General features: G+C 42.3%; 3 protein-coding genes across 6 annotated transcripts; 2 read left to right on the forward strand and 1 right to left on the reverse strand.

Annotated features, from left to right (window-relative positions):
* Positions 1–9,626: 9,626 nt before the first annotated feature.
* Positions 9,627–32,864, forward strand: LOC132354079 (zinc finger protein 160-like). The gene is given in 7 exon segments (XM_059905690.1): positions 9,627–9,696; positions 10,190–10,330; positions 10,727–10,964; positions 13,309–13,399; positions 20,654–20,780; positions 31,124–32,694; positions 32,696–32,864. Coding segments are annotated over 5 exon segments (1,872 nt in total). The 5' UTR covers positions 9,627–9,696; positions 10,190–10,330; positions 10,727–10,962; the 3' UTR covers positions 32,777–32,864.
* Positions 15,432–16,891, reverse strand: LOC132354117 (acidic leucine-rich nuclear phosphoprotein 32 family member B-like). Of its 4 annotated transcripts, none has more exons than XM_059905782.1 (3): positions 16,655–16,891; positions 15,956–16,288; positions 15,432–15,797 (listed from the first exon to the last, which is right to left on the reverse strand). In XM_059905782.1, exons 1-3 carry the CDS (start codon positions 16,824–16,826, stop codon positions 15,511–15,513), a joined length of 792 nt encoding a protein of 263 aa, XP_059761765.1. In that variant the 5' UTR covers positions 16,827–16,891; the 3' UTR covers positions 15,432–15,510. The 4 variants fall into 4 exon arrangements, with proteins under 4 accessions (XP_059761765.1, XP_059761768.1, XP_059761767.1 ...); XM_059905785.1 differs by having other exon boundaries at positions 15,432–15,735; positions 15,948–16,288; XM_059905784.1 differs by having other exon boundaries at positions 15,432–15,762; positions 15,948–16,288.
* An 18,343-nt stretch (positions 32,865–51,207) lies between the features above and the next one.
* LOC132353921 (zinc finger protein 480-like) lies at positions 51,208–52,011 on the forward strand. Its single transcript, XM_059905411.1, has 2 exons — positions 51,208–51,399; positions 51,481–52,011. Exons 1-2 carry the CDS (start codon positions 51,208–51,210, stop codon positions 52,009–52,011), a joined length of 723 nt encoding a protein of 240 aa, XP_059761394.1.
* Positions 52,012–71,467: the final 19,456 nt, after the last annotated feature.

Here is a 71,467-nt window from a genome sequence, read left to right on the forward strand (position 1 = left end):
CAACATCCAGTTAGGTTCCAGTTGACCTGGTGGTTGAGTGCTTCAGGCTAATCTTTACTACTGAAACAGAACTGGGAGTCATTACAACTGACGTATTGTCTTTGCTATTGTTAGTTCTCTTGCCTGATAGCAGGCTATGTTTCTGCCTTCCTTTATTCCCTTAAGATCTTTAATTCCTGAGACCTGTTCAAGGGCAAGCATTGTGGCCAGGCTTAGATCACGAAATGGCTAAGGCAAAAATGGTTTCTCATATGTCAAGAAAGCCATTCCTGGTTCTCTTTTTCTGGGGATCCTCTAACCTATCTTGTTACCTTACCGAACCAGGTTTCTTGACCCAATGTTCAGCAAGACATGAAGGTTTGCAGCATGCCGCAGACCGGCTGCAGAAAGCTAGAAGTTCCTGGCGGTGAGGGGTAAGGAACTGAAAAGCACCAGTATGGGATCAGAAGGGCCAAGACAACTGATGGTTGCAAGGCAAGTTTATTCAAAGAGCATGAATGTATATATAGGTTTAGTACGGAACGAATAGCAGACAATAAATCAGTAAACCTTGTTTTCCACATAATTCTGTCGCCACTGCCTATGCGTCAGCAATAAATCAGTAAACCTTGTTTTCCACATAATTCTGTCGCCACTGCCTATGCGTCAGCATGCTCTATGGGCCATTCTCTGGAGATACAGACTTCCCCCTTAGGGCAGCACGTCCTTCTTCTGGGGAACAACCAGGGGCTCTTAGATCCAGAGCAGGCACCTGGAACGAAACTGGCCGCAAGCCATTTTCCTTTTTTACGCTCGATACCGCAGCGTCAGGAGTGCATACCAAGAAAGAGACAAGCAGTTCTCCGGAAAGCAGAAAGCTGAATAAGCTTACAGCTTGGGGGCCACCACATTTCCCCCTTTTTTATTATTTTTTAAAGCTTGATAATGTAGTTTTAAGCCATGAACATCCTGACGCAAGACAGCGAGGCGCCCCATTACAAATCTGACAACACAAGGTAATAAACCGATCACCAATAAAAGTAGTACACCAATTGATATCAGGCCCGAGAGCCCTCCATGAATCCATTGTATCGGATTTAGCCATTGTAGTTGATCTAATAATCCTTGAATCAAATTCTGGGGTCCATCTTCGTCCAGGTGGGCCTCTTGAATAGCTTGTATTTCGGCATTTAACTTTTGAATATCAAGGCTAATGTGTCCATCAGTCCATACACTTAATATATGCATTTTAACTTTTTCCCAATCCCATTGTGAATCATTATATAAATGTTGAGTTACACAAATCCAGGTATATTTGGCATGACAAATCAAACGCATTTTTAATTTTAAAGCCATAACTTGATCCCCTATTCCTATTAGAACATTTTAAAATTCATCTACTTCCGTTTTTAGTTGGGTATCAATATGACTTTGTAGGGCTAATGCTACACTAGTATTTTTAGACAACTGATTAACATAATGAGCCTGGTGAATAGTTTGTGAAAGAGCAATCCCAGCAGTGGCCGCAGTAGCAGTTAAAGCTGCTAAGGCTAGGATTGCACATATTAGAACACCTATAAATCTCTTTGGTCGTTTTAATGCTTCAGTCAATTCCAGCCAGGCTTGCATGCCAGTGTTATGATACCATGGTTCAGACAAATTAACAGGTAACATTACATAAGAAGGTTGCTTCATAATCATAACAGATGTAGATCCTTTAACGGGCAAAACACAACTACTAAAGATACAATTAACACAAGTAATATTATAACCTATAGGATTCATAGTGTTTTCTACAATTAAATCTCCAATCAATAAAGCATAAGGAGGAGCGACGCAAGTAATCACTGGTCTATAAGAAAAGGATAAGGTAAGTTTCCAGAATTCCCATTGCTTGTAAAAAACAAGGCTGCTATTATTAACGGGGACAGAAGAAACTAGTATGGTGCCATTATCATAATCTAAAGTACACCAGACAGAGGCTTTAGTCCATGTATCATTACAAACAGGAAAATCAGACTGCGGGAATTCAGAAGCCATAAAAGCAGGAAATTGTAGTCCTGTGACAGTATTTACGACCGTAATTTGATGTCCAGCTAATAACGTCCCTTGATTACCCATGGTAGTTTCAATACACAAATAATGTCCAGTATCTTTAATCCTCAAGCGATATATGCATAGAGAATGATCCAACGAAGTATTAGAAGCAAGCTTAGTTACTCTAGCATTCATGTGAATGGGAACGTTATCCTTATACCAAAATACAAAGGTGGATAAATCTCCTCGTCTAGAAACAGTCTGTTTGCAAGGAAGACAAATATTAGATCCCGCAGCTTTATAATTTTTACGTAAATGAGTAAAAAATTGAGAATTTACAGTGGTTTAGTAAGAAATAGCATGTTCTAAAGCAACAGCCTTAACACAACCCGAATTGGTACTCATAGGACTTAAACAAACAGGGGGAGTATTAAACCAATTAGAGTAATTAACAGAAGTTTTAGTAATAGGCAAATTTCCTAGCACTCTTCCAAAAGTAGAATCATTATAGAAAATTGGAAGGTCAGCTTCAGACCATGTAACAGGTTGTAATAAAGGAGGATCGGGTACATAAGCCCAATAAGATTTAGCCTCTATAGGTGGGGCTGCCAATACAGCTATCATGGCTAAAAAAAAGGTAAGAGGAGAGCGAGGATGAGCACTCCCCTCCATAATCCTTCGTGCTTGAAATACTAAACATTGCAATTGATACCAAGTAATTTGATTTCGATCTCCCCTCGCCTCCCTGACAAGTTGTCTCCTACTCCGTCGCCGCATTCTTCTCGTCCGCCGGGGGAACCGGTTGGGGTGTGCTGTGGTCGATTGCGAGAGCCTCAGGCGACGCATTCTTCGAGTCAGGGTGTTTATTGGTGATGGCATGATAATGTCGAACCAAGCGCTCCGGGAGCCACCGCGGAGAGTCTGCCTCCCTAGGGAAAACACAAACATGGCCTCGGCCCCATACTAAAACAGGGTCTGGTCCATGCCAAAGGTTAGTCATGGGATCTTTCCATTTAACAAGCGCTTTTTCAGGAGGGGTTCCAGAAAGACCTGTAAACAATCGTTCATAAGGCGTGTGACTAAATGCATCTAAAGTTAAAAAATTTAAAATAAATAAAGCATGATTAAGCATAATCTGAGGAGATCTATCATATTCCCCCTTTTTTATTTTTTGTAATGTAATTTTTAATTGTTGGTTGGCACGTTCTACAATACCTTGACCCTGAGGATTGTAGGGAATGCCTGTTTTATGTGAAATATGGAAAGTTGCACAAAAATTGGCAAAAGCTTTACTCGTATATCCTGGAGCATTATCTGTTTTTAAAGCTTTAGGAATTCCCATAGATGCAAAACAATGAAATAAATGAGTAAATACATATTTAGTAGATTCCCCAGCCAAAGGCGTAGCACATATAAAATTAGAGTAAGTATCAACAGTTACATGAACAAATTGTAATTTACCAAAAGAGGGAATATGAGTAACATCCATTTGCCAAAGATGATGAGGGAGTAAACCCCGAGGATTGACTCCAAATTGTGGAACAGGAAGGTGGGGTAAACATTTAGAGCAGGACTTAACAATGTATCGGGCTGTTTCTCTAGAAATAGAGAATTGTTTTTGAAGCATAGCAGCAGATTGATGATGTAAATTATGTGATTGTGTAGCAAGATCCTGAGGTTGAGATAAACTTAAGGCTATAATCTTTGTATTTTCGTCAGCAGATTGATTTCCCAAAGACAATGGGCCAGGGAGACCTGAATGGGCTCGAATATGTAATATGGCTACAGGAAAGTCATGCTGACGAATAATCTTTTGTAGTTGAAAGAAAGTCTGAAACAACTGAGAATCAACAGTATTGCCAATTATAGCGGTTTCTATGTTACGCAAAATAGTAACCAAATAATGGCTATCCGTATAGAGATTAAAAGAACAATGTGAAAGGATTTGAAAAGCCAAGGAAATCGCATGTAATTCAACTCGTTGGGCAGAGGTATGATCTGTTTGTTCTTTATGAAGTAAGTCATCAGAAATAACCACAGCGATGCCATTGGCAGAACCATCAGTAAAAACATTTGGGGCATTGAGAATAGGAGTTGAACAGATAGTTTTAGGAAACATAAATAGATGTTGAGTAGCAAAATGAAGGAGTTTATTAGAAGGATAATGATTATCAATAATTCCTGAATATCCAGCAAAAGCAAGAGCCCAAAAATCAGAGACAAATAATAGCCAAGAATATTGATAAGTAGTATAAGGTATAATAATAGAATTTGGTTCATATCCTACCAACTGAATATTTCTTCTACGACCCAATTGAACAAGGGTTGCTATTAACTCATAATAAGGTGTAATGACTTTATTAGGCGTATTTTTCATATGAATCCATTCAAGAATTCCTGTTTCTTGCCATAATAAGGCGGTAGGGGTATGTGACGTAGCACAGATTATTAATAGTATAGGTAAAGGGCTTCCTTGGTGGCGCAGTGGTTGAGAATCTGCCTGCCGATGCAGGGGACACGGGTTCGAGCCCTGGTCTGGGAAGATCCCACATGCCGCGGAGCAACTAGGCCCGTGAGCCACAACTACTGAGCCTGCGCGTCTGGAGCCTGTGCTCCGCAACAAGAGAGGCCGCGACAGTGAGAGGCCCGCGCACCGCGATGAAGAGTGGCCCCCACTTGCCGCAACTAGAGAAAGCCCTCGCACAGAAACGAGGACCCAACACAGCCAAAAATAAAATAAATAAATAAATAAAAATTAAAAAAAAAATAGTATAGGTAAAGAAAGCTCAATTCTAGTTAGCTGAGCAGATTGTATTGCTTTGTTTACAAGCTTGAGTGCTTGTTGAGCTTCAGAAGTTAAAATACGAGGGGAAGAAGGATCAGGACTTCCCTTTAGGATATTAAAAAGAGGCTGTAACTGACCCGTAGTTAATTTTAAAGAAGGTCGCAGCCAATTAATATCTCCTAATAACTTTTGAAAATCATTTAAAGTTTTAAGAACATCAATCCTTATCTCTATCTTCTGAGGTGTAATGTTATAATTTGTGATATACTTACCAAGATATGAGAAGGGTGGGTTCATCTGTACTTTGTCAGCAGCAATGACTAGTCCTGATCGTGACAAATGACTTTGAAGGGAATTATAAGCCTTAAGTAAAATATGTTTATCAGAATAAGCAAGTAATAAGTCATCCATATAATGAATAAAATATATCTGAGGGAACTGTTTACGAACAGGGGCAATAACTTGAGCTACAAACTGTTGACATAAAGTAGGACTATTAGCCATACCCTGAGGCAGCATTTTCCATTGATAACGTTGCATAGGTTCTATAAAATTTAAAGAGGGTAAGCTAAAAGCAAATCGCAACTTATCAGCCGGAAATAGAGGAATAGTAAAAAAGCAATCCTTAAGATCAATAATAATAATCATATAATTTTTAGGTATGGCTGCAGGAGAAGGCAAACCTGGTTGCAGAGCTCCCATAATTACCATAGTTTGATTAACAGCACGTAAATCTTGCAATAAACGATATTTTCCCGATTTTTTCTTTATAACAAATATAGGAGTATTCCAAGGGCTATTAGACTTTTCTAGTCTGCCCAAAGCAAGCTGTTCATTAATTATATTATGGGCCGCCATTAATTTCTCCTTAGAAAGGGGCCATTGGTCCAACCAGACAGGATTATCAGAAATCCAAGTTATAGGGTCAGCATGTGGTGGAGGAGAATCCAAGGCCCCTAGAAAAAACCCAAGCCTGTTTTATCCCGTTTATTATCAATCTGTAAGGGTAATTTATTTCCCTGTTGATTTTTTCCCAAACCATTCCTAGGATCATACCCTTGATTTAACAACATATTAGTTACAGTAGGGTTGGGACTAAGCAATAGGATTCCCATTTGTTGTAATATATCTCTTCCCCAAAGGTTAACTGGCAATCCGGGCAATACGTAGGGTTTGAATATTCCTTGATTACCTTCAGCATCCTGCCAATGTAGGTATTGCGAACTTTGTTGTGGAGAATTAGATTGGCCAATACCTTGCAACTGTGTAATGGTTTGGTGCATGGGCCAATTTTTTGGCCAATGTATAAACGAAATAACAGAAACATCAGCACCAGTATCTAATAACCCAGAAAAAGGCCTTCCATTTATTTTTAATACCAATTGTGGTCTTTCCCTACCAATTTGTTGAATCCAATAAACTGCATCAGAGGAACCGAAAGCCCCAGTTCCTCTTTTGTTATGTTGTAAAATTTTTCCTTCTGGTATGTATGGAATTAATAGAAGCTGAGCTATTCGCATACCGGGCGTGATAAGAAAAGATCCTTTTGATGTTTGAACCATAACCTTTAATTCCCCTTCATAATCAGCATCAATCACCCCAGGAATAATAGTTAAGCCTTTCATAGACATACTACTTCTTCCAAGGATTATACCAACTGTTCCCTGGGGTAAAGGCCCAAAAGTTCCTGTAGGAAGGGCTTGGGGTCCCATATCCGAGGTTAATAAGAATTGGGTGGAGGCACAGAGATCCAGTCCTGCACTATTTGGCGTGGCCCTTTGAAGGGAGGAGATTCCATTCCCTGAGGAACAAAGGTCTGAGCTGGAGGCGGTGGAGCAGGTTGTGGGGGGGATTATTGATATTGCTCCAATTGTTTGATGGGGCCGGAGCAGGCCCCTCCGGAAGTTTCCCGACAAGGGAGTTCCATCTTTATGAGTCACTGATCGACATTCTTTAGCCCAATGCCGTCCTCTTTGGCATCGGGGATAAATTGTGGGAGGAGGAGATTTACCTTGAGGCACAGAATTTACGATAGGCATATTAGGAGTATCAACAGTACAATTTTTTGCAAAATGATTTGGTTCCCACATTTAAAATAGTTTTTACTTTTAGCATTTGGCCCAAATCCTGCCTTAGTTAGGGCTGCAGCTATAGCTGCTCCCTGTAAGTAAGATGATCCAATATCAGAACAAACTCGAATATAATCCTCTAAATTTCCTTTCTTTTTCCATGGACGTATAGCTGCTTGACAAATATCATTAGCATTTTCGAAAGCCAATTGTTTGACGATAATTGCTCCAGAAGGACCATCAGAAATAATTTTATTAACAGCCTGTAATAATCTATCCACAAAATCAGCATAAGGTTCATCTGCCCCTTGCCTTATTTTAGCAAGGTCTTCAGTCCTAGTGGAGGCAGGTAAATGTTTCCATGCATGTAGAGCTATATGATTGATCTGAGCATAAGCCACAAAAGGGAAAGCTAATTGATCCTGTAAAAACTGATGTTGTCCTTCCCCAATCAACATCTCATAATTTACTAGCACATTATGTGCAGTATTTCTTTCAGCTTGTTCAGCAGCCTTTTCATAATATTCTGATTTCCAAAGTAAATAGTCGCCACCAGTGAGACAAGCACGAGCAATAGATTTCCAGTCTGCTGGAGGCAATGCTTCTGTTGCAATAGTATCCAACATAGTAATAGTGAAAGGGGCTATAGGCCCATATTGTGCACAGGCTGCTTTTAAATCTTTCAAAACCTTAAAGGAGAGAGGCTGATATTCCCGAATATTTTGTTGTGGATTTTGAGGATTGGGTCGTTCCACCACCGGGCAGCAGAATAAAGGATCCTCCCCTCTATTAAGAGCTCCCCGTACTGCTTGTTGTAAAGGACTAAGCTTAGGAGGGGTAGGGACAGAGACATGTAATTGCTGTAACCGTGGAAGAATATTTTCATCAGGATATTTTTCAGCCTCGTATTTGGCTTCTTCATCCACTAGATCAAAAGAAAAGTCATCATCATCAAGTGAATTAACACTCTTTATCCTCGGTGGCAACGGAGGAGCAGTAGCTACTACAGCAATATGTTCTACAGATTTAGCTGTTAATTTTGGAACTGAATCATAAATTGGATTAAAACAATCTCTTATTAAATTCCACAAGCTAAAAGTGGAAACTGAAACAGAAGATGGTCCATGTGCTTCATGATATTTAGGTAACTCATCTCCTACACGAGTCCAAATTGCTAAGTCCACTGATCCTCCTTCAGGGAACCAAGGACAAGCATCATATACTAATTGCAAAAATTCCAGAAGTTGTGAGGTAGTTACCTTAATTCCACGGGCTTTTAACATTGAAAGCAAAACCTGAGCAAATAAATCACGCTCCTTAGAGCCCTTTTGTCCCATATCATTTTACTTCTGACTCTTTCTCGAGTTACCGTCCTAAAAACGAAATTATTTCTTGTGGCCACACTATCTCACTCGAGAGTTCTACTTACCTGAAATCTTCCGAAATGCCTCACGCACTCAGGTCCTTGTGCGGGCGCCACTTGCCGCAGACCGGCTGCAGAAAGCTAGAAGTTCCTGGCGGTGAGGGGTAAGGAACTGAAAAGCACCAGTATGGGATCAGAAGGGCCAAGACAACTGATGGTTGCAAGGCAAGTTTATTCAAAGAGCATGAATGTATATATAGGTTTAGTACGGAACGAATAGCAGACAATAAATCAGTAAACCTTGTTTTCCACATAATTCTGTCGCCACTGCCTATGCGTCAGCAATAAATCAGTAAACCTTGTTTTCCACATAATTCTGTCGCCACTGCCTATGCGTCAGCATGCTCTATGGGCCATTCTCTGGAGATACAGACTTCCCCCTTAGGGCAGCACGTCCTTCTTCTGGGGAACAACCAGGGGCTCTTAGATGCAGAGCAGGCACCTGGAACGAAACTGGCCGCAAGCCATTTTCCTTTTTTACGCTCGATACTGCAGCGTCAGGAGTGCATACCAAGAAAGAGACAAGCAGTTCTCCGGAAAGCAGAAAGCTGAATAAGCTTACAGCTTGGGGGCCACCACAGCAGCAGAGAAAGTTTTATTCATGAGGCAGCCAAGCTAAGTGATGGGAGAACAAATATCAAACCCACCTCCCTCATGGCAAGACCTGGGACATAGGAAAAGTGATTGGAGATAAGAAAAACATGAGGTAATCCTTGTTCTGCACCAGCACAACTAAGTTAAAGGCTTCTTCAGGGAACTCATGTTCAGAAAATGGCTCTTAGCATGTTCAGAAGGTGGAGTTTTTGGCCCTCTGATGTCAAAATGTCACAGAGCAGACACTCGCAGATGCGCAGGTGGAGGGTCAGTGGTTCTAACTAGTTGTAACCAGCTCGGCATCAAACTGGACACAGCTGACTCCAAGTTTCTAAAAAACGACTTGGACAAACATCTTTAGCTAAATGACACTTGCAGGATGTGCAAGCTTTCCTAAAAATAATTAAAGTGGGCTTGATCCTCAAAAGCAGGTTACAGTTTATTATTTATTTAGCAAGTTAAATAGATCTAACTGGTGACTACCTTTGGTTTCAACAGTAAATCAAAATAAGCAGGAGGCAAAGCGGCTACACAGAGTTCAAAAGACACACGTTTCTAAATCCCTAAAGAGACGCTTTACAGGCAAGGCTGGGGGTGGGGGAGGGGATGCAGAGGCCCCGCCTCCTGCCCCCGCCCTCTGGGGGGGCCCCCCCGCAGGCCTGGGCGCTCTCCTCGCCCCGCCTCCTCGCGTAAGGACCTTTCGCAGTCCCCGCCCCCAGGCTGCTCCTTCTGCGCCTGCGCAGTGTTCTACGGACACGGAAGCGGAGAGACCACCCTGGGTCACCACGGATAGCTGAAGTCACTTTTCGGTGCGTGAGTTTCTTCTTTCTACCGTATCTGCGCTTCGGGGCCTCCCCCCCATACATCCTCAGAGTGTGGGACTTACTGCGGAATTTTAAATACTCGCCCCCGCCCTTACATCCTAAAGAAATTCACAGTGGGGGGGTCGTTTCCCTTTGGGGTTGAAATCGCTCTGAGGCCCGTCCCGGTCCTTGGGTTTTCGGCCTTCGGTCCACGTAGACACCGCCTTTCGCGCCGTTTTGCTGTTTGAAACCTTTTACTGTCTCCGCCTTCGGCCTGTAAAGCCCTCTTCCGCGAGGTGGATGCGCGTCCCCCCAGCCTCGCCCTCTGGAGGGCAGCGCTGGCCGCCCCGCTCCCGGAGAGGCCGCGTCCTCTCCCCGGTCCTGGGATTCTGCAGAGCCCGCCCCTCTCCGGAGACCCCCTCCCTCCCCGCCCCCTCTGTCCTCGCGTCTCCTCAGGCCGGTCTTTCTGCGTGAACGCCCAGTGTTCTTTGGTCCCCAGTTCAACTTGTTTGGAGAATGGCCAACAGAGCAACGTGGTGCTGGGAGAGGAAGAGGACAACTGGAGGCGAGAGTAAACGAAGAGAGAGCAGGAAGGAGGCGTAGCCGCGTGGGGTGCCAGAGAGTGGAAGTCAAAGGGAAGGTGACTGGGATAGAAGGGGTGTAAGCCGAGGACAGAGAGGGAGCAGCGATGGAGGAAGAAAGAGGAAGAAATATATGGAGGTTTCGGGCAATCAGAAAGGTTGAGGAGAAAGAACGAGAGGAGGAACAAGTTGCGGAGTGCGGCAGGACGGGAGTGAGGGAAGAAACAGGCGGGGAGAAAGGGCAGTAGAGCAGAGGGGCATAAAAAGAGACAGAGAAAGAAATACAGAGATATATAAACGGAATGACACGGAAACACATAGCAGTGCAGGTAGAGGGGGGAAACTGGATCCAGATGGGTGGTGAGTTGTTTGGATATGGATGATTAAGGTGTAATATATTGATTTGCGGCTTTGGAATCTAATACAAATAAAACTTGTTTGTTTAAATTATACAGATAAGGATGAGAAGTGCAGAACTCCTGTGCACAGGGCTTGTGCATTTTGTAATTATTTGTAACAGAAGATAACTTCCGTTTGCAAGCCCTGTTCAGCCAGCGGGCAGTGACGTCACTCCGTTGTGGGTCACCCCCTTCCCTTTTCCTAACACGGGGTAGAGGACTATGGACAGGAGTCGTGCAGCGAGAAATGACTGACTCTGTCACTACATGGTGCCTTTTTAAAGGAACATTAAATGTGGGTGTTTCTTTTTTTGTACTGGATTTACTTTTTTCTTGCTGTTTTCTTTACATTTAATTCTTTTTGTAGCTTGGAATAAATCTTAGTGTATTCAATTTCTACTTTCCTATAAATAATTATTAACTTCTGAAATAACCTTTGCTGGTCTTCTATAATCAAGTCACGTCATTTTTTTCTAATTATGATGTATTCTCAATTTTTTTTATCTTTGACACCAGAATTATTAGATTAAAAAAATTCACAAATTATTTCACTTTAAAATTTTTTTGAGGTTTATTCGATATCTGTGTGCTTCTTCCTCTTTATCTTAGATTATTTTGATGAGTACTTGGTAAACATGTCAATGATCTTTTATATTAACCGTCAAAACCTAGTTTAACCAGTTAGTCTAATAGTCTGTTTTCTTCCTTTTTGTGTGATCTGGTAAAAGAGTGAGCTATGAGGTGACAAGATGTTTCCTTCAGGTCCCTTTTGACCGTTCTCTGCAAATGACCTGAAACCTTCTTCCAACAAAACCCATCCATTCATGATGAAGAGGGCACGCACACACACGCATGTGAACACAAAATACCGAGAATGGGGAACCCTTGTGCACTGTTGGTGGCAATGTAAATGGTACAGCTTTGTGGAAAACAGTAAGGAATTTCCTAAAAAACTGAAAATAGAACAGGCACAGGATCTAGCAACCCCACTTCTGATAGTATATCTAAAAAAACAAAAACAAAAGAAAACAAAAACAGGAAATGAAAGCAGTATATTGAAGAACATACCCAAACTCACATGAGCGTTACTGCATATGTGTATATTTCACAACAGCCAAGGTACAGAAACAATCTAAATGTCTGCTGATAGATGAGTGGGTAATGAAAACATTGTGAAATATTATTTAGCCATAAAAATTAAGGAGATTTGCCATTTATGACAACTTGGATCAGTGTAGAGAACATTATGCTAAGTGAAGTAAGCCAGACAGAGAGAGACAGATATTATATGGTCTCCCTTATATGTGGATTCTACAAAAGTCAAATTCATAGTAACAGTAGAATGGTGGTTACCAGGGGATGGGGGTGGGGAAAATTGGGAGATGTTGGTCAACAGGTACAAACTTCCAGTTGTTACATGAGTAAATTCTGGAGTGAGGTATAGTGTGGTCACTATAGTTAATCATACTGTGCTACTAAATACTTGAAATTTTTGGAGACAGTAAATCTTTTTTTTTTTAATTTTTAAAAATTTTTGGCTGCATTGGGTCTTCATTGCTGCACGTGGGCTTTTCCCTAGTTGTGGCGAGTGGGGGCTACTCTTCGATGCGGTACACGGGCTTCTCATTGTGGTGGATTCTCTTGTTGTGGAGCACAGGCTCTAGTCTCGTGGGCTTCAGTAGTTGTGGCTCGCGGGCTCTAGAGCACAGGCTCAGTAGTTGTGGCACATGGGCTTAGTTGCCCTGTGGCATGTGGGATCTTCCCGGACCAGGGCTCGAACCCGTGTCCCCTGCATTGGCAGGCAGATTCTTAACCACCACGCCACCAGGGAAGTCCCGAGAGTAAATCTTAAGTGTTCTCACCGCACAGACATGAAAAATGGTAATTGTGAGTTGATAGATGTGTTAATTCCTTGATTGTGGTAAATATTTCACACTGCATATGCTTGTCAAATGATCACATTGTACACCATATATATATATATATATATGTATATATATAGATATAGAATACATATAGAATATATACCATTTTCATTAGTCAGTTATACCTCAGTAAAGCTGGAAAAGACAAAGAAAGTGAGAGGTGTGCTGGGCTTGACTCCTCTGAGTGGTGCTTAACCCAGACTTCACATTAGTTTGCTGAGGCATTTTGCACATATGTTTTGTGTCCTGTGACCAGATATTCCCCTTCAAATAGTTGAGGTTTGGCCCAGCCTCAGTAATATTGAAAATTCCCCGGGTGATTCTAATTTGTATCCATTTGAGCATCATGGCTCCAGGTCCTCCCGTTCCTGAGGGCTGAGATCTGGGCTGAGGGTGAGGGGACTCTGCTCTGCGTGGGGGTGGATCAGGGCTGGTCTGTGACCTGCAGGGGATCGTCGGGTCCAGCTGAGGTGCCCACTGCTGCTGTGTACGTGAGGGCCTCACCAGGAGGGGAGCCTGATCTGAAGGAAAGTGTGGGGAAGCTCCCTTGTTGGTCTCTGTGTGGGAGTTTACTGTCCTGAGCCCCTCCTGGGACAGTGGGCAGCAGGGGACTGTCTGTTCCACATGCTGAGGTCTTCCCTGTGTGTGTGGTGGTGACTCAGGAAGGGGGTGTGTTGATTCTAAGCATTAAACAGCCTGTTTTCCACTTTCAAGGTCAACCTCTAAAGACTCAACATTGTCTGAGGAAGAAGCCCGGAAGAGGAGGAAGAGGAAAGAAAAGGAGGCAGGAATGGCTCTTTCTCAGGTAAAGTCATATTCTCAGTTGTTCTGTCTGTCCTTCCTGAAATGCCCTTCTTTGGACTCGCTGATGTCTGACTCTGAGCCTGACACCTGTACATTCACACTCACCTGGGGGCTTCCCTCAGGGCCTGTCATCTCCACTTAGAGTCTCCACTAGGCATAGTGCTGGGCAGGGATTCACACCCATGAGTTGGAGACACCGTGTCAGTGCTGTTGGGCAGCAGGGATCGCTTAGGGGCCCCATCTGGATGCAGTGTCCACTCTCTGTAAACCCTGATAAAGAAGCTGCACGTGGAAGCCACATATTAATATGTACAAATACCTGGTAAAATCTAGAACATAGACCAATAAGGGGAAATCAGTTCTGTTTTAGTACACTTGAAGCTAAATGAGTGTACTTCATTCAAAATCTTAATCATTGGGAATGGAATGGAAAGTTCAGAGACATCAGTGGTAGATGGTGTTTTATTCCATCACTGATTTTAAACTATGAAATCAACCTAAGTCTCTGACACTTAGAGATTCTTTAAATCATCTTCATCACTTTCATTCCTTGGAGGTTGTCTTTTCACACTACTCATTGTGTCCTTTGACACACAGAAGGTTTTTTAAGTTTGATGCAGGTAATGTTTCAGCTTCATTCTTTTGCTGGTAGATACTCAGTTTCCCAGCAGCATTTGTTGAAGAGACTGTCCTTTCCCCATTGTGTAGTCTTAGCATCTTTGTCAAAAATTAGTTGGCATACGTGCAGGGGTTTATTTTTGAATGTTCTATTCTGTTTTATTTGTGCTTTTTTTTTTTTAATTTATGTATTTATTTGGGGGCTGCGCCGGGTCTTCGTTGTGGCACGCGGGATCTTCATTGCGACATGTTTAGTTGTGGCATGCGGGATCTTTAGTTGCGGAATGCATACTTCTTAGTTGCGGCATGTGTACTTCTTAGTTGCAGCATGCAGACTTCTTTGTTGTGGCATGCGAACTCTTAGTGTGGCGTGCATGTGGGATCTAGTTCCTGGACCAGGGATCAAACCCTGCATTGGGAGCACGGAGTCTTACCTGCTGGACCACCAGAGAAATCCCTGGTTTATTTGTTTAAATATCTGTTATGCCAATGCCATGCTACTTTGCTTTTTAATATGTTTTGAAATCTGAAACAGCACGGTATCCATCTTTCTTCTTTTTCAAGAGTGTTTTGTCTACTTGGAATCCCTTAAAATTCCATATGAATTCTAACATTAAGTCTTCCAGTTCATGAGTAGGGGATGTGTTTCTGTTTATTTTTTAGCAGAGTTTAGTAGTTTTCAGTGTACAAGTCTTTCACCTCTTTGGCTAAATTTACTACTAAGTGTTTTTTTTTGTTGATTCTATAGTAAAAATGATTGTCTGTTTCAGATTATTCATTTTGAGTGTATAGAAAAGCAGTGATTTTTTTTGTGTTGATTTTGTATCTTGCAACTTTTCTAATATTGTTTTTTATTTATAACATTTTCCTTGTGGTATCTTTATGGTTTTGTACATATAAGATCTACTCACCTGCAAAAAAAAGATAATTTTACTTCTGTATTTTTCTTGCCTAATTGCTCTGGCTGGGTATTGCAGTACGTTGCTGAATAGTAGTGTAGAGAGTGTACATCTTTGCTTTCTTTCTGACCTTAGAGGAAAAGCTTTCATCTTTTACCATTGATTTTGATGTTAGCTATGTGCTTTTTTTTTTTTTTTTAACAAACCCAAAATGTTAAGATTTTATTTACAAAGCTTCTTTGTTGTACAGCAAGAAAGATGCTGTTACAATCTCAATGTAACTGGCAGCCACGGACGGTTGACTCACCAATCACAGCTATCCATGCTACAGCAAGAGTCTTACATGAAAACCTAACAACGCTTACAATTCTGTTGGGATGAAGTCCCCAAGCTTGGTGGTGGATTTCCAAGAGGGACTAAATGGAGGAAGGCAGACTGTCACAGGAACTATTCTTTGGCTCTTTGGGTGGGTGGGTGGGTGCCCTGTGGTTTGTATCACAGCTACCTTTTTTTTGTTTTTTTAAACAGCTACCAAATCCATGTGAGCCGTCCAACCAGTACTGAACAGTTCTCTTTTTGCAGGTTATTTGGGGTCTTAATCATCTTCTCCTTCATCATCTGTTTCTCTCTTCCTCTTCTCACCTTTCCCGCTTTCTTCCTCTTCTTCCTCCTCATCCTCATCTTCATCTTCATCAGCTTCTCCATCATGTCCACATTCTTCTTCCTCCCCACTGACTTTATCTTCATCCTCCCCTTCTACATCTTCATCTTCATCTTCTTCATCATCACACTCTTCTTCCTCACCATCCTCCTCCTCCTCCTGGTCCTCATCTTCTCCTTCATCGTCCTCTTCTTCATCCTCATTATCTTCATCTTCATCAGCTTCTCCATCATGTCCACATTCTTCCTCCCCACTGACTTCATCTTCATCCTCCCCTTCTACATCTTCATCTTCTTCATCATCACACTCTTCTTCCTCCTCCTCCTCCTCCTCCTGGTCCTCATCTTCTCCTCTTCGTCGTCCTCTTCTGCATCCACACCATCCACCTCGGCATCTGAGTCAGGGGTTTCACTGTCCTCTCGGTCATAGCCATCCAGGTAGGTCAGCTGGGGCAGGAGCTTGAAGACACTCTCTTGGTAGTCATTCAGGTTAGTAACCTCACAGTTAAACAGATCCAGGCTCTTCGGACATTCCAACTTTTTCGAAGGTTCCAGGGTGCTGATATCTTTTAGTTTATTTCCACTTAAGTTTAGATGTGTAAGATTTGGAAGTTTTTCTGCTAACATATCCAGACCTCCAAAGATTCTGTTGTCACTGGGCTCAAGCTCTTTCAATTTAGGTAGTTTGGGGAGATTTGAAACTGAAATGAAGCCTACATTTATTTTTTTTAAATAAATTTATTTATTTATTTATTTATTTATTTATTTTTGGCTACGTTGGGTCTTTGTTGCTGCGCATGGGCTTTCTCGTCGTGGTGAGTGGGAGGCTACTCTTCATTGCAGTGCATGGGCTTCTCATTCTGGTGGCTTCTCTTGTTGCGGAGGAGGGGCTCTAGGCATGTGGGCTTCAGTAGTTGTGGCACGTGGGCTCAGTAGTTGTGGCTTGCAGGCTCTAGAGCACAGGCTCAGTAGTTGTGGCGCACGGGCTTAGTTGCCCCGTGGCATGTGGGATCTTCCTGGACCAGGGCTCGAACCCGTGTCCCCTGCATTGGCAGGCGGATTCTTAACCACTGTGCCACCAGGGAAGCCCAAAGCTACATTTATTAAACTGAAGAACTCTAAGTTCACAAATTCAGCCATTAGGCCCTCAATTTTCCCATCATTTGATTTGCAATTGTCCAGGACAAGTTCTTGAACAGCTGCCGGGGTCTGGTTCCTCAGCTCCAGGTGGATCCTCCTCTTCATGTCCATGTTTCTCTCTTCCCCCCTCTTCAAACTTAACTTTCCGCGGCGGGGGCGTAGGGGGGAGAGGCGTCCCAGCCTGCGCAGCGAGGACGGTCAGAAGGGGTCTGCTAGCCGCAGGGCCCGGCGGCGCGGTCCCGGGCGGTGGGCGGTGTGCGGGCAGGCGAGCGGAGCCCCCGGAGCCAAGTTACTCACGGGAGCGGAGAGAAAACATGGAGGGAAAGGGGGGCTGGGGCGCAGTGCTGGTCTCACTACTGCCGCCCCCGGCCGCGGCCCTGCACTGCGCTTAAACCGGTGACGCAGCGCGGGTGCCTCCGCTGGGCTCCACGGCCGCGGCGCACCAAGAACGGGGCGGGGAGAGGCGCCTTAGCTATGTGCTTTATAACATTAGCTGTTATTATACTGAGGTAATTTACTGAGTGTTTTTATCTTTAAATGTCCTTGAATTTTGTCAAATGCTTTTTCGGCATCAATTGAGATGATCATGTGTTATTTTTCATTCATTCTATTAATGTGTATTGATTGATTTTTTTTGTGCTGAATCATCCTCGCCTTGCAGGGTTTTGATTACTGCATCAATCTCTCTAGGTATGAGTTGGTTCACATTTTTTATTTCTTCGTGATTAGATCTTTGTAGGGTGTTTTTCTAGGAATTTACCCATATCTTTTAGGTTATGTAATTTTTTGGCATAAAATTGTTCATAGTACTCTCTTTTAATAGTGATTAAAATTTTCTGTGATTCAGTTACAGTTTTTCCTCTTTCATCTGTGATTTTAGTTAATTCAATATTTTCTTTTTTTTTTTAGCCTAGCTGAGTGTCAATTTGTTCATCCTTTCAAAAAACCAACTTTTGCTTTTTTGATTTTTATGTAGTTTTCCTATTTTATATTTCATTTATCTCTGGTCTTTATTATTTATCTCTTTTGTTCTGATTTGAGATCTTTTCTCCTTTTTTAAAAAAATTAATTAATTTATTTATTTTTGGCTTTGTTGGGTCTTCATTGCTACGTACGGACTTTCTCTAGATGCAGCGAGCAGGGGCTACTCTTCGTTGCGGTGCGTGGGCTTCTCATTGTGGTGGCTTCTCTTGTTGCGGAGCACTGGCCCTAGAGCGCACAGGCTTCAGTAGTTATGGCTTGTGGGCTCAGTAGTTGTGGCTCGCGGGTTCTAGAGCACAGGCCTGATAGTTGTGACGCACGGGCTTAGTTGCTCTGCGGCATGTGGGATCTTCCTGGACCAGGGCTCGAACCCGTAACCCCTGCATTGGCAGGCAGATTCTTAACCACTGCACCACCAGGGAAGTCCCGGTACATTATATTTTATACTTCATTTTCGTCCAGATATTTAAAAAATTCCCTTGTCATTCCTTCTTTATCCTGTTGGTTGTTTAAGAAGGAGATGATTAATTTCCAGATTTTATGGATATTTGTTTTTCTTCTGTTATCTGTTTCTGTTTTTATTTCCGTGAGGTAGAGGAGATATTTTTTATTATTTCAATCTTCTTAAACTTGTTAAGGTTTGGTTTGTGGCCTAACAAATTGTCATGGAGAATGTTTCATGTGTGCTTGAGAAGGACGTTTTCTGCTGTTATTGGATGGAATGATCTCTATATATCCATTTGTTCCCATTGGTTTATAGTGTTGTTCAAGTCCTCTGTTTCCTTACTGATCTTCTGTTTGGTTCCATCCATAAGTACAACTGGGGCATTGAAGTCTTATACTATTACTATGCTGCTGTCTATTTCTTGCTTCATTTCTGTCAATGTTTGCTTCATATATTTGGGAGCTCTAATGTTAGATATATAAATATTTATAATTGTTATATCTTCTTGGTGAATTAACCCTTTTATCATTATATAATGTTTTTTGTCTCTTGTGACATTTTTTGTCTTTATTTTGTCTGATGTTATGTAGTTACCCTAGCTTTCTCTTTATCATGGAATATCTTTTTCCCTCATGTCACTTTAATCTTATCCATGCCCTTAGATTTGTGATTTTTAACAGTTCTAGCTCTTTGACTCTCTCTCTCTGTTTCTCCCTCTCACTCTGTTTTTTCCTCCCTTTTACATCTTCTACTTGCTCAGACATACTGTACAGTGGTGAACGGCAGGAGCCCTGGCCAGCCCACTTTTCTCCATGGTAATTTCAGAGGAAATGCATCCAGTGTTTTCTTCTGATCATGACGTTTGATGAAATACTTTTGCTTAATAAGGTTTTCCCCCAATTTCATTTTTGTCATGGTTTTTAATTATGCAATGATTTTTGGAAGTATCTAATACTGTGATAAATTTTTTTATCTTCATCAGTTAAATTTCTGTGTAACACTAATAAGAGATGGGAGCTACAGTATTCTATGTATTTTTTCATGTTTGTACCTTTTTTTTTTTTTTTAAATTTTTGGCTGCGTCGGGTCTTAGTTGTGGCTTGTGGAATCTTTCTTGCGGCATGCAGGCTTCTCTCACGTTGTGGCACACGGGCTCCAGAGCACGTGGGCTCTGTAGTTGTGGCGCAAGGGCTCCAGAGCGCGTGGACTGACACACCTCCTCTCATTTCAGTTAATTATGTGTTTACACATCAGTGCCTGAGTGCATGAATGTGTAAGTCCATGGCTTTTATAAAAGACATCATTTCATTGGTAAGTTTTATATTTTTTAGCAGTTGAAATTATATCTTTTTTTTTAAAGATTTATTTAACGCAGTCTCCAGGGTGCATGGGCTCTGTAGTTGTGGCGTGGGGTTTCCAGAGCACGTGGGCTCTGTAGTTTGTGGCACGCGGGCTCTATTTTAGGCGCGGGAGCACTCAGTAGTTGTGGCATGCGGGCTTAATTGCCCTGCGGCATGTGGGATCTTATTTCCCTGAGCAGGGATCAAACCTGCGTCCCCTGCATTGTAAGGCAGATTCTTTACCACTGTACCACCAGGGAAGTCCCTGAAATTATATCTTGAGTGTATTCCATGGCTTTAAATTTTTCCTACACTGTCACGTTAATTACACTGTCACGTTAATGTTTTATAGTAGGAAGGTTATTAATATCTTCTGTGTGTGTGTGTGTGTGTGTGTGTGTGTGTGTGTAGTGACCTTTTATGCAGTTCTATAGGTTAACCTTGAAATTGTCTCAAGTTTTCCCAGGGAACCCTCTGTCAGTGTACATTTATCCTCTATCCGTCACTTAACTTTGATATTTTATGTTCCATTCTAAAGTCTGACTACCTGAGTTTTCGTGCTTGCTGTGCCATTTCCTAGCTGTTTGTTCTGAGGCAAGGTTCTTAGAGTGTCTTGGACACAGTTTACTCCTCTGAAAAATAAAAATGGGACTTTCTCTAATGAGCTATTATGTTGATAACAAGTTCACACATGTAAAACATTTAGAATAATGCTTTGCATATAGGAAGCATTCAGACAGCTCCAGTCATTGCTCTTGGTATCATCATAATTTAAGATTTTGACTTTTCTTTAAAGCCACTGTGGACTTTGTCATCTCTGAAGACACCAGTCATACTGTAGCTCATCTAAATATTGAATATCACTCAGCGCGTGAAACATAATATATAACACTTCTGCCTGGACATCCTGTTGTTGAATTTTATTTGTATGCATTTCATGTATTGTCCAAAAAAATGAAAAATCCATATTCAATGGAAGATATTATAATCTCTATGAAAAAGCATAAGAAATTAAAATTCGAGACCCATAATTTGCTCTAAATACATTAACATGGATCTGTCAGAATACATACTTCAACTGAATCGATCCTTACCCCTCTCTCCTCTTCTCATTTTGGGTGAAAATAAGGACTCTCCTCATGGCCCCTTGTTGAAATGTGTTTTCATTTCAGGAACAGTTGACCTTCAAGGATGTGGCCATAGAATTCTCTCAGGAGGAGTGGGAATGCCTGGACCCTGGTCAGAGGGCCTTGTACAGAGACGTGATGTTGGAGACCTACAGGAACCTGCTCTCCCTGGGTGAGGATAACTTCCCTCCAGAAATTGGGATCTGCCCTTGGGTATCTTTGCATTTTCCCTTCTGTGCATTTTGGGAGCCCCTGCCTTGCTTCACTGAGCTCAAAGCCCTGTTGACTCAGACATGAAAAGCTTCATGGTGTAGTGTCAGGAGTTTAACGTTGTCCTTTCTTCTGGTGATCTGCCCACTTCATGATACACCAGGAGTTGTTCCAGAGCTTAAGTATTGATAAAGCCCAATTGGAAACTTAAAATATCTGATTCCCTATCTCATACTGCTGTGCTTTCGAGTCACTATTTTTTAAAAAATAAATTTATTTATTTATTTTAATTTTTCTTTTCGGCTGCGTTGGGTCTTCATTGCTGCACGTGGGCCTTCTCCAGTTGTGGTGAGCGGGGGCTACTCTTCATTGCAGTGTGCAGGCTTCTCATTGTGGCGGCTTCTCTTGTTGTGGAGCACAGGCTCTAGGCGCGTGGGCTTCAGTAGTTGTGGCTCACGGGTTCAGTAGTTGTGGTTCGCGGGCTCTAGAGCGCAGGCTCAGTAGTTGTGGCGCACGGGCTTAGTTGCTCCATGGCATGTGGGATCTTCCTGGACCAGGGCTCGAACCTGTGTCCCCTGCTTTGGCAGGTGGATTCTTAACCACTGCCCATCAAGGAAGTCTGGAAACATAGCATTCTTGATGGAGATATTTTTACTAATTCGTCACAATATTATTCTGTTACATACAGAAACACCACTTGAAGCTATTCACTAGAGTGGTCAGCATGTCCCAGGATACTGAAATAGAAAGCATCACAGGAGCTTGAGGGGGGACTTCCCTGGTGGTCCAGTGGTTAAGACCTCGTGCTTCCAATGCAGGGGGCGCAGGTTCAATCCCCGGTCAGGGAACTAAGATCCCACATGCTGCATGCCCAGAAAAAGAAAAAACACAAAGACACACTTGACTGATAAGTGTTTCCAGTTTTTTTTTTTCTGGTTTTGAGGCGTATCACAAAAGCGTGTCTCAAGAGCAACTGTGACAATGTTTTTCACATATACTAATCATCATCCCCTCGGAGCCTCAATAAATGGTATAGGAATTTCTCCTTGGGTCAACATTGTCCAAGTTCACATCCTCATATCTCTGGGGCTGTTGACTAAACTGTTCATTCCACAGTTTTCATACCCTGTATGTGTCATTGTTTATCCGACTTCAACAAATACTATTTTGAAGCACCGTTTTTTTTTGTGGTTTTTAATTTTTTTTAAAAATTTATTTATTTTATTTTATTTTTGGCTGGGTTGGGTCTTCATTGCTGCTCGCGGGCTTTCTCTAGTTGCAGCGAGCGGGGGCTACTCTTTGTTGCGGTGTGCGGGCTTCTCATTGCGGTGGCTTCTCTTGTTACGGAACATGGGCTCTAGGCACGCAGGCTTCAGTAGTTGTGGCACATGGGCTCAGCAGTTGTGGCTCGTGGGCTCTAGAGCGCAGGCTCAGTTGTTGTGGCTCACGGGCTCCGCGGCATGTGGAATCTTCCCAGAGCAGGCCTCGAACCCGTGTCCCCTGCCTTGGCAGGCGGATTCTTAACCACTGCGCCACCAGGGAAGCCCCCTGAAGCATCTTAATGAGAGAGCTTATGAAGTTGAATGATACCTTCAATGAAGTACTGTTTTTTCTTTTTTTTAAGTACATTTTTACTTATTTATTTATTTTTGTCCGCGTTTGGTCTTCGTTGCTGCTTGCGGGCTTTCTCTAGTTGCGGCGAGGGGGGCTACTTTCGTTGCGGTGCATGGGCTTCTCATTGTGGAGCACGGGCTTCAGTAGTTGTGGCACGTGGGCTCAGTAGTTGTGGCTTGTGGGCTTAGTTGCTCTGCGGCATGTGGGATCTTCCCGGACCAGGGATCAAACCCGTGTCCCCTGCATTGGCAAGCAGATTCTTAACCACTGTGCCACCAGGGGAGTACCTCTAAGCATTATAAATGAACTTGACTTTTATTTATTTAGTTATCAGGTTCATATTTTTATGATATTCTTAGTTTTCTTGGTTTTTTTTGTAATGTGTGGGTGGTTGAATTGGGGAATGTCCCTTCATTGTGAAGTGACCAGACTCTTTTACAGTTCTTCATATATTTTCAGTATTAACCCATTATCACATACGTGATTTGCAAATATTTTCTCCCCCTTCTGCAGATTGTCTTTTCATTCTACTGAGTGTGATTTGACGCACAATAGTTTGTAATTTTGACGTAGTCCAATTTATCTGTTTTTACTTCCGTTTGCTGTGCTTTTGCAGTCATATGTTCTCAATCATTGCTGTATCCAATGCCATTAAGATTTTTCCCTATGTTTTCTTCTAGGAGTTTTATGCTTTTAGGTTGTATGTTTAGATCTTTGTTCTGTTTTTTTAATTAATTAATTAATTTATTTGGCTGTGTTGGGTCTTAGTTGCAGCATGTGGTATCTTCGTTGTGTCATGTGGGATCTTTTGTTGTGGCGCACAGGCTTCTCTCTAGTTGTGGCATGCGGGCTCAGTAGTTGCAGCGCATGGGGTTAGTTGCCCCACGACATATGGGATCTTAGTTCCCTGACCAGGGATCGAACCCGCATCCCCTGCTTTGGAAGGTGAATTCTTAACCACTGGACCACCAGGGAAGTCCCTAGATCTTTGTTCTATTTTGAGTTAATTTTTTATATGGGTTCATGCAGCAGTCCAACTACATTCTTTTACATGTGGGTATCTGATTTTCTCAACATCTTTTTTTCAAGAGGCTGCATTTCCCTCATTAAGGAATCTTGACACCCTTGTGGCACATCATTTGACTGTATATGCAAGAGTTTATTTCTGACGTCTTTTCCACTGGTGTTTCTGTCTGTCTTTATAGTGGTACCACACTCTTACTATTAGTTTTGCTTTTTTTTTTTTTAAATTTTTTATTTTATTTTATTTATTTATTTATGGCTGTGCTGGGTCTTCATTTCTGTGCGAGGGTTTTCTCTAGTTGCGGCAAGTGGGGGACCACTCTTCATCGCGGTGCGCGGGCCTCTCACTATCGCGGCCTCTCTTGTTGCGGAGCACAGGCTCCAGACGCGCAGGCTCAGTAATTGTGGCTCACGGGCCTCGTTGCTCCGCGGCATGTGGGATCTTCCCAGAGCAGGGCTCGAACCCGTGTCCCCTGCATTGGCAGGCAGACTCTCAACCACTGCGCCACCAGGGAAGCCCAGTTTTGCTTTTTAATAAGTTTTGAAATAAGGAAGTATGAGACCTTCAACTTTGTTCTTTTCAAGGTTGTTTTTCCTATTCAGGGTCTCTTGAGATTCAGTGTGTGTCCTAGGATGTAAGTGTTTATTTTTTCCAAAATTGATATTGTGGTTTTGCTAGGTATTGCTTTGAATCTCTTGATCATTTTGTTGGTATTGATGTAATGACAGTGTTGTCTTTCAGTCCATGAACTGGGGATATCTGCATTTACGTGTGTTATTTTCTAATAATTTTCAGCAACGATTTTAGTTACAGTGTACAAGTCTTTTTTATGTGGCTAATGTTTTGCCTAAGTATTTTATTCTTTTTGACGCTATTTGAAATGGAAATGTTTTCTCAATTTTCTTTCTAATTGTTCATCATTAACATATAGAAATACAATTTTTACATGTTGACTTTATATCTTCCAATTTTTCTGAATTCATTAGTTACTTATATCAGGGTTCTTTTGTGGAATCTCATGTTTTTTCTACATATTAGATTATGTCCTCTCTAAACAGACATAATTTTCTTCTCCTTTCTCTAATTGGATACCTTTTATTTTGTTTTCTTGCCCATTTGTCTGGCTGGGACTCCAGCTATGTGTTTAATAGAAATAGTGAGAGTAGGTATCTTGTCTTGTTCCTGATCTGAGAGTAAAAGCTTTCAGTCTTTCCCCATTGTGTATGATGCTAGCTGTGGGCTTTTTATATTAGTCTTTTATTGTGTTACTGTATTTATTTCTATTCCTACTGTATTGAGTGGTTTTTTTTTTTTTAATTTTTATTTATTTATTTATTTTTGGCTGTGTTGGGTCTTCGTTTCTGTGTGAGGGCTTTCTCCAGTTGCGGCAAGTGGGGGCCACTCTTCATCGCGGTGCGTGGGCCTCTCACTGTTGCCGCCTCTCTTGTTGCGGAGCACAGGCTCCAGACGCGCAGGCTCAGTAGTTGTGGCTCACGGGCCTAGTTGCTCCACGGCATGTGGGATCTTCCCAGACCAGGACTCGAACCCGTGTCCCCTGCATCGGCAGGCAGATTCTCAACCACTGCACCACCAAGGAAGCCCCTGTATTGAGTGTTTTTATTATGAAAGGCTGTTAACTAGTCAAATGCTCTTCTGCATCAGTTGAGATAATCATGTAGTGTATTTTCTTATATTTAATGTGCAGTTTTACATTGAAAGATTTCATTTGTTGGAGCATCCTTGCATTCCAAGAATATATCCTCTTTGGTTGTACTGTATAATCCTTTTGTAGTACTGTTAAATTTCATTTACTCTTGTTTGATTGATGAGTTTTGCATCAATAATCATCAGAGATGGTGGGTTTTTTTTTTTAAGATTTATTTATTTTATATTTTATTTTTGTCTGCGTTGGGTCTTCGTTGCTGCGTGCAGGTTTTCTCTAGTTGTGGCGATGGGGGCTGCTCTTCGATGTGGTGCACAGGCTTCTCATTGCGTTGGCTTCTCTTGTTGCAGAGCACGGGCTCTAGGTGCACGGGCTTCAACGGTTGTGGCACGCGGGCTCAGTAGTTGTGGCTCGCAGTCTCTAGAGTGCAGGCTCAGTAGTTGTGGTGCACGGGCTTAGTTGCTCTGCGGCATGTGAGATCTTTCCGGACCAGGGCTCGAAACTGTGTCCCCTGCATTGACAGGAGGATTCTTAAACACTGCGCCACCAGGGAAGTCTGGTTTTTGGGTTTTTTTGTAGAGTCTTTGTCTGACTTTGATTGTAGAGTAATTCTAGTCTCATAATGAGTTTTGAAGTGTTTCCTGTTCAAATTTTGGGGAAGAGTTTGAAGAAACTTGATCTTAATGCTTTTAAGATGTTGGGTAGAATTCAGTAGAGACGCTATCTAGCTTTCCTTTGGATTTTCTTTCTTTCTTTTTTTTTTTTTTTTCTGGCTGCACCACGTGGCGTGTGGAATCTTAATTCCCTAATCAGGGATCAAATCTTGCCCTGCAGTGGAAGCACGGAGTCTTAACCACTGGAGCACCAGAGAAGTCCTCCTTTGATTTTGATCAGTGATTTTTGATTAGTGACTCAGTCTCCTTACAAGGAATGGGTCTGTTCAGATTTTTTATTTCTTCATGACTCTATTGATAGGTGTGTGTCTCGGGGAATTCATTTAGATTTTGCAATATTTAGGCATAGAATTGTTCTTGGTATTCTCTTCTAATTTTTCTTTATTTCTGTGGAATCAATTGTAATGCCCCCACTTTCATCTTTTATTTTAGTTATTGGGCCTTCTCTCTTTTTGGTTAGTTAATCTACTTAAAGGTTTATTATGTCTATCTGATTAAAGAACCAACTTTTAATTTTGTGATTTTCTGTAGTTTTTTATTCTTTTTGTATATCTCTTAATTTAATTTTTTTCTTTCTAGCTCTGACTCTGTTTCCTACGGTCTTTTTTTCTATTTTCATTTTTAAAATTATTTTTATTCACATGATAAACCAGTATCTTTTATGTGCATTCCTTTGTATTTTGTTTTTTCAAGCTTTAAGATATAATCAACATATAATATTGTGTAAGGTAAGTGTGATGATTTGATACATGTGTATATTTTGAAAAGATTACCAGGTATGTTTGTTAAAACATCCATTAACTCACATAATTACAATTTTGTTTGTGTGTTGAGAACATTAGAAGGTTACTGTCTTAACAACTTTCAAGTATATAATACAGTATTGATAATCATAGTCAGCATGCTGTATGTTAGAGCCCCAGAACTAATTCATCTTGACTAACATCTCCCCATTTCTGCTATGCCCCAGCCTTTGGTAATCACTATTTTACTTTCTGTTTGTATTTGGCTTTTTTTCCCCCCACATATAAGTGAGATTATTCTATGTTTGTTTTTTTCTCGACTTATTTTACTTAGCATACTTCAAATGCTTTCCATGTTGGTACAGATAGCAGGATTTCATTCTTTCTTATGGCTGAATAATATCTCACTTTGTATAGAAATGAGATTTTTTTTTATCCATTCATTAGTTGGACACTTAGGTAGTTTCCATATCTTGGCTATTGCTTATACTGCTCTAATGAACATAGGAATGCAGATATCTCTTTGTGATAGTGATGACTTCATTTCTTTTCAGTATATACCCACATGTGGAATAACTACATTATGTGGTACTTTTAAAAAAAATACTTTGACTGTAATTAGTTTTTTCCAGTGGCTAAAACTAATTATAATCTTCTGATAGTACGGTAGGGTTCTCTTTAATCCACAACTTTACTAACACTCATACCTCTTGGTTTTTTTGTTTTTGTTTTCTTTTGGCTGTGCTGCTGGACCACCAGGGAATTCCCCCTCTCTTGTCTTTTTGATAATAGCCATTCTAAAGGTGTGAAGTGATATCTCCTTGAGGGTTTGATTTGCATTTTCTCCTAAAGGAGGAGCTGGGAACTGGGGAACTTTCTCCTGTTTATTCTCACCTTATTGTGCCTGGGAGGGATTGAGTCAAAAATCATTATGATTACACTTTATGGTTCTGTGTTTTCAGTGTAGGCATTTTTTTGGGTGCTTCAGCTTCTCACCTGGTTCTTAGAGTTATTCCAAAGGATTTTGTTGGGAATTCCCTGGCGGTCCAATCTTTAGGACTCTGTGCTTTCACTGCCGAGGGCAAGGGTTCAGTCCCTGGTCGGGGAACTAAGATCCCGCCAGCCATGTGGTGTGGCCAAAAAAAAAGAAAAACAAAACAAAACAAAACCCACAAAGGGTTTTGTTCTTGTTGTATATTGTTGTTAATTCAGTGTCTCCATGGGCTGAGTGCCTGGAGTTTACTGGTCTGCTATCTTGCCAACATCGTTTTTCATGTCTTTTTTATGGCAGAGATTGTGTTAAGAGATCCAGTGCTATGATTTCCAGTAATTAGAGCAGGGCAGCAAAACGGACACTATTGTTTTTAACACCGAATAAGGAGTCTTAGTCTAAAAAGTTGATATGACAAATTGTTAAAATTTTTACAATGTTAGGTAATTAATAATTTAGTTAATAAGATTCTTTTTCTTTTTAAATTTATTTATTTATTTATTTTTGGCTGAGTTGGGTCTTTGTTGCTGGGAGCAGGCTTTCTCTAGTTGTGGTGAGCAGGGGCTACTCTTCGTTGCGGTGCACGGGCTTCTCATTGCAGTGTCTTCTCTTGTTGCGGAGCACGGGCTCTAGGCGCACAGGCTTCAGTAGTTGTGGCACACAGGCTTCAGTAGTTGTGGCATGCGGGCTTCAGTAGTTGTGGCTCGCGGGCTCTAGAGCACAGGCTCAGTAGTTGTGGCACACAGGCTTAGTTACTCCACGGTATGTGGGATCTGCCCGGACCAGGGCTCAAACCCACGTCCCCTGCATTGGCAGGCGGATTCTTAACCACTGTGCCACCAGGGAAGCCCTCTTTTTTCTTTTTTTAACTAATATGATCACATCTTAAAATGCTCATGCCTTGGGAAACACCTCCTCTTATCTTTGTTTCCTGAAACGAACTCTCTGCCCACCCAGCTAGGAGATTATCATTGTGAACGCTTGTCTCCCTGCTTTGCTATACTGTAAGGTTTCATTGTATCTGCAAGAAAATGTGCAGAATAAACTCATCTATCTCCTCTTTATGGCCATTTCCTATGTTTTCCTTCCAGATCCTGCTTTTTACATTCTTGGATGTATCTCTGGGAATGTCTGTGTATTTTTCTCACTCTCTGTTTTTTTTTGGGGGGGGGTCTTCGTTGCTAAGCACGGGCTTTCTCTAGTTGCGGTGATCGGGGCTACTCTTCGTTGCAGTGCACAGGCTTCTCATTGCAGTGGCTTCTTTTGTTGCAAAGCACAAGCTCTAGGCACGTGGGCTTCAGTAATTGTGGCACGTGGGCTCAGTAGTTGCAGTTCGTGGGCTCTAGAGTGCAGGCTCAGTAGTTGTGGCGCACAGGCTTAGTTGCTCCATGGCATGTGGGATCTTCCCAGACCAGGGCTGAACCCGTGTCCCCTGCATTGGCAGGCGGATTCTTAACCACTGCGCCAGCAGAGAAACCCGTGTTTTTCTCTTGAATATATATTCCTGGCAATGGAACTCGTGGATATTAAAATTGGTACATTTCATAACAAATATTGCTAGAGATGAAAACCTGCTTTCTCTTTACAATGTCATACTCTCTCCCTTTTTAAATTTCTTTTGTTTTTGTTGCATGCCCATGGTATAAGTCCCATGGTTGAGAATGAGATGGTACAGTGCTACTTGCTAAACCAGTTCTTCTTTTCTTCCCCATTCAGTATTCTCATTGCCCTGGTACAGTTACATTCCCACAGTTTAGAAAGCACAAGCTGTGTTCCCACATGTCCATTACTCCTTGTCCTCCATTCTTGGCCTTCCCAGTTCTGACCTTTCCTCACATGGTTCCTTGATGTGGATGGAATACACTGTTATTTGCTAGCATATTCAGTTTTTTCTTCTGAACTCCCTAATTTCCAGAGCCCTTTTTCACCCATCCCACTGTCTTCCCACACTGTTCACATTGTAAAAAATCATGTGTATTCCTACAGTGAATTAATTTCACTAGGCAGGACCTTAATTTATATGTGCAGAGGTGGTGCCTCCGAAACCATTTCCAGGAAGGATGGCTGAATAATGCTATATACAGCTCAGTTCTTGTGTCACCCTTGAAATTTTCTTTCTGAACTCTTGGTTTAATATCCTGTTTCTCTCACTTACTTTCTGTGTAAATTGGTTTCATGTACATGAACCCTGTGAGTCTGATGCCCTTATTTGAAAAATTGGGCTTAGAATATTTCATGTTTCACAGTAAAGATTTGAAGGTTACTTTTAAAAAATATTAACTTTCATGTTTATTGTGAGCTATCCGTTTGTCTACATTATAACTTGGTTGTTTTTATTTGTAATTGATCCCAACAACATTGTCTCTGACCCTAGTTAATAAATTTTCAGGGCTTCCCTGGTGGCTCAGTGGTTAAGAATCCACCTGCCAATGCAGGGGACACGGGTTTGAGCCCTGATCTGGGAAGATCACACATGCCGTGGAGCAACTAAGCCCATGTACCACAACTACTGAGCCTGTGCTTTAGAGCCCATGAGCCCAACTACTGAAGCCTGTGCACCTAGACCCCATGCTCTGCAACAAGAGAAGCCATTGCAATGAGAAGCCCGTGCATGCACCACAACAAAGAGTAGCCCCCGCTCGCCACAACTAGAGAAAGCCCGTGTGCAGCAACAAAGACCCAACTCAGCTAAAAATAAATAAATAAAATAAATAAATTTTAAAAATAATAAATAAATAAATAAATTTTCAATGCACACTGTATTACATACACTTTGGGGCCAATAATTTAAGGTAACTGCCTAGATAGGCCATAGCTCAATGCTATCTGTTTTTCGATACTAAACTGCCATTTGTTTACATTATTCATCAGGTAAGCTTGTTTTGGATTATTTACCGTTATAATACACTGTCGGTTCTTTAGCATTTACTTACGTACAAATATGCAGAAATTTTGTACAATATAATACTTTTTTCTCCTCAGTTACAAGACAGCAGTGGGATTCCCTGGCAGTCCAGTGGTTAGGACTCAGCGCTTTCACTGCCATGGGCCTAGGTTTGACCCCTCGTTGGGGAACTAAGATCCTACAAGCCACTCGGCGTGGCCAAAAAAAAAAAAAAAGACAGCATTATGCTTACTGCCAATTACTGTGCTTTGGGGTCATGGTGGGAAAATGCCCTTTTTTTGAGAGCTAATACAAGTTTGTACAGCGTTAGGGTTTTTGTCATAGGGTGTTTGGAACTAGGCTGCCCTAAAATTATTATTTTTTAATTTTTCTCAGTTATATATCCTTATTTTGTTATTAACGTATAGTTGATTTACAGTATTATATAAGTTTCGAGTGTACAACATAGTGATTCACAATTTTTAAAGGTTATACTCCACCTAAGATTACTTTGAATTACATGTGATCACTTTCTTTCGTAAGGGATCATATTTCTTTACTGTTCCTTAAATTTTGAACATTTTGTTTGGGAAGTTTCATTACTCTGTTCAGGATAAGTATTATTTTTGGTTTAATATCATGTTATCAACAAGAAATGACTTTGTTCTGACCTATAATTAATAGGATTCCTATGGTTCTTTATATCTTGTAGATATCTGTCATATACATGTGATGAAGAAATTACAACCTAAAGTGAACAGTGATGGAGGAGAAGTATTCCAAACAGTGATGTTGGAAACATGTGAAAGCCGTGAAATAAGAGATTTTTACTTCAAGGAAATCCAGGAAAATATGCATGACTTTGAGTATCAGTGGAGAGATGATGAAAGAAATAGCAAAGGAATGCCTATAACCTGTAAAGAAAATCTCACTTATAAAAGAAATCAACCTTGGAAAAGGGATGCAGGAAACAAGCCTGTTGAAAATAGGCTTGGATCAAGCTTTCGAGATAAACTGCTGATATATCAAGCTGAAGGGAAAATTTATGAATGTAATCAAGCTGTGAAGTCTACCAACAGTAGAGGCTCATTTTCAATACTTGAAAGAATTCCTCCTAGTGTCCAGGCCAACATTTCTAATATATATGGGAATGATCTTATCCATCTTTCAGTACTGACACAGGAACAGAAAGCATACAAGGGAAAACCTTACAAATGTGGTCAGTTTGGCAAAATGTTTCATCAGGGCTCATACCTCACTAGACATCAGATAATCCACACAGGAGAGAAATCATACAAATGTGATATATGTGGCAAAGTCTTTAGTCGAAGTTCACACCTTGCAAGTCATCGGAAAATTCATACTGGAGAGAAGCCTTACAAATGTAATGAGTGTGGCAAGCTCTTTAGTCAAAAAGCACACCTTGGAAATCATCAGCGAATTCATAGTGGAGAGAAACCTTACAAATGTAATGAGTGTGGCAGAGCCTTTACCCTTCGCTCAAATCTCATCAGACATCAGAAAATTCATACAGGAAAGAAATTATATAGATGTGATATATGTGGCAAAGTCTTTAGTCGAAATTCACACTTTGCAAGTCATCAGAGACTTCATACTGGAGAGAAACCTTACAAATGCAGTGAGTGTGGCAAGGTCTTTAGTCAAAAGTCACATCTTACAAGACATCAGAGAATTCATAGTGGAGAGAAACCTTACAAATGTAATGAGTGTGGCAAAACCTTTAATTTTCGCTCAAACCTCATTAAACATCAGAAAATTCATATAGGAAAGAAATTATATAAATGTGATGTATGTGGCAAAGTCTTTATTAGAAATTCACACTTTGCAAGTCATCAGACACTTCATACTGGAGAGAAACCTTACAAATGCAATGAGTGTGGCAAGGTCTTTAGTCAAAATTCACATCTTACAAGACATCAGAGAATTCATAGTGGAGAGAAACCTTACACGTGTAATGAGTGTGGTAAAGCTTTTAGCCAAAGTTCAAGCCTGGTTGACCATCGGAAAAGTCATTCTGGAGAGAAACCATATAAGTGTTTTGAATGTGGCAAGGCCTTTAAGCAATGGTATTACATCAAGATTCACCGAAGAATTCACACTGGAGAGAAACCATACAAATGTGATGTGTGTGGCAAGGCCTTTATTGCTCTTTCAAGCCTAACTAATCATCAGGTAATCCATACTGGAGAGAGACCTTACCAATGTAATGAATGTGGGAAGGCATTTAGGCAACAGTCTGAAATCAGGATTCACCAAAGAATTCATGATGCAGAGAACCCTTTCAAGTGTAATGAATGTGGGAAAGCCTTTACTCAGCGTTCAACTCTCACTACACATCAGATAATCCATAAAAGAGAGAAACCATATAAATGTGATGTATGTGGAAAGGTCTTTAGTCAAAAATCACACTTTAAAATCCACCAGAGAATTCATTCTGGGGAGAAGCCATACAAGTGTCATGAGTGTGACAAAGCCTTTATTGTGCGTTCGAGCCTCACTTCCCATCAGGTAATCCATACAGGAGAGACAGCACATAAATGTGACATTTGTGGCAAGGGCTTCAGTCAAAATTCACACCTCGTGACTCACCGTAGAGTTCATACTGGAGAGAAACCTTACAAATGTAATGTGTGCAGCAAAGCATTTAGTGTGCGATCAGGCTTAACTTCCCATCAGGTAATCCATACAGGAGAGAAACCACATAAATGTAATGTATGTGGCAAGGGCTTCAGACAGACTTATCACCTAGTGAATCATCAGAGAATTCATACAGGAGAAAAGCCTTTCAAATGTAATGAATGTGGCAAAACATTTAGCGTGCAGTCAACCTTAACTTCCCATCAGGTAATCCATACGGGAGAGAAACCACATAAATGCGATGTGTGTGGCAAGGGCTTCAGACAAAGTTCACAACTTGTGACTCACCGTAGAATTCATACTGGAGAGAAACCTTACAAATGTAATGAGTGTAACAAAGCATTTAGTATGCGATCAACCTTAACTTCCCATCAGGTAATCCATACAGGAGAGAAACCATTTAAATGTGAAGTATGTGCAAAATTCTTCAGTTATAGGTCTCACCTTGTGTATCATCGGAGAATTCATACTGGAGAGAAAACTTACAAATGACTTGATTGTGGCAAAGTCTTTATTTTGCGTTCAAGCCTATCTTACCATGAGGTAATCCACACTGGTGAGAGACATTACAAATGTAATCAGTGTTGCATGGCTTTTAGAAGGTGTTCACTCCTTAGGCTTCATGAGAAAATTCATACTCAATAGAAGCTGTATAAATGTATCGCGTGTGTCAAGGCTTTTAGAGAATGGTTTGACCTTAGTATTCAATAAAGAATTCATTCTGGAGAGAAACCTTACAAATGATATGAGTGTGTAAAACCTTTACTCGGGTCACATCTCGCCAATCATCAGGTAATCCATACTGGACAAAACCTTACACATTTACTGAATGTGGCAAGGCTTTTTAGGTATTGCCTAAACTTGGGGTTCACCAAATACTTTGTACTTACAAATGCAAGGAATGTGGCAAAGTTTTGAATTATTGCTTACTTTCAGGATACATAAGAATGTATGTCTTGGAGACAAACCACACAAATCTAATGTGCATAGCAAGGATTTTACCCAGACATAAAAGGGGGAACATACTGGAGCAATAGTTTACAAATGCAATGGGAGTGGTAACAGTTTTACCTTGAGTTCAAGTATTATACAACAACTGAGAGTCCATATTGAGGAGAAGCTGTATGAATGTATGGACAGAGGTTTATCCAGGCCTCACACTGCACTAGACTTCAAAATATACATCTTTCAGAAAAACCACACAAAAGTAATGTGCAGGCTAAGGCTTTACCCAAAGATCAAAACTGTGGAACATAAGAGGAGTTATAGGGCTTCTTTGGTGGCGCAGTGGTTAAGAATCCGTCTGCCAATACAGGTGACACGGGTTCAAGCCCTGGTCTGGGAAGATCCCACATGCCGCGGAGCAACTAAGCCTGTGTGCCACAACTACTCAGCCTGCGCTCTAGAGCCCGGGAGTCACAACTACTGAGTCCGTGTGCCACAACTACTGAAGGCCACGTGCCTAGAGCCCATGCTCCGCAATAAGAGAAGCCACTGCAATGAGAAGCCTGCACACTGCAACCAAGGGTGAACCCCGCTCGCCACAACTAGAGAAAGCCCGCATGCAGTGATGAAGACCCAATGCAGCCAAATAAATAAATAAACCTTTATTAAAAAAATAAAGGATCTGCCTGCCAATGTTCGAGCCCTGGTCCAGGAAGATCCCACATGCCGCAGAGCAACTAAGCCCGTGTGCCACGACTACTGAGCCTGTGCTCCAGAGCCTGCGAGCCACAACTACTGAAGCCCGTGTGCCTAGAGGACATGCTCTGCAACAAGAGAAGCCACTGCAATGAGAAGCCTGCACACCGCAACGAAGGGTAGCTAGCCCCTGCTTGCCGCAACTAGGGAAAGCCCGTGTGCAGCAACGAAGACCCAAAGCAGCCAAAAAAAAAAAAAAAGTTACATTGAAGAGCAACCTTGCAAATGTAATGAATGTTGTAAAGTTTTTTTAATCAAGTATTCACATCTTGGGTGTAATGAGTGAATTCATGCAGGACAGAAACTATACAGATATACTAAACGTGGAAATACCTTTAAGAAACAGTGTGTTCTTAAGATTCACCAAAGAATTCATGTTGGGGAGAATCCTTACAAATGTAATGAATGTGTAAATTTCTTGGCCAATTCTTACAACACACCATACATCCAATAATCCATACTAGGAATAACTGTCTTTACTTCTCTGAGATTAACCTGAGATGTTACATACTACAGAATAATTACAAGTCACAAAATATTAAAACTTATGACATGTTGTGTGTATCACTGCAGCAAGGACATGTGGAAGTGGCCCATTCTGTTCTAATAAAATATAGAGTATTTCATTTGAGTGTTCTTGAAAAGGCTGCATTGCTACTTTATGAATTTCAAGCTAAGGTTTGAAGTCTTTTGATTTTATACCTTTATTACAGGAATTTCCTGATGGTCTCTGGGATGGAGTCAAGACAAAGGGGCCAAATTCACTAGGTGTGGTTCATTCATATCCACCTTTCTAGGAAAAACAATACCAAAGGACTTCCCTGGTGGTCCAGTGGTAAAGAATCCACCTTCCAGTGCAGGGGACGTGGGTTAATCCCTGGTCAGGGAACTAAGATCCCACATGCTGTGGGGAAACTAGCCCACGCGCTGCAACTACTGAGCTTGTGCTTCTTAACTAGAGAGCCTGCGTGCCACAAACTACAGATCCCATGCACCCTGGAGCCTGCATGCCACAACTAGAGAAGAGAAAACCCTCATGCCACAACTAGAGAGAAGCCCACCTGCCACAACAAAGACCCAGTCTGCTGTAACAAAAGATCCTGCATGCCTCAATGAAGATCCCACGTGCCACAACTAAGACCTCACCTGGCCAAAAAAAAAATATACAGAGTTACGTAACTCAATGTTGAATGAATTAGAATCAGGGAAGGGCAGAGAATAATGTAAAACTATGATATCAGTTATCATGCTTATGTTCAAGGAACCCATCCATAGATAGGCTACAGGGGGTTATAGTACAGAATGTTCTACCAACTGACCATGAACAGATCAAGCATTAAGGACTGGACTTTTCATGGGAGGAGAGTGACAGGTTACTAGGACTCGTTATTTGTTAGAAATAACGCACTGGAAATGGTGGTTACATTCTCCATTGAATGGCAATGGTTAATGAAAATTAGTCTTTTTTTTTCAATAAATTTATTTTTGGCTGCATTGGGTCTTCGTTGCTGCACGTGGGCTTTCTCTAGTTGCGGTGAGCGGGGGCTACTTTTTGTTGTGGTGTGCAGGCTTCTCATTGCGGTGGCTTCTCTTGTTGCAGAGCATGGGCTCTGGAGCACAGGCTCAGTAGTTGTGGTGCACGGGCTTAGTTGCTCTGCAGCATGTGGGATATTCCAGGACCAGGGCTCGAACCCCTGTCCCCTGCATTGGCAGGTGGATTCTTAACCACTGCACCACCAGGGAAGTCTGAAAAATTAGTCTTATTCTTGGAAATTGAATAGAAAGCAGTTAACCAAGAGTGGAATTTAATCAGAACAAACCAAATAGTATTTGTAGTTATATGATTCGCATTTAATTGCTACTGCTGTTTTATTCAGAATGTATGATGGGTCTCTTATTTAATAAATCACTTTTTTCTTAACCACGGATTAATCATGTTCCTTCTACCAACACAGTTTTATCCCACCTCAGTAATATATTACAGAAACTAAGAATGCACTATTAGGCTCTCAGGGCTGAAAGTATCTGTAACAATTTCTTTCCATGAAGGAATCAAGCAGCATACTTGGGGAGATTACATACTCATAATTTGTACTTTAGTTATTCTCTCCACACTCTATTCCAGAATATTTGGATGGCTATAGTGAAAATACCATAGCAGTGCATTTTAGAGGCTGACTTCCATTAATGTGCAAAAATGGAACTGAGTAAATTTAAAGATCTAATTGGCTAGGACTTCCCTACTGGTCCAGTGGTTAAGAATCTGCCTTCCAATGCAGAGGATGTGGGTTCAATCCCTGGTCAGGGAACCAAGATCCCAGATGCCACAGGGCAACTAAGCCCGTGCGCCACAGCTAGAGAGCCCAGGTGCCACAAATACTGAGCCCCCAGGCTGTAGAGCCCATGCGCCGCAATGAAGGATCCCACGTGCCACAACGAAGATCATGCGTGCTGCAACTAAGACTCCACACAGACTAATTAATTTTAAAAAACATCTAATTGGCTTTGTTGAATGATTCATGAATAGGGCAGCATGCCACCTAGTAAATAGGGTGGTGCTCAAGGAGCTGTACAATTATGAATGCTTTTGTAGGGAGAAAGTGGGTTAGACAAGAAACGTACTGGCACAAAAAAAATTAAAAAGGATTGTTTCAGGCTAGGTCTCCTATTTTGGGTAGTCGTGCAGCTGAGGTCTTATTCTGTAGATAACCTCACTAGTGTTGATCTGGAAATTGCAGAGTTACTGGTTTCAGGCCATGTTCTAGGGAGGGATGAAACTACAATTAAGACTTGGTTTGCTGTCCTGGGGTGAAGGGACTCTGCCTTGGCCTTGTTATTCGTTTTTCACACCACCTAAAACCTGACATACTTTCACGAATATGCACTATATGAATATATTTTATGTGGGTTTTTTTGTGTGTGTGCTAGAGTAAAAACCATGGCATAAACCTTGATTTACATGAAGTGAAAATAGAAATATAGGAAGTAAACCAAAAATATAAAAGATTTTCAGAAATCATTAAAAGTAGAACAGTCATTTTTGTGCTTGGAATGCTTAGTGAAATAGTTTGAAAAGGTCAGTGTTCTTCAGTTTCCTTTTAAGAATAAACAATATACAGGGGGCTTCCCTGGTGGCGCAGTGGATAAAACTCCGCGCTCCCAATGCAGGGGGCCCGGGTTCAATCTCTGATCAGGGAACTGGATCCCACGTGCATGCTGCAACTAAGAGTTCACATGCCACAACTTGCTTCAGTCTCACTAGCAGGACTTGAAAGCAAACTCTTGCCAAAAAGACATTGACGGGTTTTTGTTTTGTGTGTGTGTGTGTGGTGTTTTCCTGTTGTTTTTGTTTTTTGGTTCAGCTGTGCAGCTTGCAGGATCTTAGTTCCCTAACCAAGGTCCTAACCACTGGCCCAACAGGATATTCCCTTACTTACACCATTTTCATCTTAAGAGGAAACATCTTAGTTTCTGACATAACTGGCCCACACAACTGTAAGCTTTTTTTTTTATTTTAATGAGGATTTATTCCACAATGATTTCTTTTTTAAAAAATAAATTTATTTATTTATTTTTGGCTGTGTTGGGTCTTCGTTGCTGTGCATGAGGTTTCTCTAGTTATGCTGAGTGGGGGGGCTACTCTTTGTTGCGGTGCGCAGGCTTCTCATTGCGGTGGCTTCTCGTTGCGGAGCACAGGCTCTAGGTGCGCGGGTTTCAGTGGTTGTGGCACGTGGGCTCAGTAGTTGTGGCTCGCGGGCTCTAGAGCACAGGCTCAGTAGTTGTGGCCCATGGGCTTAGTTGCTCTGCGGCACGTGGGATCTTCCCGGACCAGGGCTTGAACCCGTGTCCCCTGCATTGGCAGGTGGATTCTTAACCACTGCGCCACCAGGGAAGTTACCAACTGTAAGCTTTTTATCTTAAAACTGTTACAGTCACTTAAACTAAGCACGTGAAGTTACTGGGAAGCACCTTCGGTGCCCGCCCCCTGCCCGGACGTCTTGCTCCCCCTTCTCAGACCTGGGTTCCCTCCTCCTCCCGCTCCTCGTTGGAAGCGCTCCGCCCCGGCCACGCCCCCCGGAGGCCCTGCTTCTAATCGCGGGCGCAATTTCCAGAGGACCTGGAAGCGGATACGGCGGAGACAGGGTCATAAGACACAGGGTGAGTTTCTCCTTTCTAGGGCAAATCCGCGTGGCGGGGCCTCTCTTACTCCCTCCTCAGGGTCTTGTGAGTGACTACGGACCTAAAATCCCCACACCCGCCCCTGAATTTACTCCAGGTAAATTCAGATCTAGCCGGTCTGAATCTTTTCGGGGATCTTTTCTCTTCGGGTTATAGATTTCTCTGAGGATGGTCCTTGCCCTTGGTTTTTAATACCTTCCGTCCAGGTAGACACCACCTTTCGGAACACTTCGCTGCTTAAAACCTGTTAACTGTCTCGGCCTCCCCTTGTAAAGTCCTTGACCGCGGGGTGGATTCGCCCTCCGCCCCACCCCCAGCCTCGCCCTCTCGGCCCCTGGAGGGCAGCGCCGGCCGCCCCGCTCCCGGACAGGCCGCGTCCTCTCCCCGGTCCTGGGGTTCTGCAGAGCCCGCCCCTCTCCTGAGACCCCCTCCCTCCCTCCCAGCCCCTCTGTCCTCGCCTCCTCCTCAGACCGGTCCTTCTGCTTCTCTGGCCTCCCCTTCCTGGTCAGCCCTTCCCCTCACCCCGCGTAGGGGGACGTGACCTGGGCCAGCCTTGTGGACGCCCATGGTTCTTCCGTCCCAAGTTCAACTCAGGTGGAAAATGGTCTCTTGCGGTAGGCGGGCATCTTATTCACTCCCCATCTTTCTAAATATGGGGGCGAAGGGGGATCAGGAGAAGCAGAGACAGAGCGACCGAGAGAGGGATAGAAAAACTGAGAGGGAGAAAAGAATGAGGGAGAACCAATGGGAACTTAGACGGCGGCTGAGGGACTTGCAAAGAGAAAGTGAAATGAAACAGATTTAGCCTTGAAAGTAGCGGGCGAATAAAATAGAGAAGTAAATAAAGAAAGGCGGATCTCCGGGTGAGCAGCACGGCGAGAGCCCTGGATCAGCGGGAGGAGGGAGGGCAGCAGTGGTGAGGCACTCCGCCCGGTGAGTCCGGGAGAGGAGAAAAGGTGGAACCGAGGCTGTCAGAGCACCAGGCGCTGGGAGAGAAAGAGGACAGAGGGGGACACGAAGAGCAGAGGAAGACAGCAGGAAGGAAGCGTCGCCAACTGCAGTGCCGGGGAGTGGGGAGGAGCGGAAGTTAAGGGCACTAGAAGAGGTGTAACCCAGAGGGTAGAGAGGGAGCGGAGGCGGGCGAGAAAGAGGAACAAGGGGGAACAGGGTGCAGAGTGGGGCAGGGCAGGTGTAAGGGAGGAAATAGAGACGAGGGCAGGAACGGCAGGAGAGCGGAGGGGAGCAAAAAGACGTAGGCAGAGAAAGAAATAGGGAGGCAGATAAACGGAATGAAATGGTAACACGTAGTAGTGCAGGTAGGTGGTGGGAGCTGGATGCAGATGGACGGTGAGTTGTTTGGATATGGATGATGTCGTGATATATGATTTGTGGCTTTAGAATATAGTACATTTAAAATTTGTTCAAATTATACAAATGAGGATGAGAATTGCAAAACTGCTGTCTACAGGCTTATGCATTTTGTAATTCTTTATATGAGAAGATAACTTCCGTTTGCAATCCCTATTCAGCCAGGGGGCAGTGACTTGATTCCCTTAGTTGTGGGTCACCCCCTTCCCTTTTCCTGGCGTGGATTAGGGGTCAGGGGAGAGGACACCTGGGGCAAGAAATGACTGACTCTGTCACTACATGGTGCCTTGTTAGAGGAACATTTATTTAAAGTATTTTTTGTGTGTAATGCATTTAGTTTTTCTTTATTCTGTATAATTTTTTTTGTAAGTTGTAATAAATCTTAGTTCATTCAATTTCTCCTTTCCTATAAATAAGTATTTCTTTCTGGAATAATGTTTGGTCTTCTATAATCAACTCATATCATTCTTTTCTAACCTTATAGTCTCAATTTTTAAAAGCTTTAACAGCAGAATTTTTAGATGAAAAATATTCACAAATCATTTCTTTTAAAAATGTGTTAAAAAAAAAAAAAAGTATGTTTCAGGTTCCTTTGAGTCCTGCCTGCTTTCTCCTCCTTATCTTCTATATGGGAAAAGTTCCTTGGTAACTAATAAATAATTTTAGGCTATTTTGATGAGTACCTGGTAAAGATATCAATGACGGTTTATATTAACAGCCGAAACCTAGTTTAACCAGTTAGTCTCATATTCCGTTTTCTTCCTTTTTGTGTGATCTATTAAAATTGTGAGTTGTGAGGTGTTATAAAGATGTTTCCCTCAGGGCCCTCTTGACTGTTCTGTGCAAGTGAGGAAGGATGGGCTGGAATGATGTGAAACCTTCCAACGGAGCCCCTCTATTTATGATGAAGAAGTTTGCTCACAGCTTATTTCTAAGCTGACCCCTTTCAGTGTTTTCCCCACCAGCAGCAATGGTTTTGCAATTCTGTGTTTTTTAAATATTTTTCTTTGATTTTCTGAGAAAGAAGAATTAATTGCTTGGTGTCAGTGTGATCAGACCTTGCAAGAGAAGTTTCCTTTGCTCAGCAATATGCAAGATCGTCCCTGTGTTTTTTATTTTTTAAAATATTTATTTATTTATTTACTTATTTGGCTGCGTTGGGTCTTAGTTGCGGCACGCAGGGCCGTTCGTTGTGGAGCACGGGCTCCAGAACGTGCAGGCTCAGTAGTTGAGGCGCACAGGCTTAGGTGCCCCGCGGCATGTGGGATCCTAGTTTCCCGGACGAGGGATCAAACCCACACGTCCCCTGCATTGGAAGGTAGACTCTCAACCACTGGACCACCAGGGAAGTCCCCGTCCCTGTGTTTTAAGTGGGATGGACGGTAAGGGCAAACTTTGCCCACTGGTCCTTCAGGAAGCTTTTCAGAATTCAGTTCCACATGGTTCTCTTCACTGAATTCAGACCTTCTCAGAAATATCTCCCCTCTGGCCCTCGGGGAGCCCACTGGTAAAATGGAGATGAGAGAATAGACCAGAAATTCTGAGCGTGAGCAACAGTGACCCATGAAGTGATCAGTCAAATTGGGTGTGTGTCTGTGTGTGGCAGTTCTTTTTGGAGAGAGTGTCCCGTTGTCTTTATTTTTTTTTACATAAATTTCTTTAATTTTATTTATTTATTTTTGGCTGCATTGGGTCTTCGTTGCTGTGCGCGGGCTTTCTCTAGTTGCAGCGAGCGGCGTCTGCTCTTCATTGTGGTGCGTGGGCTTCTCATTGCGGTGGCTTCTCTTGTTGCAGAGCACGGGCTCTAGGCGCGTGGGTTTCATTAGTTGTAGCACACGGGCTCAGTAGTTGTGGCTCGCGGGCTCTAGAGCACAGGCTCAGTAATTGTGGCGCACTGGTTTAGTCGCTACACGGCATGTGGGATCTTCCCGGACCAGGGCTGAACCCGTATCCCCTGCATTGGCAGGCGGATTCTTAACCACTGGGCCACCAGGGAAGCCCTAGTTTTCCTTTCTTCTTATGTGATGCTCTGGGTTTGGTATCACAGTCATGCTGGCCACATAGAATGAGTTTGGCAGTGTTTTCTCTTCAACTCTTTGTAAGATTTTTAGCAGGATTAGTGGTAATTCTGCTGTAAATGTTTGGTAGAATTATGCAGTTAAAGACATCTCTTCCTGAGTTTTTCTTTGAGGTTTCTGATTACTACTTGAATCTCTCTAGTTATAATTCTGTTCAGATTTTTTATTTCTTAATGTTTCCAACTTAGTAGGTTTATGTTTCTACGAAATTACCTGTATCTTATAGATTATGTAATGTGTAGGTATTATTGTTCATAGTACTCCCTTTTAATCCTTTAAAAACATTTTTTTGACATCAGTTGCAATCACTTCTTATGATTTCAAAAGTATGTATCTTTTGTAGCTGAAATTATATCTTCAGTATATTCCCTGGCCTTGAATTTTTCCTACACTATCATGTTAATGGTTTAAATAGTAGGAAGATCACTAACATTTTCTGTGTATGTGTGTGTGTTTGTGTGGGCCCACATATATAATGACCTTTCATGCTGTTCCATGTTGTTCACCTTGAACTTCTTTATTTTTTTTTAAATTACTTTATTTTTGGTTGTGTTGTGTCTTCGTTGCTCTGTGTGGGCTTCCTCTAGTTGCGGCGAGTGGGGGCTACTCTTCGTTGCAGTGCATGGGCTTCTCATTGCGGTGGCTTCTCTTGTTGCACAGCATGGGCTCTAGGCGCCCGGGCTTCAGTAGTTGTGGCTCGCGGGCTCGGTAGTTGTGGCACGCAGGCTCTAGAGCACAGGCTCAGTAGTTCTGGCGCACGGGCTTAGTTGCTCCACGGCATGTGGGATCTTCCTGGACCATGGATCGAACCCACACCACCTGCATCAGCAGGCGGATTCTTAACCACTGTGCCACCAGGGAAGTCCCTTGAACTTATTTAAGTTTTCTCAGGGAACCCTCTGTCAACGTACTTTTTTGTTTTTAACAACTTTTAAATTATTTATTTATTTATTTAGTTGTGCCAGGTCTTAGTTGCCGCACACAGGATCTTCGATCTTCATATCTTCGTTGTGGCGTGTGGGATCTTTAGTTGTGGCATGCGAACTTTTAGTTACGGCATGTGGGATCTAGTTCCCTGACCAGAGATGGAACCTGGGCCTTCTTCATTGGGAGTGCCGAGTCTTAGCCACTGGACCACCAGGGAAGTCCCTGTCAATGTACTTTTTTTTTTTTAAATTAATTAATTAATTTATTTATTTTTGCTGTGTTGGGTCTTTCGTTTCTGTGTTTCTGTGCGAGGGCTTTCTCTAGTTGCGGCGAGCGGGGGCCACTCTTCATCGCGGTGCACGGGACTCTCACTATCGCGGCCTCTGTTGTTGCGGAGAACAGGCTCCAGACACGCAGGCTCAGTAGTTGTGGCTCACGGGCCTAGTTGCTCCGTGGCATGTGGGATCCTCCCAGACCAGGGCTTGAACCCGTGTCCCCTGCATTGGCAGGCAGATTCTCAACCACTGCGCCACCCGGGAAGCCCATGTCAATGTACTTTTAATGCTCTATTACTAAACTCTTCTATTTTTTAACTTGCGTTCCAAAGCCCAACCCTCTGAGTTGAGATGCTTGCAGTATCATTTCTTAGCTTCTTGACCCGAGACCTCAGAGTGTCTCTGACACAGTTTTCTCCTCTGTAAGATGGGAACAGGTCTTTTCCTAATGACCTGTTATGTTGATAACAATTCATACCTGTAAAGTACTTATTTAGAGTAATGTTTACATATTGGAAGTGTTCAAACACTTTTAGTCATTGCTGTTGTTATCATTATCATAACTGAGGATTTTGACCTTTCTCTAAAGCCACGGTGGACTTCGTCATGTCTGAAGACAGCACTCATACTGGAGCTCATCTGGCTATTGAATATCAGTCAGTGTTTAGAACATAATATCTAGCACTTCTGCACAGACAACCCGTTCTTGAGTTATGTTTCTGTGTGTTTTATAATTGTCCACAAAGATGAAAAATCTGTATTAATTGGAGGATATCATAGTCTGTTATGAAAAAGCATAAGAAATTAAAATTAAAGATACATAATTTGGTCCAAATACCATAACGTGTATCTTTCAGAATATATACGTCAACAGACAGAATCAGTCCTTACACCTTTCTCCTCATTTCATTTTTTATAAAGATAAAAACTATCCTCATGGCCACTTGGTTAAAATTTTTTTTTTAAATTGAGGTATAATTAATTTACAATGTTGTCTTAGTTTCAAGTGTACAGCAGAGTGATTCAGCTATATATATATTCTTTTTTCAGATTCTTTTCCATTATAGGTTATTTCAAGATATTGAGTATAGCTCCCTGTGCGATTCAGTAGATCCTTCCTGTTTATCTGTTTTATTTATAGTAGTGTGTATATGTTAATCCCAAACTCCTAATTTATCCAACATCCCCCCCACCCCAGAAATGTTTTTCTTTCAGGAACAGCTGACTTTCGAAGATGTGGCCATCGATTTCTCTCAGGAGGGGTGGGAATGCCTGGACCCTGCTCAGAGGGCCTTGTACAGGGACGTGATGTTGGAGACGTAAAGGAACCCGATCTCCGTGGGTGAGGATAACTTCTCTCTAGATGTTGGGATTTGCCCTTTTGTGTTATGCATTTTCCCCTATGTGCCTCTTGGGGGGCCCCTTGGAGACTCAGACATCATGCAACATCATGAGTTTAAACTGACCCTTTCTTCAGATGATCTGTGCCTTTCGTGTTACATCAGAGGTTGTTCTAGAGCTTAATTATATATAAAGTTCAATGGCAGGGCTTCCCTCGTAGTGCAGTGGTTAAGAATCCGCCTGCCAATGCAGGGGACACGGGTTCAAGTCTTGGTCCGGGCAGATCCCACATGCCACAGAGCAGCTAATCCTGTGCACCACAACTACTGAGCCTGCGCCTTAGAGCCCATGAGCCACAACTCCTGAGCCCACGCGCTGCATCTACTGAAGCCCACATGCTGCAGAGCCTGTGCTCCGCAACAAGAGAAGCCACCGCAATGAGAAGCCTGTGCACTGCAACGAAGAGTAGCCTCCGCTCACCATAACTAGAGAAAGCCCGTGCGCAACAACGAAGACCCAACACAGCCAAAAAATAATAAATAAATAAAAATAAAATAAATTGGAAAAAAAAAAGCGCTCAATGGCAGACTTTTTTTTTTTTTAAATCACATTAAAAGACATAAACTAGAATTATTAAGCACTGACTTTAGGCCCTTCTTAGGCGACATTAACAAATACATCTCTTAAACTTGCTCAAGGCCCATTTTATCTTTGACATCTCTGCCATGTTGTATTTCTTTTTTTTTTTAATTTTTTAATTTAATTTTATTTATTTTTTTATACAGCAGGTTCTTATATTAGGCATCAATTTTATACACATCAGTGCGTACATGTCAATCCCAATTGCCCAATTCATCACACCACCACCCCTACCACACTGCTGCTTTCCCCACTTGGTGTCCATACGTTTATTCTCTACATCTGTATCTCTATTTCACAATGGCAGACTTTTAAAAAATGTCTGATTTCCTGTTTTGTACCCTTTGCTTTTGACTCAGTATTTCTTGGAAGAGTGTTAGATATATGTATTACACTGTTCCCTATGCATTTAGAAGAAGGCAAGCAGTGGGTGAATTTTTGAAATATTTTTCCAGAAACACCTGTCTTTTCTTCACTACTCAGCTGAACAAAGCACTGTGATTTTGGAAAAAACACAGCACTTTACATTTCTTTTTATTTATTTTTCTAATTAAGTAATTAATGTTTTACTTTTGGCTGCTTGGGGTCTCATTTGCTGCACGTGGGATCTTTCATCACGGAGTGCAGGCTCTTCATTGCGGCAAGCACGCTTCTCTCTGGTTGTGGTGCACGGTTTCCAGAGCGCGTGGGCTCTGTAGTTTGCAGCACGCAGGCTCTAGCTGAGACGCACTTGCTCAGTAGTTGTGGTGTGTGGGCTTAGTTGCCCCATGGCCTGTGGGATCTTAGTTCTTTGACCGGGGATCGAACCCACATCCCCTGCATTGGAAGGCAGATTCTTTACCACTGGACCACCAGGGAAGTCCCACTATACATTTCTTTGTTCTGATAAGCAGGAATTTCTATTTCTGATCTGAACATTATCTCCATTTTATTTATTTTTTATTTTTTATTTTTTTAAAGGTTCTTTTTTTTAAAATTTGGGTTTATTTATTTATTTATTTATTTATTTATTTATTTATGGCTGTGTTGGGTCTTCGTTTCTGTGCGAGGGCTTTCTCTAGTTGCGGCAAGTGGGGGCCACTCTTCATCGCGGTGTGCGGGCCTCTCATTATCGCGGCCTCTCTTGTTGCGGAGCACAGCCTCCAGACGTGCAGGCTCAGTAATTGTGGCTCATGGGCCTAGTTGCACCGTGGCATGTGGGATCTTCCCAGACCAGGGCTTGAACCCGTGTCCGCTGCATTGGCAGGCAGACTCTCAACCACTGTGCCACCAGGGAAGCCCTATTTCCATTTTAGAGCAAGAGAAATAGCCCAGGACTCTGGTGAGTGGTGTGAAAATAGCAAAAAACCAAATGGGTGGGAATGTATCAAAAGTGTGAACAGAGATGGGATCTCACGGCAGATAGGAAGCCACGACATCTAGTAGTGTTTGGGAACCTCTTCTCAGGGTAGAGAGTTCTTTGGGAAAACTGAAGTTGATTTATTGAAAAATCTCAGAGGAAATTTTTCTTCTCTGTAATTTATCCCTCTTGTCCTTCCGCATGTGAAATGTGTTCTTTCCCACTCCAGTGGGGCTGCAGCTCCTACAGAGACAGAGGCAAGGCCTTTATCAGGATCCACAACACTCACCATCTGGCTCCTGTGCACTGGTTGTTGCCTGACTTTGAGGAGCATGAGGTGGGCTGTTTTATCAGGGTCTCTTGCCCCTTCATCTCTCCTTCTGGTCTTGATTCCACTGGATGCTCAGTTCTTAGTCCCTGTAGATCAGAGCTGATGCCTCTGGAGTCCCACCCCTGAGCCTCTGAGTTTGATCAGAGTTGCTGTACTTGGAAGACGTAATCAGAAGATGAGAAAACACCGGCTGCTCTTTGACTCATCTGCCACCTCAGAACCTGCATGGAGCTGTCTCAAGCCCTGTCTGCTTGTTTAGATCCCTCAGCCATTTCTTGTGTTCTGCTTTTGCCATGCCCTTCAGGGTTGTGTGTAACAGGGAGATGGAGTGGTTCTTCTGTATTGTTAGTTAGGAAAACTAAGGTCAGTGGACAGAGAGATCCTCTCTCTTTTTTTTCTTTTTAAATTTACTTATTTATTTTTGGCTACATTGGGTCTTTGTTGCTGCGCGTGGGCTTCCTCTAGTTACAGTGACCGAGGGCTACTCTTCGTTGCAGTGCACGGGCTTCTCATTGAGGTGGCTTGTCTTTGTTGAGGAACATGGGCTCTAGGCGCGTGGGCTTCAGTAGTTGCGGCACGCGGACTCAGTAGTTGTGGCACACGGGCTTAGTTGCTCCATGGCATGTGGGATCTTCCCAGACCAGGGCTCGAACCCGTGTCCCCTGCATTGGCAGGCGGATTCTTAACCACTGTACCACCAGGGAAGTCCCAAGAGATCCTCTTTTTGATCCCCAGTCCTACATGGGGAGCATATATGAATCTTTCAGGTCTTAGCTTGGCATCTGTGGGTCGAGCCCATGGTTTCATCTCAAGGTCCTCGAGTATCTGACTCCCATATCTTGTAATTTTTTGGCTCTTGTACTGCTCTGCCTAGTCTGGGAATGTGTACTCTTCCTGATTTCTTATTTTCCTAAGTTAGTACGGTTTGCCTCTTAAATGTGCTTTTGAATTACGTAGTCCTAAGGACTGAAGATTTTTCCAGTTTCTTTGCTGTGATAATCCACCTGTAGTTTATGGACAACTTTTGGTGGACTCTCTGTGGAATGGGTTTACTGGGTAACAGAAAATTACTGATGGAGAACACTTTCCCTCATGTGTTGCAATATCATCCTACTGCATTCAGAGTCACCACTTGAACCTACTCAGTAGGGTGGTCAGCAGGCTGTAGGATACAAGATAGAAAGTATCACGAGTGCCTCACCTATATGTCTTTCCAGGTTTTTGTTCTGGTTTTGAGGACTGTCACAAAAGCCTGTCTCCAGGGCCCCGTGACAATGTTGTTCACAACTGGTTGAAGCCGCAGTTAGGGGTCATAAAGCAAGGTATCGGTTTAAGCTACCTTAAAGATTGTGCTGGACTTGCTTTTCCTTTGTTTCTGCGTTCCCTCACTCTCCTAATAGTAACGGCTTGAATCTGCTCTTTGGATCTCTGGTAAAGTCTAGGAGACTAAGCCTTTTTCTATGAACAAGAAACGGGGACACAGAAAGGCTGGCAGGGTCCCACAGGGTCTTCCTCAGTCTCAATCCCCCCCACCCTTTTTGATACCCTCAGTCTTAAGGGGAGCAGGTGTGGGACAAGAAAGGGAATAAAATATTCTATAAAGAGGTTAATCAAACTCGGCAGGGGAAATGAAATGTAGGGGGACTCGGTTTCAAAATCATGATCTCCTTCCTACTTGACTGTACTGTTGATTCGATTTCTTTGTCTCTGCATGTGTGTGTACAGAAGAAATGCATCCATCTCCTTTTGAGTCGCCTTTTCCTGGTTTTTCCTTCTGGTTTCTGCTAGCAAAATTCTTGCACAATCTCCTAGAATATTATGTATGTGTTTCTCGAATATAAGCATGACAATGGAACTTACGGAATATACAGTTGGACACATTACATAGGAAATAGAGTAATAGATGCAATCCTACCTTCTCCCTACAATCACTTTTTTTTTTCTTTTTAAATTTATTTATTTATTTATTTATTTTTGGCTGCATTGGGTCTTTGTTGCTGTGCACAGGCTTCCTCTAGGTGCGGCAAGCGGCGGCTACTCTTTCATTGCAGTGCGCGGGCTTCTCATTGCACTGGCTTCTCTTGTGGAGCACGGGCTCTAGCGCATGGGCTCAGTAGTTGTGGCTTGCAGGCTCTAGAGCGCAGGCTCAGTAGTTGTGGCTCATGGGCTCTAGAGCGCAGGCTCAGTAGTTGTGGCGCACGGGCTTAGTTGCTTCACGGCATGTGGGATCTTCCCGGACCAGGGCTCGAACTCGTGTCCCCTGCATTGGCAGGTGGATTCTTAACCACTGCACCACCAGGGAAGCCCGGTACATAGTTTTAAAGCAGATATTTAGGAAAATATTTTGTTTTCTTAAAAGTTGTATCGGGGCTTCCCTGATGGCGCAGTGGTTGAGAATCCGCCTGCCAATGCAGGGGACACGGGTTCGAGCCCTGGTCTGGGAAGATCCCACATGCCGCGGAGCAACTAGGCCCGTGAGCCACAATTACTGAGCCTGCACGTCTGGAGCCTGTGCTCTGCAACAAGAGAGGCCGCGATAGTGAGAGGCCCGCACACCGCGATGAAGAGTGGCCCCCGCTTGCCGCAACTGGAGAAAGCCCTTGCACAGAAACGAAGACCCAACACAACCATAAATAAATAAATAAAATTTAAAAAGTTGTATCAAATTCTTCATTTTCTCTATTATGTATTAATTTTTCAATTCTAAACAGCCAATTAATTAGATTATTTATTAGCTTGTTTGGATTATTTAGCATTACATCTTTTTTTTTTTTAAGAGTTACCAAACTCTTTTTTTTTTTTTTTTAATTCATTTATTTATTTATTTATTTATGGCTGTGTTGGGTCTTCGTTTCTGTGCGAGGGCTTTATCTAGTTGTGGCAAGTGGGGGCCACTCTTCATCGCGGTGCGCGGGCCTCTCACTATCGCGGCCTCTCTTGTTGCGGAGCACAGGCTCCAGACGCGCAGGCTCAGTAATTGTGGCTCACGGGCCTAGTTGCTCTGCGGCATGTGGGATCTTCCCAGACCAGGGCTCGAACCCGTGTCCCCTGCATTGGCAGGCAGATTCTCAACCACTGCGCCACCAGGGAAGCCCCGCATTACATCTTTTTTTAGCATTTATGTATGTATAGTAAGTATGCAGAATATATCTCTAATATAATATTTTTTTCTCAGTTATGAGACAGCAGTATGTTTAATGTTAATTGGTATGTGCTTTGGGGTCATGGTGGAAAAATACCCTCTCTTTGATAGCTGATGTCCAATCTGTGTGTTTTTAACATAGGATTTGTGAAACAAGCCTACCTGAAAATGAACTTGAATTATATGTTATTACTCTTTCTTTAGTAAAGAATTCTATTCCTTTAGTGTTGCTAAAAATTTTAGGATCATTGTTGGGTAGTTTCATAACTCTGTTTGGTATAAGTATTACTTTTGGTGTAATATATATTCAATATGAAACATTTATTTATAGGTTGTAATGAATAGGATAACCATGGTTCTTTATATCTTACAGATATCTCTCTCATACGTGTGATCCAGCAGTTACAACCAAAAACGAACAGTGATACAGGAGAAGTATTCCAAACAGTGATGTTGGGAAGATCTGAAAGTCATGAAATCAAACATTTTTACCTCAGGGAAATCCAGGAAAATATGTATGACTTTGAGTTTCAGCAGAGAGATGATGAAAGAAATTATAAAGTAATGCCTATAACCCATAACAAAAATCTCTCTGATGGAAGACATTGCCATTGTAGACGGGATGCAGGAATCAAGCCCATTGGAAATAGGCTTGGATTATGCTTTCAGGATGAACTCCATATAATGAGAAGTGAAGGGAAAACTTATAAATTTAAATTTAAATTTAGCTGACAAGAAAATCAACAGTAGTGCCTCAGTTTCACCACTTCACGTAATTCCTCTTACTGTTCAAACCAGTATTTCTAATACAAATGAGAATGATTTTATGCATTCCTCCAACACTGCCAGAAGACCAGAAAGCGCACAGCAAAAGACCTTACAAATGTAACGAGTGTAACGAAACCTTCCTTAACAGCTCAAACCTCACTAGATATCAGAGAATCCACACAGGAGCGAAATTATCTAAATGTGATATATGTGGTAAAATCTTTGGTCGAAATTCACACCTTGTGGGTCATCAGGAAAGTCATGTTGTAGAAAAATGTTACAAATGTAATGAGTGTGGCAAAACCTTTAGTCCTGGCCTATAGCTCACTCAACATCAAATAATCCATTCAGGAGAGAAACCATATAAATGTGATGTACGTGGCAAAGTCTTCAGTCGAAATTCAGTCCTTGCAAATCTTCAGCGAATTCACACCGAAGAGAAACCGTATATAAATGAGTGTGGAAAAACCTTTAATCACTGCTCAAACCTCATTAGACATCAGAAAATTCATACAGGAAAGAAATTATATAAATGTGATATGTGTAGCAAAGTCTTCAGTCGTAATTCAAACCTTGCAATTCATTGGAGGGTTCATACTGGAGAGAAACCTTATAAATGTAATGAGTGTGGCAAGGTCTTTCGTCTAAAACCACATCTTCGAATTCATCGGAGGGTTCATACTGGAGAGAATCCTTTCAAATGTAGTGATTGTGGCAAAGCCTTCAGTCAAAATTCACACCTTACAAGTCATTGGAGAGTACATTTTGTAAAGAAACCTTTCAAGTGTATTGTGTGTGCAAAAACCTTTACTCAGGTCTCAACCCTCACTACACATCAGAAAATCCATACATGAGAGAAACCATATAAATATGATATATGTTTGGAAGGTCTTCAAAATTCAAACTTCAAAATTCACACCTTACAAGTTCTTTGGAGAATTCATAGTGGAGAGGAACCATACAAGTATGAGTCTGGCAAAGCTTTTGTGCGTTCAGCCTCACTTGCCATCAGATAATTCATAATGGAAAGAAACCTTACAAATGTAATGACTGTCTCAATGTGTTTAGTCAAAATTTATACCTTATGACCTACCAAATTATTCATACAGGAGAGAAACCTTTTAAATGTAATGAGTGTGGCAAATCCTTGAGTGTGCTTTCAAGCCTAACTTAACAGATGGTCCATACTGGTGAAAGACCTTGAAAATATAATCGATGTGGCAATGCTTTTAGCATAGGTTCACATTTTAATGTTCATGAGAAAATTCTTACTGGCTAGAAGCCAGGTAAATATATTTAGTGTAGTCAGACCTTTAGAAAATGAATTCATTCTAGAAAGAAACCTCACAAATTCCATGAATGTGCAAAACCTATACTCATGGCTCCCATCTCACCAGTAGTTTGGTAATAAGCACTGGACAAAACATTACGAAAGTAATGAATTTTCAGAGCTTTTAGGTTGTGCCTTAAGCTCAGGGTCACCAGATACCTCATGCTTAAAAATGCAATGAATATGGCAAAGTTTCAAATTATTGGTCCTTTGTCACTAGATATCAGAATCTTTATCCTGGAGAGAAACAACACAAATGTACTGTGTGTGGCAAGGATTTTACCCAAAGATCACAAGTCGGGGAACATACTGAAGTGTTAGCTCCCAAATGCAATGGGTGTGGCAAAACATTCACCTTGAGTTCAAGTATTAAGCAACAACAGAGAGTCTATATTGAAGAGAAGCCATGGAAATGTAGGGCAGAAGCTTTATCCAGGCCTCACAGTGCACTAGACTTCAGAAGACTTATCTTTGAGAGAAACCACACAAAAGAATATGTTTACTAATGCTCGTAAGTGATGATCCAGACTGTGGAACATAGAAGCTTTCCAATGTAATGAATGCGTAAAGGTTTTCATCAAGTAATCACACCTTTGGGGTGATGAAATAATTTATACACGTCAGAAAATATACAGATATTCTGAACATAGAAACACTTTTAAGAAACAGTGCATCCTCAGGGAGCATCATGAAAGTCATATTTGGGAGAGCCCTTACAAATGTAATAAATTTGGGGAACTTTTTGAGCAATTCTTAGAATAGACCACACATCAAAGAATGCATACTAGGGGCTTCCCTGGTGGTGCAGTGGCTGAGAATCTGCCTGCCAATGCAGGGGACACGGTTTCGAGCCCTGGTCTGGGAAGATCCCACATGCCGCGGAGCAACTAGGCCCGTGAGCCACAACTACTGAGCCTGCGCATCTGGAGCCTGTGCTCCGCAACAAGAGAGGCCACGACAGTGAGAGGCCCGCGCACCGCGATGAAGAGTGACCCCCACTTGCCACAACTAGAGAAAGCCCTCGCACAGAAACGAAGACCCAACACAGCCATAAAAAAAAAAAAAAAAAAAAGAATGCATACTAGGATTAAATAATCCTGTAGTTCTCCAGATTAATCTGAGATATTACATACTGAAGAATCATTACAAGTCACAGTGTGTTAAAACTTATGACATGATGCATATATGAGGGTAAGAAGGATATATGTGGAAATGGCCCATTATCTCCAGTGTATAAATATTCAACTTTCTTGAAAAGGCTTCGTTACAATTTATGCCTTTCAACGTGAAGTTTAAAATCTGTTGATCTTATGCCTTCAGTGTAGGCCTTTGATGATGGTCTCTGGGAAGGAGTCAATAAGATGAAAGGGCCAACTTCATTAGGTGTGGTTCCTTCACCTCCATGTTGCCTGGAAAAATAAGGACCCTGAGTTATTAAATTGAACATTGTGTAAATCATTGTTAGGGAGGGGCAGAAAATAATGTAAAACTAGGACATGACCCATCATGCTTATGCTTGGGGAGCCCTTCCGTAGATACCCCACAGTGTGTTATGGGACAGAATCGTCTACCAACTTGACCTTGAACAGGGCAGGAAGGACATTAATGGACTGGGCTTTTCATGGGAGGAAAGTGACAGGTTGCTAGGGACTGATTGGTGGAAATAATGCAGGGGAAACCTTGGTCTCTTTCTCCATTGGATGGCCATAACCGTTGTATATATCTATGTTTAATGAGAAATTAGTCTTATTTTTGGAAGTTGAACAGAGAGCAGTTATCTTGAGAGGGAAATTTATTCAAAAGAACCAGAATATTATGTGTATGTGTATGATTCGCATTTAACTGCTGCAATTACATTTTGCTAGTGTTTTATTTAGAATGTATTGTAGGTCTCCTGTTTTAATTAATAAATTTAATCACTTTTGTCAACCCTGGATGAATCCTGTTGCTTCCACCAACACAGTTATTCCCCATCTCAGTACTTTACAAGAGAAGCTAACAGTGCACCATTAGACTCTCAAGATTGAAAGAATCTGCAATAATTTCTTTCCAATATGGAATCAAACAAACAACATACAATTTGGGGATTAAATTCTCATAATTTGTACTTGAGTAATTCCTCTCCACTCTGTTCCAGAATATTCAGATGGTATAATGAAAATATCATAGCAGTGTATTTCAGACTCTGACTTCTATTATTGTGCAAAAATTGGACAGAGCAAATTTAAAAATCAAATTGGTGTTATTGAATGATTCATGAATTGGGCAGCATTCCACCTCATAAAAAAAGAGGTGCTCCATGGAGCTGTACAAAATGGAAAGCTTTAATAGGCAGATACTGGGCAGGATAAGAAAGTTATTAGTTAAAGAAAAGATAGTTTCTGGACTTCCCTGGTGGTCCAGTTGTTAAGACTCTGAGCTCCCAATGCAGGGGGCCCTGGTTCGATCCCTGGTCAGGGAACTAGATCCCGTGTGCCGCAACTGAAAGATCCCACATGCCACAACAAAGGTTCCATGTGCCGCAACTAAGACCAGGGGCAGCCAAATAAATAAACAATAATTTAAAAGATAGTGTCAGGCAAGGTTACCTTTTTGGGGGAAAGGAGGGCAAAATCTTTTCCTGTCTATTACCTCACTAGTGTTGTTTAGGAAATTCTAGAGTGATTGGTTTAAGGTCACTTTTCTGGGAGGGATGAAGCTGCAATTAAGTCTGGGTTTGTCCTCTCAGGGGCAAGTGACTCCACCTTTGGAATTTTTTTTTTTGGCACTCCCTACAACCTGCTCCCCATTCCTGAATATGCAGTATATGAACGTATTTCTTAATGTCCTTTTTTGTTCCTAAGTAAATGTCACAGCATGCACCCTGATTTCCATGAAGGGAAAATAGGAATATAGTAAGCATACGAAAAATATTAGAAAATTTCAAAATCATGCAATTTCAGTTTTGTCCTTGAAGCACTCAGTGCAATAATTTGAAAATATCTATATTCAAGACTTTTAAAAACGAACAGTATGCGATAGGAAGATTCTGTTTGATAGATAAAGTAGAAATTTCATATATTCACCTCCAGAGCACTTTTTTTTGTTGTTGCTAAATTGCAGTTATGGTCATTCACTGGATCAGGATGGAACTTCACCCAAAGATTGGTTTGGCCATTGAGACTGATTTTAACATCGAAATGTTAGGAGAATGTTTGTCAGCTTTCCAGGGAGATGGGAGAATTCCAAGGTGTTCAAAAAATGATTTGAGGAAACAGCTAATGCTGACTGGCTTGGTGCCTTAAGGTGATTCCCGAGTGGTGCTTATAGGTGGATACCTATTTATGCTTTGAATTCCCAACTGGTATTGAAGGAGGAAGCCCTTGGGCTTTTTCTTTTTTTTAAAATTTATTTATTTTTGGCTGTGTTGGGTCTTTGTTGCTGTGCATGGGCTTTCTCTAGTTGCGGCAAGCAGGGGCTACTCTTTGTTGCGGTGCGTGGACTTCTCATTGTGGTGGCTTCTCTCATTGTGGAACACAGGCTCTAGGCGCATGGGCTTCAGTAGTTGCGGCACACGGGCTCAGTAGTTGTGGCTCAGGGGCTTAGTTGCTCCACGGCATGTGGGATTTTCCTGGACCAGGGAAGTCCCAAGAGTATTAAAATTTCGATTTCCAAGTATGGTATTAAGCTATAAGTTACATGGTTGATTTTCTACTATAATAAAATATTTTAATACAATTTTTCCTTAGCATTATTTTTTTCCCACACTTTACATTTCACACGTTCTCATTTTACAACAAGAGGTAAATCAGTGGGTTGTTTGGGGAATTTTGTGATGTGACAATCCACATGTATAAAGTTAGGTGCAGTATAAACATGATGAAAGAGTGTTCCTTTAGGGGTTCACTTCAGTGAAAGTACTGGAATGGCAAATGGTGAACTGAAGTCTTTTAATTTGGGAGTTGGCTGTGATCAAGTGCTTCAAAATCAAGTGTGTGGAGTTGAACCAGCATGCAATGAACTGAATGATATTTTAAGAATGAATGAGATAGAAAGACCCCAAGGACTTCCCTGGTGGCACAGTGGTTAAGAATCCGCCTGCCAGGGGCTTCCCTGGTGGCGCAGTGGTTGAAAATCTGCCTGCCAATGCAGGGGACATGGGTTCGAGCCCTGGTCTGGGAAGATGCCACATGCCACGGAGCGACTACGCCCGTGAGCCACAATTGCTGAGCCTGTGTGTCTGGAGCCTGTGCTTTGAACAAGAGAGGCCGCAATAGTGAGAGGCCCACGCACCGCGATGAAGAGTGGCCCCCACTTGCCGCAACTAGAGAAAGCCCTCGCACAGAAACGAAGACCAACCCAGCCATAAATAAATAAATAAATAAATAAATAAATAAATAAAATTTAAAAAAAAAAAAAGAATCCGCCTGCCAATGCAGGGGACACGGGTTGGAGCCCTGGTCCGGGAAGATCCCATGTGCCATGGAGCAACCAAGCCCGTGTGCCACAACTACTGAGCCCGTGTGCCGCAACTACTGAGCCTGCGCTCTGGAGTCCACAAGCCACAACTACTGAAGCCTGCGCACCACAACGAAGAGTAGCCCCCGCTCGCTGCAACTAGAGAAAGCCCGCGCACAGCAACGAAAACCCACCACAGCCAAAAATAAATAAGTTTATTTATTTAAAAAAGAAATAAAGACCCCAAGATTCCAACTATAGTTTGTGACAAGGAGAGACTCTCCATTGCCAAATGCCTGGAAGCTATCCTGCCATTTTCCAGTGATGTAGTGACATTCAGAGCCAAAGTATCTTGCAGAGAAAATAAGATTTGTGCTACTTCCAACTTGACAACTGACACCCTATATTCTCCAGTTAGAATTTGTTCTCAACCAAAAATAATATATTTTTCTTTGATAAGTGATCTTGGGACTTCCCTTGTGGCACAGTGGTTAAGAATCCGCCTGCCAATGCAGGGGACACCGGTTTGAGCCCCGGTCCAGGAACTAAGATCCCACATGCCGCGGAGCAACTAAGCCCATGCACCACAACTACTGAAGCCCGCGTGCCTAGAGCCCGTGCTCTGCAACAAGAGAAGCCACCACAATGAGAAGCCCGCGCACCACAACGAAGAGTAGCACCCGCTCTCCGCAGCTAGAGAAAACCCGTGTGCAGCAACGAAGACCGAACGCAGCCAAAAATAAATAAATAGATAAATAAATTAATATAAATTTATTTTTAAAAAGTGATCTTAATTTCGCTTTTTTTTTCTTTTTTTGGCTCCGCCACGTGGCTTGTGGGATCTTAGTTCCAGGACCAGGGGTCCAACCTCATAGCAGTGAAAGCACGGTCTCCTAACTACTGGACCTCCAGGGAATTCCCTTAATTTCAATCTCTATTATCTTTCTTACCAGACTTCGAGTAAGAATCATTGTTATTAATGCTTTAAGCATAATAACTCATTGAATTTTCATCGCTGAAAAAGACACTGATGTTTATTCTCATTTCAGAAATGAAGGAACATAGGACAAATACTGGTTTAAAGACTCATTCAACTCCACCTCAGCAAGTGCCTGGGTCAGGATGTGAAGCCATGTTGTCTGACTGCAAAAGTAATCTCTTAAGGCAAATTGTTTTCGATTCTTTAACTACTCAGTATTCATAGTTAATTTTATGAGTATCTCTTGCCATTTTTAAATGGGTTATCATCATATGTAATTGTTATGGTAACTGTTATTTTTATACAAGCATACCTCTTTTTTTTTCTTTCTTTCTTTCTTGTTTTTTTCTTGGTTGCGCTGTGTGGCATGTAGGATCTTAGTTCCCCAACCAGGGATCGAACCCTCACCCCCTGCAGTGGAAGCTCAGAGTCTTAACACTGGACCGCCAGGGAAGTCCCAAGCATACCTCTTTTTATTGCACTTTACTTCATTGGCTTCACAGATGCTGCATTTTGGAAACTGAAGGCTTGTAGCAACCGTGCCTGAACCAATCTTTGTGCTCTTTTTCCAAGAGCATTTGGTCACTCGGTGTGTCTGTGTCAAGTTTTGATGATTTTCACGATATTTCGAACTTTTAACATTATTCTATTTGTTACGGTGATCGTTCATCAGTGATTTTGATGTTACTGCTGTGACTCACTGGATGCTCCGACGACTGTCAGCATTTTGTAGCAGTAAGTTGTTTTGTTTGTTTGCTGCTTCAGTCACCAAAAGGGAGATTACTGCTTGACAGGAGGCCGTCCTGCTTGCAAATAGTAGACCACGAATGGGCCTTATTTGATGTTTTTCTTGGGGCCCAGGTTGTTGGTGTGGCCACAGTTCTTCATGTGGCAATGACAGGGCAGGGGTGCAGGGAAGAATAACACGTGGGGCAGGTCCTCTTGTCCCAGTTGTATTTCTGGGCGAGCTGCTGAAGGAAGGCTCCATGATGCCATCCTTCAGGCAAAGCACCAAGTGCAGGGTGGACTCTGGAAATTTTGGTCTGAGACAGTACGACCATCCGCCAGCTCTTTGCCCATAAGAATCAGATGCTGCTAGTCAGCTAAGATGCAGTCAGGGTCCTCACAAAGACCTGTGTCTCTGCATCCACTCAACCACCCCCTTGACAAGAGCAGCAAGAAAGTTTTTTAAATTAATTAATTAAATTTATTTGGTTGCACCGGGTCTTAGTTGCGGCAGTCAGGGTCCTTAGTTGCAGCATGCATGTGGGATCTAGTTCCCTGACCAGGGATCGAACCCAGGCCCCCTGCATTGGGAGCACAGAGCCTTAACCACTGGACCACCAGGGAAGCCCTGAAGTATTTTTTTTTAAATTTTTCTTTTATATTGGAGTATAGTTGATTAACATGTGTTAGTTCAGGTGTACAGCAGAGTGATTCCATTATACATATACATGTATCTATTCTTTTTCAAATTATTTTCCCATTTAGGTTATTACAGAGTATTGAGCAGAGTTCCCGTTATAGTCTACAGTATAGTGTAAATATAACTTCAATATGTACTGTGACCCACTTTATTACAGTAACCACTTCATTGCACTGGTCTGGAACTGAACACACAATATCTCTAAAGTATGCCTGCAGTTTTATTTCATAGGCCAGTATTACAAATGAGAGGTTCTTGTTCTTTGTTGCAGCAGGCGGGATCTTTAGTTGCCGCATGCAAACTCTTAGTTGCGGCACGTGGGATCTAGTTCCCTGACCAGGGATTGAACCCTGGCCCCCTGCATTGGGAGCATGTAGTCTTAGCCACTGGACCACCAGGGAAGTCCCCATGAAGTTTTTTTTAAGCCACAGAATTTTAAATTCAAGATTCTTTCTGAAAGGCTCCATTCTATACCCGTCACAAAGTAAAAATCCTATTTGTCAGGTAGGATAGTTTTTACTTGTGAGTGACAAACCACCTGGAAATTAGTAACTGAAAGAAGTAGGAAGTTTATCATTCTCCTGTAACGGGAAGTCCAGAGGGTGCCATGTGGGATGTGATGGGTCCTCTGCTCCTTCTACCTCCATGACCACTTATTCTTCACTATTTTTTCTGGCCATGCTGCGTGGCTTCCATGATCTTAGTTCCCCCAGCAGGGATCAAACCCAGGCCCTTGCAGTGGAAGCTCCGAGTCCTAACTGCTGGACCACCAGAAAATTCCCTCTTCACTTTCCTTATAGCAACATGGCTTCTTATGACTAAGAAGGGTGAAGATTGAGAGGCAAAACCCTATTAATTTTTAGATTTTGTCCCATTTTCATGAAAACAATAATTTCACGTTTTTCCGAATATTAGCTAATTTTAATAAGAAATGAGAATTTTTGAATTTCATATTTCCACCTCAAAAACAGAGAAAGGTAAAGGGAAAAGATGTTAGAAACAGATTTGTCAGCTGTCTTTGTTGTTTATCCTGAGAGTATAATATTCCATGCAATATGCTTAGTGACATACGTCAGACAAAGACAAATACTATATGCTATCACTTGTGTGTGGAATCTAGAAAATAAATCCAAGAAGTATATATAGCAACCGAGAAATAGACTCACAGATAAAAAAAAATGTAGGATATCAGTGGGGAGAAGGAAGGGAGGAGGTGCAAGATAGCAACATGATATTAAGAGATCCAAACTACTAGGTATAAAATAGATAAGCAGGGACTTCCCTGGTGGCGCAGTGGTTAAGAATCTGCCTGCCAATGCAGGGCACACGGGATCAAGCCCTGGTCCGGGAAGATCCCACATGCCGCGGAGCAACTAAGCCTGTGCGCCAAAACTACTGAGCCTGCGCTCTAGAGCCCGCGAGCCACAACTACTGAGCCCGCGAGCCACAACTACTGAGCCCGCGTGCTGCAACTACTGAAGCCCGCGCGTCTAGGGCCCGTGCTCCGCAACAAGAGAAGCCACTGTAATAAGAAGTCTGCGCACCACAACAAAGAGTAGCCCCCGCTCACCGCAACTAGAGAAAGCACGTGCGCAGCAATGAAGACCCAACGCAGCCAAAGATAAATAAATAAAATAAATAAAATAGATAAGCAATATCTTAAGTAACATATTGTGTAGCACAGGGATTCATAGCCATTATTTTGATAGAACTTCTAAGGAAGTATAACATATTAAAATACTGTGTCACTATGCTGTATGCCTGCAACTAATATAAGTATTCCAACTAATATAGTATTGTAAAGTCCCTTGGACTCAAGGTCATGTACATACCAGTTTGGAGATGGCCATACCAGTTTACCATAGGTATGATCCTGGTGGGTCAAGAAATCTGCATTCCACTGTTATGATCATTTACCAGCGACTTTTGCACATTCAATAGGATTGGAGAGTGTAATTGCCCACACTGGAGCCTTAACAAAATTCACTCAATAGGCTTTAAATGATATTAATCAGGCTATTAGCCTACTGAATTCTGAGGTCTCTATGATGAGTAAAGCTGTGCTACAAAACTGCATGGCCCTTGACATCCTTAGGGCATCTCAGGGGAGCACCTGTGCCATAATTCAAACTGCATGCTGTGTTTTCATACCTGATGAATCCTCTGATATAACACATTTAATGAACCATATGAAAAGTCAGATCTCAGCCTTAAAGTGACCCATTCCCTAGTCTTGACTTCTTCAAAATCTGGTTTGGCGTAGGAAGCTCTTGGCTTAAATATTTACTTATAATTCTATCAATGCTACTTGCTATATTACTTCTATTTTGCCTGTTTCAGAAGGCGATTGTTTCTCGTATTACCAAATGTGTGACTGAGCCTCTGATAAAAATAATGATGAGTAGGTGACCTGAAGGACTTGACCAGCTACATAGTTTTTATGAGATCAATGACTGTAACGGTGTAACACTAGTTATGGGGAAGAAGCAACAAGAGGGATTTTTTTTTCCCCGTGTACCATAACAGAATAGTAAAACAGGTGGTCCAGAGACGTTTTGCTACTGTTAATAAGGCCTAGTCCAGTAATAGCGCAGTGAGTGGCCTATCAATAAAATCCTTCCCCGACCTAGGAACGAGCATTCCTAGCACCATGCTAAGAAATGGTCATGAAATGCCTCCCGAACAGATTTGAACTTATGGCCATGAGGGGGCGCTGCAAACTAAACTTGGAACTTGCCGTCTGACTCTACAAGGCTTAAATCAATAGCTGCTGCAGTGGGTGACCTTCAAGACACCGTAAAAGTATTTTAGGGTGGAGATCAGGAATGAAGCACTCTGTGCGCTGTAAAAACGGTCAGAACAGGCCTTGGGATGTTTAGATATTTTCAGGAGAAGATTTTATGAGCCCCAATTCTTGAATCTCCTCGTATCTAGATAAGCACTAAATCATTAATGAAGATATCTGTTCCTCATGACTAGCAGTAACCTCCACAGGAATGGTAACAACATTCTGCAAAAATGCGTGCTTGATTGCATTTGTCCTCCTTCACCAAAATAACAGTTATAGTGACTTTTCCACCCTACCTCTTCAGACCAGTTCCTCAGAGCTATCTGAGACTGTCTCCTGGGGTATAGTCCTCATTTTGCCCCAAATAAAACAACGCACCTCTCGCGTTGTGCATTTTTTCCAGTCGACATTCTCATAAAAAGAAAAATATTTTTTCCGTTTTTTTTTGCTTTCTGTTTTTATGGTACCTATATGGGATGATGGATGCTTACTAAACTTATTGATAACTATTTCAACATATGAAAGTCAGAACATTATGCTGTACACCTTAAATTCATACAGTGATGTATGTCAAGTACGTCTCAATAAAACTGGGGGGAAAAGTTTTAAGAGGCAAATAAAACACTTTTGGGAAAAAAAATGAACAATGCAATTTACAACAATTTTTTACAGTGTATTGCTCTTTTTAAAGCAATGGTTAGTGACGGAAATGATCACACGGCTTAGTCCTCCAGTCTCAAGACGCCGGGATTTGTCCCTGAGCCTCTGGAACTGACACGTGTTGTCATTCAGCCTCATTCGGCCACCTGGCTGAATGAGAAACAGAAAGGAAAAACTGTTCGGTAGGGTGTCAGCATGAATGGGCCATTCTACACGGGGAAAGTTTTGTATCTTCCATTCTAGTTTGTAATATAGAGCCAAGTCCAGCTCTTCTTTCCTTGAACTGCCTAAATTAATTCTAATTGCAGGAAACGTTCTGGGATGCAACTAGCGCCCCACAGCTACCGCTTGGAGACCCACGTTCCCAACCACTGAATTGCTTGAGCCGCAGGAGCGGGCCGTGAGAGAAACCTGCTCTCACGCTTTTCACTGAAACCGTTTTCAACTTGTCAGGAGGAAACATCTTAGTTTCAGACACAACTGAAAGCTTTTATCTTAAACCTGTTCCAGATAAGAACTCAAGATGAGCGTTTTCATGGTACATGAAAGTACCGTTACCGGCCCGGCCTCCGGACGCCGACTGAGCGGGTTAGGGCCCTCCTCCCGCCCCCTCTAACCCGTAGCGCTCCGCCCGGGCCGCGCTCCCGGAAGTTCCGCCTCTAAACCTGCGCTTGCGCAATTTCTTACGGAACCGGAAGTTTAGCTCTCGGAACGACGATCGCCCTGCGGAGCGTAAATTTCTCTATTCTAGTGTAAATCTGTGCTACGCGGTCCCCCCTTACTCCATCCTCAGGGTCTCGGAGTCACTTCGGACCTAAAATCCCATCACCCGGCCCTCCGTCCGAAGTAAATCCAAACGTCGCCGATACAGGTCGGGTATGTTTTTCTTTGGGTTTGAATTCGCTCTGAGGCTGGTCGGTTCTCTTGGCTTTTCCGCCTTCGGTCCAGGTAGACACCTCCATTCGCGATATTTTCCTGTTTAAAACCCTTTAGTACCTCCGCCCTCCCCCTCGCCGCTCCATGTAACGTCCTCTTCCGCGAAGTGGATGCGCGCCGCGCCCCCCGCCCCGCCAGCCGCGCCCTCTCGGCCCCTGGAGGGCAGGCAGGTCGCCCCGCAGAGGTCTCTCCCCGGTCCTGGGATTCTGCAGAGCCCGCCCCTATCCGGAGACCCCCTCCCTCCCTCCCAGCCCCTCTGCCCTCGCGTCTCCTCGGGCCTGTCCTGCTCCCCCAGCCTCCCTTTCGTAGTCAGCCCTTCCCCTCACCCGGCGTTGGGGGAGGTGACCTGGGCCAGCCGCATGACACCTATGGTTCTTCCATCGCAAATTCCACCCGATGGAAAATGGTCTCTTGCGGTTGGCGGGCATCTTATTCAGTCTCCATCCCTGTAAATACGTTGGCGAGGTGATCAGGAGAAGCAGAGACAGAGAGAGGCTGAGAGAGAAATAGAACAACTGAGGCAAAAGAATGAGGGAGCATCGATAGGAACATAGAGGATGGCTGAGCGACTTGTAAATAGACTGTAAAAGGAAAGCGATTATGCCTTGAAAGGAGCAAGTGAATGAAATAGAGAAGTATATAAAAAGCTGGATCTCCAGAGTTTGACATAGAGCAGCATAGAGAGGGGGGCTCTGGATCACCGGTAGCGGGCGGCGAACAGTGGTGAGGCCCTTCACACAGAGAGTCGGAGAGAGGATAAAATGCGGAACCATGGCCTTCATAGCATTGTGGTGCTGGGAGAGTATGAGGACAAGGGATGACAGGGAGAGCAGGAAGGAAGCACAGCCACTTGCCGTGCCAGAGAGTGGGGAGGAAGGGAGAGTAACAGGGATAGAAGGGGTGTAACCAGAGGGCAGAGAGGGAGCACAGATAAGGGAAGGAAGAGGCAGAAATACCTAGAGATGTAGGACAATCAGGAAGGGTGGAGAGAGACAACATCAAGAGGGGGAGCAAGTTGCAGAGTGGGGCAGGACAGGTGTGAGAAAAGAAACAGAGAGGAGGGCAGAAATATCAGGAGAGTAGAGGGGAAGAGAAAGAGAAGGAAATAGGGAGACCCAAACAGAAGGAAATGGAAGCACATAGTAGTGCAGACGGAAGGGGGGAAACTGGATGCAGTCACAGTGTATTCCTCATATGTACAGAATTTTTATGCATCGGTTATATATCTATACATCTGGAAAAGAAGAAGAAAGTGGGAGGTGTGCTGCGCTTGCTTCCTGTGAGTGGTGCGCAATCCAGCCTTCACATGAGATGGATGAGGCATTTTGCGTACGCGTGTTTTCTACCCCCGACTAGAGATGTCCCCTCATATCGTCAGTGTGGTGTGCAGCCTCAGTAGTAGTTAACGTGCCCGAAGTGATTGCAGTCTGGATCCGTCACTGAACATCAGGACTCTGAGTCCCCCCCCCCGTTCCTGAGGGCTGAGATCCGGGCTGAGGCTGAGGGGGCTCTGCTCTGCGTGGGGATGGATCAGGGCTGGTCTGTGACCTGCAGGGGTCGTTGGGTCCAACTGAGGTGCCCGCTGCTGCTGTGTACGTGAGGGCCTCACCAGGAGATCTGAAGAAGGTGTGGGAAAATGCACGTGTTGGTCTCTGTGTGGGAGTTTACTGTCCTGAGCCCCTCCTGGGACAGTGGGCAGCAGGGGACTGTCTGTTCCACATGCTGAGGTCTTCCCTGTGTGTGTGGTGGTGACTCAGGAAGGGGCTGTGTCAATTCTAAGCATTAAACAGCCTGTTTCCAGCTTTGAAGATCGACCTCTAAAGACTCACGTTGTCTGAGGAAGAAGCCCAGAAGAGGAGGGAGAGGAAAGAAAAGGAGTCAGAAATGGCTCTTTCTCAGGTAATGTCATATTCTCAGTTGATTTTTCTGTCTATTCTTCCTGAAATGCTCTTATTTGGACTCGGTAAATTTGTCTGACTCTGAAGTATCCCGCCTGACACCAGTACATTCACACCCACCCAGGTCCTTCCCTCAGGGCCTGTCATCTCCACTTAGATCCCGTCTCCCCACGACCCAGTGACCTGGAACTTGTGAAGAGGCTCCGCTGGGTGTAGTCCTGGGCAGGGCTTCACACCCACAGATTCAGACGTGGTGTCAGTGCTACTGGGCAGCAGGGATTGCTTAGGGCCCCATCAGGATGCACTGTCTGCTCTCTGTAAACCAGGATAAAGAAGCTGCACATGGAAGTCAGGTATTAATATGCACAATAGTGGGGTAAAATCTGGAAAATAGACCAGTAAGCGGAAATTCTTTCTGACTTTTTCCAAGGCGATTGAAGCTAAATGACTGAGTCACTTTGTTCTAATCCTAATGATTGAGAATGAAATGGAATGGGAATTCAGAAGCAGACTTAAGTGATGATGGGTGTTTTATTGCTTCATTGAATTTAAACTGTGAAATCAACCTAAATTTCTGACAGTTGGAAGTTCTTTAAGTCACTTTCATCACCTCCATTCCTCAGAAGTTGTCTTTTTACTCTGTGGATTATATCCTTTTACACACAGAAGTTTTTATCTTTGATGCAGGTATGTTTCCAGCTTCACTCTTTTTTAATTAATTTATTTTTTAAAATATTTTTTAAAATATTTATTTGTTTATTCATTTATTTGGTAGTGCTGGGTCTTAGTTGTGGCATGTGTGGTATCTTTATTGCGGCATACAGGATCTTCGTTGCTGCGTGCGGGATCTTTTAGTTGCGGCATGCAGACTCTTAGTTGTGGTATGCATGTGGGATCTAGTTCTCTGCCCAGGGATCAAACCTGGCCCCCTGCATTGGGAGCACAGAGTCTTAACCACTGGACCACCAGGGAAGTCCCCAACTTCATTCTTTGTTTTTTAATATAAATTTATTTATTTATTTTTGGCTGCCTTGGGTCTTTGTTGCTGTGCGCAGGCTTTCTCTAGTTTTGGCGAGTGGGGGCTACTCTTCATTGTGGTGCGTGGGTGTCTCATTGTGGTGGCTTCTCTTGTTGTGGAGCACGTCTGTAGGCACACCAGCTTCAGTAGTTGTGGCACCCATGCTCCGTAGTTGTGGCTCGTGGGCTCTAGAGTGCAGGCTCAGTAGTTGTGGTGCATGGGCTCTGCAGCATGTAGGATCTTCCTGGACCAGGGCTGGAACCCACGTCCCCTGCATTGGCAGGCAGGTTTTTAACCACTGTGCCACTGGGGAAGTGCCTTTTTTTTTTTAGTTATTTTTTTAAATGTTTATTTATTTACTTATTTATATTTTTGGCTGTGTCGGGTCTTAGTTGCACCAAGCGGCCTCTTCATTGCGGTGCACATGCTTCTCTCTAATTGTAGCACCGGCTTCTCTCTAGTTGTGGAGTGTGGGCTCTGTAGTTGTGGCACTCGGGCTTAGTTGCCCTGCAGCATGTGGGATCTTAGTTCTCTGATCGGGATCGAACTGGCGTCCCCTGCATTGCAAGACTGATTCTTAACCACTGGACCACGAGGGAAGGTCACCCCCACCAGGTTCATTCTTTTGCTAGTAGATATCTATTTTCTCAGTACCATTTCTTATTGAGACTGTCCTTTCCTCTTTGTGTAGTTTTGGCATCCTTGCCAGTACATTTTTTGTATTTACCAAGGATTATTTCTTAGTTTTCTAATCTGCTCCACTGGTTTATGTATCTGTGTTTATGCCAGTACCACATCATCTTGATTACTTTGTAATATGTTTTGAAATCTAAAAGTGATGGCCTCTACCTTCTTTTTCAAGAGTATTTTGGCTATTTTGGGTCCCTTGTGATTGCCTGTGAATTTTAGCATTATATTTTCTGTTACTCCAAAAATTGCCATTGAAATTTTGATTTGGATTCCACTGAATCTATAGAACTCTCTTGGTAATATAGTGATTTTTAGACTATTAACTTTTCCAATCCATGAGTGCAAAGTGTCTTTTTTTTTTTTTTTTTTTTTTTAATTTGTATCTCCATGGATTTCTCTTAGAACTTTTAGTGGTTTTCAGTGTACACGCCTTTCACCTACTTGGCTCATTTTTTTCCTCTGTATTGTATCCCATTGATGCTTTAGAAAATAGTATCGTTCTCTAATTTTCTGTTGACATTGTTCATTGTGTATAGAAATGCAACTGGGGACTTTCCTAGTGGTCCAGTGGTTAAGTGCTCCTATTGCAGGGGGCCCGGGTTTGATCCCTGGTCAGGGAACTAGATCCCACATGCGTGCCACAATGAAGAGTTCGCATGCTGCAACTAAGAGCTCGCATGCTTTAACTAAGACCCGGAGCAGCCAAATAAATAAATCAACAAATATTAAAAAAAAAAACCAAAAACAACCCAGAACTACTGTTTAAAAAAAAAAATAAAAGAAATGCAACTGATTTTTGCGTGCTCAGTTTTTATGCTGCAACTTTTCTAACGTTGCTCTTTGGAGTAGTAGTTTTCTCTTGGAATCTTTTTGATTTCTACATATAAAACTTGTCGCCTAAAAATAAGATAATTTTACTTCTTTTTCAGTTTGGATAACTTTGAATTTTTTCTTGGTGTCCAATGGCTCTGTCTGGGATGTTCAGTAGTTTCTTGAACAGTAGGGTGGAGTGTGCATCTTTCTCCTTTTTGTTGTAATCATTTAGCAGTGTGGACTTCCCTTTTAGTACAGCTTTCACTGTCTGTTAGAAATTTTCATATGTAGTCTTTTTGTTTCCATTCAAGTATTCTTACATTTTCCTTGTGATTTCTTCTTTGGTGATTGCTTCTTTAAGAATGAGCTGTGTAATTTCCACGTTTGGCAGATTTTCCTGTTTTGCTTCCGCTTTCTATTTGTAATTTTATTTCCTTGTGTTTAGAGAAGATACTGTTTATGATCTCAGTCTTCTCTAATTTGTTCGGATTTGTTTTGTGGGAGATGTGGTCTGTCCTGGAGAATGTTTTACGCATGTTGGAGAAGGATGTGTTTTCTGCTGCTGTAGTTGGGTGGAGTGTTCTGTACATGTCTGTTAGGTACACTTGTACTGTAGTGTTTTTCAAGTCCTCTGTTTCCTTATTGATCTTCTTTTTGTTTCCATGTGTAGGTAAACCCAGGATATTGAAATCTGCTACTAATATTGTGCTATCTATTTCTCTCTTTATTTCTGTTAAGATTTGCTTCATTTTAGGGTGAGCAATGATGTTAGATGTATACATATTTATAATTGTTCTAGCTTTTGGTAATTTTACCCTTTTACTGTTACATAATGTATTTTGTCTTGTGTTTGTGTACTTATTTTATTTTGTCTGATATAATGTAGTCACCCCTGCTGTCATTAGGATGGAATTTTTTTTTTTCCTTTCACTTTTCGCCTTTCCATGTCCTTATATTTGTGAATGTTAACAGTTCCAACTCTGACACACTCTCTCTGTGTTTCTTGTTCTTGTTCTCTGTTTTCCTCCTGTTACTTCCTCTAGTGGTCCCTGCTCAAGCACTCTGTACAGTGATGAAAGGCAGGAGCCCTGGCCAGCCCCCTTCACTCCACTGTAACTTCAGAGAGAATGCACTGAGTGTTTCCTTCTTCTTCTTTTGTTTTTTAATTAAAAAAAATTTTTTTGGCCGCACCTCGTGGCATGTGGGATCTTAGTTCCCTGACCATGGATCCAACCCATGCCCCGTGCTGTGGAAGCATGGAGTCTTAACCACTGGACCACCAGGGAAGTCCTGAGTGTTTCCTTCTTATTTCCTTCTTATCGTATCATTTGGTGAAGTGTTCTTGCTTAATTACAATATATTTTTTCCATATTCTTATTTGTCATGACTTTTAATTCTCCAGGATTTGTTAACTTTATTTTTGTGATAATTTGTTTCTTAATCTGTGGAAATTATGCATAATACTAATAAAATTTATAATGTTGCATCAATGTTTTATTAGTAGGAAAAACAAACTTTTTATGGCTTTTGTTAATGCCTGCTTATGTATGTTTAAATGGAGAAAAATGGTATGTATATTTTTGAATATAATTATTTTATTGAGATTGCCCTTAAAGTATTCTGTTTTTTTCATGTTAGTACCACTTAGTAGAGTTGATACTTTTTCATCTCGCCAAAACTTCTGATATTCAAATGAATAAAAATGAGTATGAAAAAGCAAAAATATGTCCTGAGACAACACCCCTCATTGTGACTTTTGTTTTTTTTTTTTTTTTTTTTTTTTTTTTTTTTTTTTTTTTTTTTTTTTTTTTTTTTTTTTTTTTTTTTTTTTTTTTTTTTTTTTTTTAATTAATTAATTTATTTATTTTTGGCTGCATTGGGTCTTCCTTGCTGCCCACGGGCTTGTTGTGGTGAGCGGGGGCTACTCTTCAGTGCGGTGCGCGGGCTTCTCATTGCGGTGGCTTCTCTTGCTGCAGAGCACAGGTTCTAGGCACGCTGGCTTCAGTAGTTGTGGCGCATGAGCTTAGCTGCTCCGCAGCATGTGGGATCTTCCTGGATCAGGGATCGAACCTGTGTCCCCTGCATTGGCAGACAGATTCTTAACCACTGCGCCACCAGGGAAGTCCGTGACTTTTGTTTAAAGCCACTGTGGCCTTTGTCATTTCTGAACTCACAACTCATACCCGTAACTCATCTAGATATTGAATATCACTTAGTGTTTAAAACATAATGTGTAATACTTCTGCATAGACAACGAATTATTGAATTTTATTTGTATGTATTATATTTCATGTATTGTCCACAAATATGAAAAATCATGATTTTATGAAAAAGCATAAGAAATAAAACTTAGAGACGTACAATTTGCTCTGAATCCCTTTACATAGATCTGTCAGAATACATACTTCAACTGAATTGATCCATACCCTTCTCTTGTCATTTGGTGTGAAAATGAGAACTCTCCTCAGGGCCCCTTGGTGAAATGTGTTTTCATTTCAGGGACTGTTAACATTCAAGGATGTGGCCATAGAATTCACTGAGGAGGAGTGGGAATGCCTGGACCCTGCCCAGAGGGCCTTATACAGGGACGTGATGTTGGAGAACTACAGGAACCTGATCTCCGTGGGTGAGGATAACTTCCCTCTAGATATTGCCATCTGCCCTTGGGTATCTTTGCATTTTCCCTTCTGTGCCTCTTGGGAGCTCCTGTTTTTCTTGACTGATCTAAAATGCCTGCTGACCGAGATATGAAAACCTTCAGGATGCAGCATCAGGAGTTTAAATTTTTACTTAGTTATTTACTTTATGGCCTCACTGCACAGCACGGCGTGTGCGATCTTAGTTCCCCGACCAGGCCTCAAACCTGTGTCCCCTGCAACCCTGCATTGGAAGCATGGTGTCTTAACCACTAGACCACCAGGGAAGTCCCGGCATCAGTTTAAACCTAACTTTCCTCAGATGATCTGTCCACTTCATGATACATCAGGAGATGTTTTAGAGCTTACATATTTACAAAGTTCATTGGAAGTTTTGGACATACCCACTTTCCTGTTTTCTACCCATGTGCTTTTGAGTTAGGAGTTGTAGGAAGTGAGCTGCATTTCTGCTTTTTCGTGTCTTTTTTTGAATTTAATTTAATTTATTTTTTTATACAGCAGGTTCTTATTAGTCATCCATTTTATACACATCAGTGTATACATGTCAATCCCAATCTCCCAATTCATCACATCACCACCCCCACCCCCCGCCACTTTCCCCGCTTGGTGTCCGTACGTTTGTTCTCTACATCTGTGTCTCAATTTCTGTCCCGCAAACCGGTTCATCTGTACCATTTT

Source organism: Balaenoptera ricei, chromosome 19 (assembly GCF_028023285.1).
Source record: "Balaenoptera ricei isolate mBalRic1 chromosome 19, mBalRic1.hap2, whole genome shotgun sequence".
Taxonomy (NCBI): Eukaryota; Metazoa; Chordata; class Mammalia; order Artiodactyla; family Balaenopteridae; genus Balaenoptera; species Balaenoptera ricei.

Excerpts from the sequence above, each read along its gene's own strand:
- LOC132354117 (XM_059905782.1), bottom strand. The coding sequence starts at position 16,826 with ATGGACATGAAGAGGAGGATCCACCTGGAGCTGAGGAACCAGACCCCG. Across the intron at positions 16,289-16,654 it reads TGTAGCTTTGGGCTTCCCTG|GCTTCATTTCAGTTTCAAAT; the intron begins GTGGCACAGTGG and ends AAATAAATGTAG. Across the intron at positions 15,798-15,955 it reads CTCAGATGCCGAGGTGGATG|CTGATGAAGATGAAGATAAT; the intron begins GTGTGGATGCAG and ends ATGATGGAGAAG.
- LOC132353921 (XM_059905411.1), top strand. The coding sequence starts at position 51,208 with ATGATTTTATGCATTCCTCCAACACTGCCAGAAGACCAGAAAGCGCAC. Across the intron at positions 51,400-51,480 it reads TTGGTCGAAATTCACACCTT|CTCACTCAACATCAAATAAT; the intron begins GTGGGTCATCAG and ends CCTGGCCTATAG.